The sequence below is a fragment of the Bactrocera neohumeralis genome, chromosome 6 (assembly GCF_024586455.1).
Source record: "Bactrocera neohumeralis isolate Rockhampton chromosome 6, APGP_CSIRO_Bneo_wtdbg2-racon-allhic-juicebox.fasta_v2, whole genome shotgun sequence".
In the NCBI taxonomy this organism is placed as follows: Eukaryota; Metazoa; Arthropoda; class Insecta; order Diptera; family Tephritidae; genus Bactrocera; species Bactrocera neohumeralis.
Window position 1 is genome coordinate 14,793,664 of NC_065923.1, and position 72,089 is coordinate 14,865,752.

At 35.1% G+C, this 72,089-nt stretch overlaps 1 protein-coding gene and 1 long non-coding RNA gene across 4 annotated transcripts; one reads left to right on the forward strand and one right to left on the reverse strand.

Annotated features, from left to right (window-relative positions):
- Window positions 1-21,330: 21,330 nt before the first annotated feature.
- Window positions 21,331-50,958, reverse strand: LOC126762185 (RYamide receptor-like). Of its 2 annotated transcripts, none has more exons than XM_050478743.1 (10): window positions 50,388-50,958; window positions 31,160-31,305; window positions 29,747-29,949; window positions 29,321-29,469; window positions 27,595-27,716; window positions 26,860-27,086; window positions 26,189-26,380; window positions 22,092-22,644; window positions 21,723-22,000; window positions 21,331-21,644 (listed from the first exon to the last, which is right to left on the reverse strand). In XM_050478743.1, exons 2-9 carry the CDS (start codon window positions 31,218-31,220, stop codon window positions 21,996-21,998), a joined length of 1,512 nt encoding a protein of 503 aa, XP_050334700.1. In that variant the 5' UTR covers window positions 31,221-31,305; window positions 50,388-50,958; the 3' UTR covers window positions 21,331-21,644; window positions 21,723-21,995. The 2 variants fall into 2 exon arrangements, with proteins under 2 accessions (XP_050334700.1, XP_050334699.1); XM_050478742.1 differs by having other exon boundaries at window positions 50,362-50,958.
- LOC126762197 (uncharacterized) lies at window positions 48,839-58,490 on the forward strand. Of its 2 annotated transcripts, XR_007667430.1 has the most exons (3): window positions 48,846-49,016; window positions 49,095-49,329; window positions 58,359-58,490. It is a non-coding gene; the product is annotated as an uncharacterized LOC126762197 (long non-coding RNA). The 2 variants fall into 2 exon arrangements; XR_007667429.1 differs by lacking the exon at window positions 58,359-58,490 and having other exon boundaries at window positions 48,839-49,016; window positions 49,095-50,158.
- The last annotated feature ends 13,599 nt before the right edge of the window (window positions 58,491-72,089 follow it).

A 72,089-nucleotide genomic window follows, 5' to 3' on the forward strand; every position in this document is an offset into this window, starting at 1 on the left:
GAATGAAGACGTGATCGCCAAATCTGAAGCCTAGACAAAACGTACTACAAAAATGATATCGAAAACTTGGAGGGTAGCTATAATCAGTGTATCACCCTTGAAGTGGACTATGTTGAATAAAAAAACGAATTTTGAAAAAAATATGTGTTTTATATGGTGGAACGGTGACTTTTCAATTGCCGTGTTAGACTTATAGCAGGTTGTTCAATAAGTTTTGTCGTTCGATAAGAGAGGGAGTTGCTACTAGCCCAAATTTTTTTTGTTTTGTTGGTACGCTCTTCATATGAACGTATGTGAAGTTTCATTTCAATCTGTCGATTCATTTCTTGTTTTCAAGCGAAATTGGTAGTGTCGCCGTGTCACAGTACTTTTCTAAAATGGAAAAAATTTAATATCGTGCAATGAAAAAATTATTACTTTTGGAAGGTGTAACACCAAAAGAAATTCACGAACCAATGTTAAAAGTGTATAATGATTGTTCACCTACAATTAGAACAGTAGAAAGATGGGTAGCTGAATTTAAACGTGGTCGTACAATCCTTGAAGACGATCCACGTGAAGGACGTCTAAAAAAGGAACAACACCATAAATCATAGCCCAAATACAGGATATCGTTTTGGAAAATCGTCGATTGACTGAGAGAGATTTAGTAGAGGCTCTACATATCTCGTTAGGCAGTGTAAGCAATATTTTAAGTGAAATTTAGGGTTTTAGAAAACTGCGTGCACATTGGGTGCCGCATTCGCTAATAATGGAGCAAAAACACATTTGAATGCGACTTCCTCAACAACATTTGGAGCGTTTTAAAATTGTTAAAGTGAATTTTGTGCGTCGATTCATCACCATGGATGAGATTTATGTCTATCACCATGATTCTGAATCAAATCAAGTGGCTAAAGAGTGGTGTGAACCTGAATTCGGCCAAGAAGATTATGGCATACGTTTTTGGGGGATGCGAGAGGACTTTTGTTGGTGAACTACTTGAAAACTGGTAAAACAATTAATTCTGAATATTATTGCAACCTTTTGGACCAGTTGAAGGGGAAAATTTGTGAAACAAGACCCGGTTTGCAGAGGAAAAATTTCCAATTTCATCAGGGCAATGCACCTTGTCACAAGAGCATTCTGACAATGGCTAAAATCCATGAATTAAAGTTCGAATTGTTAGAGCATTCAACGTATTAACCAGATTTAGAGCCCAGTGGCTTTCATTTGTTTCCAGAACTCAAAAAATGTATGCGTGGCAAGCGTTTTTCATCAAACGAAGAGGTCATAACGGCTGTTGAAGCGTATTTTGCAGACCTTTCGGATTCTCACTACAGGGTTGGGATCCGCAGCTTGGAGGATCCTTGGAGCAAGTGTATTAATGTTCAGGGAGATTATACTGAATAATAAAAATATTTTGAATCATAAAATTGTGTTTTTCTTATCAAACGACAAAACTTATTGAACAACCTGGTATTTTCAGAAAAATAAGTTAAAATTCTTACTAAAGCGCCAATAGGTAATCCAAACTGTAAACAAATACCTAAAAAATTCATATTCGAGACTAGTTCAATAACTTCATACAACTTTTTGAATTAGTCGTTCGAATAAATTCTAAAAATATCACTAATTTAAGCATTGCAATTATTAGAAAAAAGGCGACTAATGAACGGCGACTCGCTCGGCTAAGCAATATAACATAATATGCATTGTAGGAGTCATTGAGCCACAGAAGAGGAGTCAAAGTCATGAAATAAAATGCAGCGCAGCTAACTCGTTCGGTTAGCTTCCAGCAAATGTGCCGAATTGAAGTTAAATATTATTAAAAGTTCGATATTTATCTCTCTTTGTTCATATGAGTTCCTCTTCCCCCAAGTCGGCTAAAGTGATCTGTAAGTTTCTTACAATATATTCGACCTTGCACCGCAAATGGTTAGAACTGGGTCAACATCTATTTCCAATATATTTCGAGGAATTTTTTGTACGCTCACATACCTCTTTAGTAGCCAAAAAAGAGAAAATCAATTGCTCTTCCCTTACTTCCAGAATCAATTTTCAAAGTTGCGCCCTTTTTTATTATTTTAGACTGGCCTAACCCTTAACTAATTTCGAGGGTCACATCAAATTTTGAAAATTTAAGTTAAAGCTGACATTTATGACACAGTCGATGAATAAAAAAATATACCACCTGAAGGTACAAAGCACGTAGGGTCATTAAATAACGCTTATGATTATAGATGTAATCAAAGTAAATGAGGACAAAGTTTGCACTTTTAGCACCGCCGTCAAGCGCATTTCACATGCCTCCAAATCGTGCTGTTTACGCGACTTTTTGATATTCGCTGCCATACGAACTTTGGCATTTTGTACTTTTATCATCCTTTATTTCAAAGTTTAGAGCTTTATTTTATAATAGGGAAACATTTCAACACTCTACTTTATTAACCACGTATCCGGGGCCATTCTGCTAAAGCGCTGTAATGCTTGCATGTGTATATACTAGAACCCAAAGCAAATGTTGTGGCGCTGGAACGGCCATCAGTGACCAAACAGAGTGCAGCATTTTATAGCTTTCAACGAAACGCGATGTTGCTTCCGTTCGCGTAAAAGTATAATAATTTCTACTTTGTTTTCCCAACACAACAATGATTTCTCAAGGTCTGAGATATAAAATTTAGCATTTCAAATGAGTGTTTAAGGTCATTTTTCGGAATGCTCTTGAGAATATCGGTCATCGCCTTTTGGATAGCTGAAATGTTCTGAAAGCAGTGTTCTTTCATGGGCAAATAAAGTTTTCCAAATAAGTAAGTAAAAATAATAGGGTGCCAGATCAGGTGAGTAGAATGAGTGATTAATGGTTTATGGTTTTTTGTCAAAAATCAGTCCTACACATGTACAGACAAATAATCTGCGACGGTGTATTTAACAAGTATAACAGTGCTTTTATACCCTCGGAATCGTAAAAACAAATCAGCATGCTTTATTTTTGACAACTGAATATAATCAAGCATATATATATACCATTTTTTTTCAGTATGTTTGTAAACGTGTAAATCATTGTGCGTCCTTTCGATCAATTTTTCTTGCTGCAACAAGACCTATTTCAATTCGCTTATTATTCTGACAGGTCATGATGGCAATCATTGCGGTTGAATCAATATAAATAGGTGTGCGTGATGGTGTGTTTGTTGGCTTTACACGCTTCAACGCACACGCTCACGCACAGCGACACTTTGTTGATAAATACATGATTAATGGTAGCAATTTTTTCCTCATTAATATGCCGTAAAGGACCTGCTGGCTAGTTGGTTTGTGAACAAAACTCGTCACAAATCTGCTCGTGCGAATGTCGCTATTTTGGGTAAATCCACAGCATTATTAAGCATTTACAGGATTTCATTAATATTACTACATAATAATAATATTTCATTATGCTTTCAGTTACTCATTTCTGTTGTTTGGTTTCCGTTAATCAATTGCCGACGCAAAGCAGCGCCGAAGTCACACAAGTACCAGCTGTATAATTGAGCAATTTCTTAGCATTAGCCTGTAAGCACTTAAATGTAGTTTGCATAAGAATTTTTGAAAATTTATAAATTACATAAGTAATTATCTTTTACTTGCTTTCGTGTTACTTGCGGTGAGCCAGCTTTGAAAAGCGCTCGAGTAGCCTCATTAATTTGACTAAACCGTTTTAAGCAATCAACAAAATGTGATTTATGTGTTTGCCTTTTCCACGTTTTCTTATCTAAACTGTCGCGGTGGCTTTGGGCTGACTCATTTGCCCAACGGTTCTTGCGACAATGCAATTCCCAGCATGTTCGATTCGAAATTCAAGTCAAATGAAAAATGCGAGTAATGTGTCAACCTTTTCTCTTTCTGCTGCCACGATTACATTGGTTTTTCGGGTTACTCCCAGGTGTATAAATTATTCGCTAGCTTATTTATACATATAGTGTAATATTCGACAATAAATGTAAATTTGAAGTAAGGATTTTTGAAATTATTTCTGAAAGTGGCTATTGCTTTGAATACGTTCAACAAATATTAGGCAATTTGGTAATAGACCGCTATCAAGTTGATAGTAATGAGCATATAAATTATGTCTAGACAGTGGCAACAGTATAGTAGGGTCGATACCAAGGTTAGGTTAGAGTCTTTGGTAGGGTTGATTCTCGCTTCAAAGATAGTTCTGAATCTCACTATTAATCAGCTGCAAATTTTAGTTCTTTGTGATGGCCAATCACTCCTAAAAATGGAAACCAGATGCTCATAAGTTACCAACGTAATACCACAAACTTATTAAGACCTATTAAATGAATCCCAGTCACTTCGTTCGGTTCACCAAGAATGTATCTACCGAAATATTTTAATCTCAGTCTGGCAAAAGCTGGGTAGTGGAGAAGCAAGTGCCTAGATGATTCCAACTCGCAGTCCACTATGAAATTTTCAGCCTACAAGATATTTAGCTGTTTGTGAGCCTTTTGAACAGTGTACTGCCAGAAGACCTTCCAATGAGGTAAGAAGACCAGTGCTAAGAGCAAGTAATTTTGAAAAGAGATCCTCTCTCTTGGCAAGAAGTATCTCGCACCTGCACTTAACGGAAGGCACCTGAGTGCAAGAGGCAAACGGAGTAACAAACCACCACATGGCTTCCGAAAAGTAGCGTTGGACTTGCCAGAAGCCATTCAACGCAATTAGAGGACATCGAAAAAACTACGCTCACTTCAGGACTAAACTAACTGAGCGGTCGTCAACCATCAGTACTATTCCGAGATAAAAACTCTTAATTGAGAACAATTAAACAACGGGTTCCGCAGGTGTCCTGTCCCCGTTATTTTTTAACTTCTACATCTCGAAACTCCCGCATCCACCCGAGGGAATTTCTATCAGCGTGTACGCTGATGATTGCGCGATAATGACGTCGGGCAATGAAATCGATGTTATGTTCTCAAAGATAAACGTCTATCTCTCCGCTGCACGCTGGATATTCACAAGCCGGACGAAGGAGAACACACTTGACCTTAATATTGCAGTCATTTTAGGTGTGTTTTTTGACAGCCTGTGCTCCTTCACTCCTTATATGACCGCGATTATCGCTAAAGTACAGAGCCGCAACAACATCCTCAAAACGCTAGCTAGCAGCACATGAGGATAGGACAAACAAACGTTATTGGCAGCTTACAAGGCAATCGGCTAGCCGGTTCTTTACTACACCACATGGCCGCCTGGATGCAGTGAAAAGCAAACGAGTAAGCTTCAAACTTGTCATCAGCATCAAGAGGTCATTCCTCAAGTAGGCGATGACATCAAGCAATCCGCCGACCAGACTTCGGACGTAACTCTCGACAATCACAGTGAGGACATCAACAATTTTATCGACTCCCTCTCAGTGAATGGCGTACTTGGAGTCAAACCACCACCCATTGCAGACGACGAGCTCGAGTTGCCGCGAAAAACGAAAGTGACCCTTGCTCAGCTTCGTTCTGGATACTGTAGCAGGTCAAACTCCTACTTATACAGAATGAACGCCGAAATATCTAATATATGTCCAGCGTGCAATGAGTCCCCGCATAGCACTCGCCATCTCTTTGCTTGCCCTGCTAAGCCTCTTCATCTGACGCCCTTCTCCCTCTGATCCGATCCGGTCGAAACAGCACGTTTCTTGGGCCTACCGTTGGATGGCGTTGACTACAGCTCATCTTATCCTTATCATCAACGGAGATTAGGTACCCGCTACATCAACAACAACAAATAAATGGAGTACCAATTCGTTTCCAATCTGAGGAAATTAAAGTAAGGATGCACTCTTTGGTAAGTTCAACAGCTTTGCAGGTTCTGGCGGTTCTAATGTGACCGGAGGTGTACAGCTTGACTAGCTTTGAAAGTCATCGGGCTTAACGTCAGTATAGACGTTCTGCTATGGGAATGAATATGCAACTCTCTAAAGCCACCTCTGCTTGAAATATATTATGGTGGAATTGGCTATCAGACAAGGTAGAGTTCACGGAGAGCTCCCGACAAAAGACTCCACTTTCTACTCTTCCTCTAAGCGTCTACCTATCCGTAAAAAAAACTCACCGTTTCTCTTTTAGTCTCCCAAGCCCAGCTCCAAGTCACTGAGAGATGTGCTAGTAGAGATAGTAGAATGAGGAGAAGTATTGGAGAACTTCAGAGGAAGTGTAACAATATCTAATCGATTTGTGCTGGAAGTAAGCTTTCCAATGGCCAAGTCCAGAGAGAGCTAGTCATCTCTACTTAACATTTATTTTCTTTAAAGTAGACTTATGCAATTACCTACAATAATACAAGAAATTGAAATACTGAGAATAAGTAGGCAGCAAATTGGGGTATATAGCCAGAGATTGAACAATTTTTCTCATTCGCCTTCTGAATTTAAACATATGGTTTTCAAGGATCACAAACTTGTGTGGCTAACCCTTATCGAACCAAAACCATGAGCTAACTGCAACTATTAATAAGTCTCAGCGCCATCTAGTGAAATTTAGCTTTTAATAAACTCTTCTGCTAATTTCCAGACTGTATCTTCTAAACATATTAATAACCCTTGCATTGAAGCCAGCATATAAAATCTAGAACATGCAACTTTAAATCCCATTAATAAGCGTATGCCCCTCTCACTGTGACTTAGCGAATTTTCCATTTGCTGATAAGCTGCTTAAATGATAGAATATAGCAAATAGAATTTTGATTAGCTAAAATTGGCAAAGCGGGAAAACTGGAGCTCGGTAAAAATAAATAATTTAAAATACTATAATGTTGCATGCAACCGCCACTTAGCGCGATGCGCATTTTAAATGGTACGTAGTATCCGCTTCAAAGCATAATGAGGCATAATGAGCTATTAGCCATCTACTTACCTATACACATTTCATGTGAATGCAAGTACTATTCAAAATGCAAGTACTATTCAAAGTGCCTGCGTAAATCCCCATAAAGCATAAAAATGATAATTCATAACAGGCTTATTTTTGCCTTAATGAGTGCACTAAAATGCATGTGTGCTTGTTTTGAAAGTGAAGACATTTTTAATTATGCTTGCCTTTTTATACCCTAAACAGTGTATATTAAGTTTGCCACGAAATTTGTAACACCCAAAAGGAACGTCTGAGACCCTATAAAGTAAACGATCAGCGTAATGAGTCGATTTAGCCATGTCCCTCTGTATATATACGAACTAGTCCCTCAGTTTTTAACATATCGTTTTGAAATTTTGCAAACGTCATTTCCTCTTCAAGAAGCCGCTTATTTGTCGGAACTGCCGATATTAGACCACAATAACATATAGCTGCCATACAAACTGAACGATCGTAATCAAGTTCTTGTATGGAAAACTTTCACATTTGAGAATGTATCTTCACAAAAGTTTGCACAGGTTATTTTCTAAGGCAACAATGTATAGTAACCTCCGAAGGTAATACAGTAAGTCAAGTAAGAGCGTGGTCGTGTTAATTTATAAAAAAAATTATTTTATGAAACTTTCATATTTATATATGAAATACATTGTACACATTACAAACAATGAAGCAATTTGGTCAATAATGTGTCCAGTCACCACCGGCGTCGATAATTGCCTCGCATCTCCGAGGCATGCTTTCCACTAATTTGAAGGCGTATTCTAGTGGCAAGGATCTCCAGATCCGACGAATTTCGTAAGACAACTGCTTTAAAGTGTATGTGCGTCTTCCATGAAGCTTCTGTTTAATATATGCCCACACATTTTCAATAGGGTTTGCATCGGGCGACTGCGACGGGCAATCCAATGTAACGATGCAAGATTGAGTTTTCCACTGAGTACAGAGTTTTTCAGTCAACGAAGGCTTCTTCATTGTCTTGCGCCATTTCAGGTCATGAGTATGAAGAAGGGTTCGGATAGTTTCGAAGTATATATCTAAACCTTTTGCTATTAATTTTGCTTGTCCTTGCCGCAGTGTTAAAGCAGGATGTGCGAAAACAGATTCACTATTCTTTTTTCATCTTTTTTGTTCACTTTTCCTATCGAACTACGTTCTGGTAAATCATCGACATTTTTAGGCACTTTATATCGCTGTATCCACTTCTGTACAAATGCCTTAGACTTTCTCATATATTTAGCAACCGCTGATTGCGACATTTTGGGACCTTTCGGGTGAATGCAAAGGAACACAGCCTCGTTGCGCGACGCGTACTTAGCACTCATGGCGTTTAACGTGATTCTCTTTCAAAAGGTCAACGACAACTGAACCTTTGTTGACAATGCATCAAGGACAAAGTTTCCCTATATCGGCTCGCGAAGGAATTGGAGCGAAATCTTTCATTAACTGTCGGTAAAGTCGACCACGCTCTTACTTGACTTACTGTAATATAATTTCCGAAAAAATAGTTCGGATCGGATTACTGTAGCATATAGATTCCATACAAACTAAATACATAGTTACTAAAGGAAATTCATCTGTGAAGGGTATATTAGCTTCGGTGCAGCCAAATGTTTTTTCTTGTTTGAAGATGAATTGAGTTATATGAATATGTTTTTTGCAAAATTGTCTTCCTTATCTCGCAAATTATGTTCAAATGTTGATCCTCGCTGGCTGTGTTAGTAAACCCTGGCACTTAGACAACTGTTTTTAAGAACTGAAAGACCTAAATCGCTCGGTGTAGGGCGCAGAATTCACATTAACTTTGTAACTTCTAGTCTCAGTTTCAAAAATGTGGGCCAGTAATACCCTTGACATGCAAACCACAACACACAGTAACTCTTTTTGGATGCGAGGTAACCTTAAGAGTATTTTCAGATATCAAACTAGAAAGATGCTTCATCGAGGAGAATGCTAAATTTACTCTAAGTTTGCCTCAAATTTACATAAGAAAATTACCAAAAACATAATTGTCAACTCAGCTATTTGTTTCAACAGCTTCTTTGACAAATATCCCTATAAGCAATGCTACACCTTCAAAAAATACCCTATATAAAATATTCAATGTAAAATATAATTAAATAAATAAAAATGCTGATGCAAATCCACTTAAACAAATCTGCCAACGTCATTTGCTTTAATGAGCTTTTTCATAAAATCGAATGGAGGCTTCTTGCACATTACTAAATATCTTCGCATTACTCAGAAAATGTCTAAGACCTCTAATGACTTTTCATGCTTGCTTATTAACTGGCTTTAAGTCGTAAATTTGAAGTACATGTCATAGCTGCATATTTCATGGTCAATCTCAGCCCTTCACACACAGCAAATCCATAGCAACACAAAGCAGCGCACACAAGAGAATAAACACTTTCTGGCGATACGTTTACGAAATAAAGAAAACATTTTACCGTCTACTTCCTTCAATCATGCTCTTATACTACCTCTTCGGTCTACTTCAATCCGAAACCTTATATACCCAGCCATTTTTATTAAAATCTGTATGCTTTCTACATTGAGGAAGACACGTCCTCTGTCATCCTCCGCTGTAAGCAGTTTGTGTTTTGTATATTAGCAAAATATTTGCTTGAGTTGGCATTCACTGCTAACTATCTGCTTTAAAATAAGCTTATACCGTATTATGTCTAGTGTACTTAAGATTGTCAAAAGGCCAATCAAGTAGCCATAAAGCAAGCAAGCAGCGGAAGCAATGCGAAAATTTGTATTTGCGTGTCTTCAACTGCTTGCTTTGTAGTTAAATGTCTCTTTCAGAAAGTTAAGGATTAAATAAATGAATACTTGGATGACATGACTGCAGCATAGCGAATCATCTTACAATTGTTCCTTTGAGAGTAAAGTTAGGTTATATTAATGAGCTGCATTCCAAAATCGACACAACCCTCTTGGGAAACTAGTTTAGCAAGAAAAGTATGATTGGTTGGGCACACTTGATTTAAAGTACTATTATGGGCAAAAAATAGCAAGACTTTGTTCATAATTTATTCTTCAAAATATATGACATTACCCTCAAAGTCACACCCCTTGGCCCCAATACGTTTGTGCCAACGTTTTCTGCAATCCTCCAAACAGTTGTTAAAGTCAACTTCCGGAATAGCCTTCAATGCGCGTTGCGATTCATGTTGATGGCTTCAATTGACTCAAAACGGTTTCGCCAGATTGGTCGTTTGAGTTTGCTGCATAGCCAGCAGTCACACGAGCTAAATTAGGTGACTAAAGTGGTTGCGGCACGTTACTGTTAGAAAATTTGATGAAAATCTCACGTCGCAGTTTCGACAGTGCATTATCGTGGTGCAAAAACCAAAAGTTCTCGGCCCATAATTACGGCCTCTTTTCATACTCTTGCAACCTGTTGCTACAGGGTATAATAGTTTTGTTCACCTATTGGTTGTATGTATCACCTAAAACTTAGCGAGATAAATATAGGGTTATATATATATGTATTAATTATTAGGTCTTTCTGTCCGTTCGTCCATCCGTCCGTGCAAGCAGCACTTAAAAAAAATTAACATATCTTGATGAAACTTAATACACATGTTCCTTGGTAAAAAAATTACTAGTTCATAGATGGGCGTAATCGGACCATTGCCACGCCCACAAAATGACATTAAAGGAAAACCTATAAAGTGCCAAAACTAAGCACTAAAACACAGATGATTGGAGTAGCAAGGGCTATCTGTTGGCGGAAACTTCAGAAAGCAAGGCGAAGTGTGGAAAAATATTTTTCTGGAATTGAAAAATTCTGTTCTACAAAATTGAATATTGTGATTCAACATTAATAAGTGTTCTACGTAGTGAATAGGAAATACAATTCTCTCATTTACCGGCAACACGGTTTCACGCCCACATCTGATTCATGTGCGTTCAATTTACTGTGTTCAATATGTTGCTATCAAACCTCTGAACTTCATCACTGCTTATATACAACTGTACTTTTCCATTGCGATGTTCCCTACTTTTTAAAGAAAATTACAGAAACTTTAAATTTAATGGGAAATATTTATTATCATTCGAAAGAACTTTTTGGCATTCATTTTTTGACGATTGTCTTTTTCAAATGTCGGCCACGGCTACGTCTCAAATGGTTCATCCAATGAGTCCAATTTTCGAAGACTGGCTCGAGCATTTCGACAGGTAACTAGCGAATGACACGCGAAATGTTTGGCTCCAAGGCCTGAATCGAAGCGGCATTGTCCGCATAGACTTTAGACTTCACATATCCCTTCAGGAAAAAGATAGGATATGTTAACCACACGAACTTGGTGGCCAATCGACCGACCCAAAACGTGAAATTATCTGCTGGCCGTAGTGTTCTCTCAATAAATCCATTGATCTTGTTGTATCCAAATGTCGCCGAGATCAAGAGCTTCAGAAAGTAATCGGTTACCACGGCACAATAACGGTCGCCTTAGACGTTTGCGTTCTCACCGGCATCATTTTTGAAGAAATATGAACCAATTATTCCACCGGCCCACAAACCAACCCAAAACGTTGTTTCAAAAATGGGTTGAATCCTGTTTATACTTCCCGTAGCTCCCCATATAACTACTATACAAATTTTCGAACTGCTGGGTGACTTGTATACGTAATGGTACTTTAATGAAGCTCAGGAAAATTTTTTTAGTATGTGGCATATTAAACCTAACTACTTCCTGGCTTTGGTTCTTACAAGTTATAAAGTGTTCGGTTGAACCCGAACTTAACCCTTCCTTACTTGTTCGGAATATCTTCGCGCAATCGACGCATAACACTCAAATAGTATGCCTTGTGGCCAATTTGGGCGGTTGGAAGGAAGGAAAGGGAAGGAATTCGGAGTGCCCCACATCTGGCTAATCAAAGAAAACTGTCAATATAAACTTGATTTTTGCCTGCTTCGTTTTTTTTGTTTTCTCCGGCTTCGACTGACTTTTGCTACGATATTCGGCCAATTGATCGTCCGTTCCTGACGTTTACGCAGCGTTGCTTTTCGAAAATATTGAATGGTTTTGGAACTAACCGCGCTTTCACTTTTTTTAAGCTTAAATTATCTTTCAAAATGGGTTTCACTGATCCTTCCAAGCTTTCAAACCATATTCGTCGATTCTCAAGCAGTGACAGTCTTACCAACTTAGAAAAAATATAGTATATATCGACGAATGGGTTGTAAACAATTCTTGACTCTTCAGTACTGCGGTCGCCATGTATCTAAGGAGCCATGCCCGTCACTTAGTGATAGCAGTAGTCATCCAGATCTCTTAAAAAGATAAATTTTTCTATAACTTTTCTACTGTAAAAAGCAAACTCAACAATTTATCAACAATTAGTCTTCAGTATTTTGCAAACACAGTTCAATATTTAAGCGAATAATCCCTCAAATTTTAATATATTTCTCATTAAAATAATGTGTTCCATTTTTATTTTACTCGGGTGCGGAAATTATTTATATGAATTCCTCAAACAGTAAACCACGTGTTAGCCCCAACTCTTATAATATCTGAAAACTTTTTAGCACCGCAACTCAAATACCGAAAAAGTTACATCCTAAATGTCAAGTTAAACTGACAAACGTGCTATAAAAGCTTATAAGCCAGAGCTAACGCAACGTGCCACGTGTAGCACTTGGAGTCCACGCACCATTCTAAAACATTGCACACCTCCAATACCGGTATGGTTTACACCCAAAAACTTTTCAGCTTCATACCTTATTCAGCGTACAGATCCATCAAACATTTCGGCTCAGCGAAGAGATAACCCAAATCACTGCGCATGCAACAAGTGTCCAAAAGTTAGAACTTTCACTTTTTCTGCCTGTTTATTTACCAATGAATAAATAAATTGCTTTCCAATATCTGATTAGAAATAGCTCGGCTGTCCAATAAATCTTCACATAAATCATTGTAGTATTAAGAAAAATTTGTATAATGGGATTTATTTGATTTCAATGCAAATATGTATACGTAGCAACGGACAATGACGAGCTCAAATAATGACCACATTACCCCGTAAGCGTACATTTTGAAGCGAGAAATTATTGCTAGCTGTGCTCGTTTTGACAATTCTGGAAGTGTGGCACTCAGGTTATGTAGTATGATTTTAGAGAGTTATTTATATGCTCTCTTAACTCTCTTGCGCTTAACTGAGCTGTGACTTTCTTATGGAAACAGACCTAGGCATAATTCAACGAGTGGTGAAGTAGCAAATCGACGACAGCTAGCCAGTCTTAATATTAATCCAAAACAAGTTAATATTTATAAAGCAAAAGCATATTTTTTCAAAATTATAAATGAGTAGATTTAATATTTATAAAATATATTTGGATATAATTTCTCCATTAAGTACTATTATGCAGCATACTAATTTTCAATTTCAACACATGCTTCTGCTTTTTTTGCTTACTGGGTAAACACAAAATTCCTTTAGGCCACTGAATTCACATGGTCATACAAAGTATATATACAAACATACATACGTACCTACGTAACTACTATTATATTAAATATCTCGCATTTGTATAAAAAAATGTGGAAATATAAGCCAATACAGTGAATTAGCAGAATGGCAACAAAAAATGTAATAAATCGCTCGCCCTTTCAATTCAACGAAGAGTAAATAGAGCTTATCAACGGTTAGTACATATGTACATTCAAATACTGGCAAAAGAATAAACTAGTATGACGCTACGGTGAGCAAATCAATATGAAAATGTAATCGATAATGCGTTAACAACTGCCCCCTAAAGTCAGGGAAGTCATGAGAAACTAAATAAACAAATATTAATCATTTGCTTTCTCTACTTTCACTGGCAAAGGCATTTTTATGCTTTCGGAATACGTTTGATTGAGTATATTCGAAATGATATCTTTTGTCTGCATTTCTACATACGATATGCGCACACAATCAAGTATCAAAGCAATATTTGAGGGTCATTCAGCAGTAAAATACCTATAGAAACTTCAACGTTTAGCATTATAGGAAAATGTGCAAAACAAGCAGTGATTTTTGTATAGAATGGAGGAAGTGTACTTAATATTTTTGCACGTAGCTAATTAACGGTTGTGGAATCATTTTGTGGTTGACTTTGATAATAAAACAGTTGATTAGTCAATATAAAGTCTGCTAAAAATAAATCTATTATTTTTATCGATTACTTTAGTAATCCGTACCTCGTTATGAAAGCCTTATAGGGTTACGCTATATGGTCAAGTAACTTAGTATTGAATATTAAAAGTTATTCTGATTGGCAATTATGGTATCAGAAACACACAACCATTTACATATTGAGCCGCCTGAATTTCGTTTTCGCCTTTATTGAAGAAAAACTGAAAACTATTTCTTACTTTCATTTAACAGGTATTCAGTTTTGATGAGCGCTCATCTATTTCGTACGTTCGTTTAACTGGTTTTCAATTTTGATGAAATAGAAATAGTTTTCAGTTTTTCATCAAAACTGAATACCAGTTAAATGAAAGTAAGAAATAGTCTGCAGTTTTTCTTCAATAAAGGCGGAAATGAAATTCAGGCGGCTCAATATGTAAATGGTTGTGAGTTTCTGATACCATATTTGCCAATCAGAATAACTTTTAATTTCTTCGACTCAATTTCGGTAATTTTGATGGAAAAGATGCACTACACTTTGGAGCATCGATTGTCGAAAATATCGACAAGAAATGCAAATCATCGAATCCGAACGTCACTGTTTCGATTGCACAAAAAAAAAATAATAATAATAAAAAGAAGTTCAGATTACAATCGCGAATCGCTGGTGAATTGTAAAAAAATTGATGATGATAAAAAGTGGGCCACTGCTGACAACATCAAATGAAAACGGTCGTAGTCGCGGTCGTAGCCATGGTTAAACGTTGTGCTATGAGTGGTGGAGGTGATGGGAAATTATCCGTTTTGATCCGCTTCTCTATGGCAAAACTTGTAAACTCTTGTCTGTGTTGTCAATAATTGGATCGTTTAAGGGGAGCAATCGCCCTGGAGATGCCAGCGATAGTTCATAGTCGAGAATATTTGTTCCACCTGGACAACGTCAAGTCACACGTCAATAGTAACTCCAGGACCTTAATTGGTAAATTCTCATAGATTACGATTATAAGGTAGATAGACGAGGATAAATTTCGGCTTTTCCTTCTACTTTGAAATCTTTTAGACTTGGAAGAGCTTATAGACCCGATAAAAATCAGTAGAGATTCTATCATAGAAGTATTACCTAAAACATTTTTATTGACTTATTTCATTCTTATTCGACACAAATAATGACAAGCCAATGCGAACTTTAAATACAAAAAAAAAATCCGCTAGATGCCGCTAAACTCAAATTATTTCCAGAAAAACGGTCTCATATATATAAGTAAGTAATAATTTGACAATTTAGTAAGACTGCCGTGTAATGGGGTGTAGTCATATTGCTGGGTAAGTAGTTACAGTCGTAGGGCTATACCCGATTCCTACACTTGCGTGAGTAAACCTTGTGCAAGATGCGATTGCCAACCCGTGAAGAGCCTGGGGTCACGGCTAAAAGAGAGGAAGCTTCAGCGGAGCCACTCCGACATACTCGGTTGAAGAGTTCGCTGAAGTCCAATTGCAGCGTCTGTTCACCAGAGGTGTGGCTGCGAGCAGGCGTCGGTCTTAAAACAAGCGGCCCGCTATATAAATGAGTATAAAACTCTATACTACTCATCTAGCAAGGTTGTGGGCTATGTTTGGGACGCGCCACATAGAGACCACTCCCAAAAAAAAGAAACAAAAGCCTCGGATGAATTACCCGACTTTTGTTGACGACCTTTGCAAACGTGGTAAAGATTATGACTTAAAAGCACGCACCTGGAATGTCGGTGTTGATGTCGGAGACGAGTAGCTGTTTTTGGCATTTATTACAGCAGCCATATAAAACGCAAACGTCGTCCTTGGGGATCCTAACGCGAGGGTGGGCAAAGAAAGCGCGTCTTTGGTCCAACAGATTTTCACCATGCACCAAATCCTGAAAAATTCCCGTGTAAGGAAGATTGACGCACTCCACCTCGTCGATTTTAAAGAAGCCTGCAATGGAACGGAAAAGAACTTCTTATATAATAATTTCGTCCATCTTGGAACCAGCATCAACAATATCAGCCTTGAAATCCAACGCAGCAACGTTCTTGCTAGTAGCACCTACTTTGGACTGAGTAGGCAGTTGAGAAGTAAAGCCCTCTCTCGACGAACAAAGACCAAACTCTACAAGTCCCTCATTATTCCCGCCCTGCTATGCGTTCGCTAATTTATTTTTAGATGTTCAAGTCAAAAAATATGAAGCAAATGGGAAAGAAAATATATTGCCTAATTATACCATATTATTATACGCGTGTGCATCTTTGATGTACATCACTTCTGTTCACCTGTTGATGCACACATTATTTGTGCCTGTTTAAATGCTCTTTCTCGACATAACGGTAACCACATAAATTTGTAAATAATTCTTAATATTAGAAGTCGTAATTTCACAAACTTTTCGCACTGTTCTCAAATTACTGACATTCTCTGAAGACTGCATATACACACATATTTATATGTTTGTCTTTCATGGCTACCTTGAACCCACGTGCCTTATGCAAACAACAACATAAACATGCTATGTTTGAGCACATGTGTTTGAAAGCTAATTTTGATGGGATGAAAATTCAATTTTATTTTTTTCTTCTTCTAATTTGCTGCTTTGCACAGCAGCGTCAATTACACATATATGTATATGTAAAACGCATGCCCTCAAATCCACCACAACCACTGCACTGAACGATAATTTATAATACACAGGCGTGGGAGAGTAAATGACGGGTCTTTTGTTGCTGAAGAAAATGTTCCATTAAAAACAATCAGCTGGTACTTTTTCCCCGTGACTTGCACTAATTTATTACCTAAAAAATAGCGTAATGAAAGGAAAAGCAGTACTTCAAGTTCATGTTCAATATTACCCTCAAAAACAATAAATTTGTGTGCCGCATCTCATTTGCTTTCTAATTTCAATATTTGCTTGCGTTTTGCTCTACTGTGTACTTCCACTAAGGTGCCCATACGAATATACATAGTACATAGGTATGAGTCCAAGATGCCTTCACAATATCATTCACAACATGACAGCTAATGAGCTATTCCACCATACACAGAAGGACATGAGCATAAAATATGATATAAAGTTGGCTAAACGTCATTAAGCTTTAAATAGCAAGCTCTTAAAAGCCCACAGGGTATCACGTCCAAATTGATATTAATGATTTCCAGAGAAAGGCAGTTAATTCTGGATTAAAGGCATTATATACATTTTGATTATAAAATAAATATATTTTCACCATACAATAAACATAGTGGAATAAGAGGTGTTTTGAAAGAGTTACATGACTCGCAATTTTCATCGCATACTCATCAGCATTAATGTTTTTGCCTTCAAAGTAGACGCTCTCACTTACTATATCAGCTGATCAATGACAACCCGGACTAGTACAAGTAAACTACACGCGTAAGCTGGATCGATGAAATATTGTCTTGATAGGTACAATTTTTGCAGGTTCCTATAAAGTTTGATCATCATTTAGTATGTCAATGTGTGTGTGATAGCCGTTCGCTTACGAGGCGAAAACATTGACTGGCGATTCTTACCATTGGAAAATTATTGAACAACAAGTTTGCTGTTTGTTTCCAATAGCATCAATGATACGGAATTGTTGGAAATATATCTTAAGTGTTTTGTGAACTTTACTTTATCACGAACACAAAATATTTGAGAGGTTCAAAACATTCAGTGAAGTTCGTGAAATCACCGAAAATGTGCGAGTCATCTGGCCACCTCTGTTAGAGATGATAACAGTGAAATAGTTAAAATATCAATGCTTGAAAATACAAACACAATTTAGATAATATTCTGGCCATGAAGCGTGTCAATGCTAGACTTGTACTAAAAGATCCGTATGTTTCGCCAAAACAACTGCGTTAAAGGTCTCTTCGGTGATCGATAGTTTCAACGGCGAAATCAACATATTCACCGACGGTTCGAAGGGTAAAATAGAAACAGGAGTGAGCTTCTTATACAGTCATCCATATAATCCACATAGGGTAGCTTAAAACTAAATTACTGCACTTTAATATTTCAGGCCAAAATAGTAGAATTAAGAGAATGTGCCAAATGGACTTCAACATTAACCAGCTAAAAGTCGCTAAAGCTTCTAGTGGACAGCCAAGCTGGGAACACAAACCCCCTGCTATCACAGACCATTTAATCACTTTGGGCTAGGGTTGATGTTGGACAAACCAAAATATTTCTATTTATGGGCAAAAGAGAACTTATAAATGTTGTAAGTTTCATCACAGGGTACCCACCGTTAGGGTCCCACCTTCAGAAATATTGGAAAAGTGGTTTTGGAGCAGTTGGAACATTATCTAAGTGAATTCCCAACCCATAGCTAAATAAGACAGTTTAAATTTCATAGCTGGTATGGAAAAAATATTTTTTTTTACCGAATTTACCTTTATGATTTAATTTGTTTACCACCCAAGTATAAAATGTCAAAAATAGTCAGTCCGGGTCAAATTTGATCAGGCGTTATAATGCATCGACGCTATTTCCTAACTTCAAATCATTTCTCATGATACATAACAATATTTTTTGTCAGTCCGGGTGAAATTTGATCAGGCGTTATAATGCCTCAACGCTATTTCCAAACTTCAAAACATTTCTCATAAATTCTTATTGGTACAATTAAACATGATACAAAGCAATATTAGGTTAAGAGAGCGGTACTTGTAGTTTAATACAAATCACATATAAATCCTGATAACTTTTTAGAATATTACTGACCAAATTCGATCGAGGTTAAATTTAGGTAAAATTTAGTGAAATGCGTTAATTATTATGACAGATTAAACATCAATAAATTCAAGCGAGTAATCCTCACCATTAAATCATCATCACGCAAAACCAACTTTCATTCCAGATAATTAAAAACGCTTTATACACATCAGCAATGCTGTCTACAATCTCTCCTTCTCGCCTCCGTCAATCAGTCATCCGTTACAAACAGTAGCGACAGGGTGAAAATTTTTACTTGTCAGCGCTATTTATGGCGCTTGAAGTGACATGACAGTGAACTCTAACCAATTACAATACGAAATGTTCTTGGAAATTATGTGGCAGCAATATTTAAATATAACTTGATGCGTATTTAATGATACCTTTGGCTATCAGAGCGCATGCTTTTAAAAGCTCTTTAACAATTTCAGTAGAAAATATATTTAATAATGCAGAAAAATGTTCATATACTCAGTCAAACATAGAATAGGTATCAAACACGCCTACCTTTCAGGTAACGGTGTTGGTTAAAACTATCAAATATTATGTACTTTGTTCAATACGTCAAACTCAATGATTGTCAGAAACGTTATCGGCACTATAAAATATATACCACAACCTGAAATGCAAAATAACGTGTCATCAAAAAATTCGAAATTGAGTGCATATATAGTTTTCAAATTGTTCATTGTTGGTTCTGCCCTCAGATATAAACCATTTCACTCATGTTCAATTTCGTTTTCGTTCATAATTTTTCGAGAAGATGACGATATATAGTTTTTGTCTTGTTGATATGAAACATTTCACGCAAGTGTTTCTTCATAAGAAGATTATAATGTGTCGGATATGCCGCATACATTGCGAAAAAAAGTAACCGGAAATCGCAAATAAAAAGCAAAATGTTTAAATACTCATCAATATCTACACTTACCAAGGATTTTTCCAGTTCTCGAAACACTATTCATAAGCACGCTTGACCTACAGTTTCTTCAGTAACTTTTGTTTTATCTCATCGATCAACGGAAAACGGGTAGGGTGGCAATTTCAGTTTGGGAAACAAGAAAAAATCACACGCAGTCAAATCTGGGGAAAACTATGATATGTGAGGTTGATCGATGGTATTCATTGCGTTTTTGGCTTTAATTTCGTGCCAATAGTGGCTCGATGCGATGGTGCATTATGTAAAATCCACGAATTGTTTTTCCAAAATTCCGGTCGTATTCTCACGCAATCACGCCAATCGACCGTCTAGCCCTCCGGAACAATATGATTGGTTCTTCATAGACCACGAATATCGGAAAAAACAATGAGCATCATCTTGATTTTTGAGTGGCTTGGCATGGTTTTTTGGTTTCAGTTCATACTTTGCCCTCCATTCCGTTGATTCAAGTCAACAATCAACTTGATTTTTTGGTCAAGTTAAGTCAACAATCAACTTGAATCAACGGAATGGAGAGCAAAGTATGAGCTTGAATGTCAAACTCGTAAACTCATTTCTCATTGGCAATTTAATGCCCTCCATGAATGTGGGATCGGAATTCGCCCGTTCAAGCATGTCCTGTTCAAGGTACTTTTTTTGAAAAATTTAGCTTTATCGGGACGAGTCGAGCAAGAACGCGTTTCATACTCAAAATACCCACTAGCCATCATTAAAACAGACTCTATACAATAATTCTAACTGAAGGACTATAAAAAGAGCTAAGCTTTGTCAAATATTGTTGGGTAGTCGAAAAAGTCTTTTCGTATTTCTAATCAAACTTCAATTTAATTTTTTTATGTGCTACACGAACTGATACAGCGTCGTCTCCATCAACTTCACAAATTTCATTGGTGTCTGCGTGGCTTTCTTCCCTTTTTTATGCAAAAATTTCAAAATATAGCGAATTTCTTCATTATTTTCACTCTTTTTTTGAGCAGCTGTAACTTTTTTTCAACTTCCCCGAATTTATTTATTTTTTGGTTGAATGAGGCTTAAGGTCTCACCTTTCCAAACACTATATGGTATGATACAATGTGATCATTGCACTGGAGATATACGACTGCAACGGCAACTATTGACAAAATACGAAAAGACTTTTTTAACCTTGCCCTTTCAAAAGATTACCCAAAATGGTACAGCACGAAGTAAGCGAAATATTAGTTCTAAAAAAATATTTATTTATTTTTTTATTTCGTAATTATAATTAATTTTTTATTTTATTTTTGAATGGGAAATTTCATACAAAAAATTCTTTTTTATCGGATCTGATTAATTAATTTTCTTATAAAATATTAAAATTCAAATATTCAAAAAAAGGATTTTATCCGCTAGTTTGTATTAATTTTTTTTCAATGAAATATTAAAAATAAATAAATAAAAATATTAAAAATAAAATTTTAATCTAATTTTAGGGATAAACATTTTTATTCAATCCGTCATTTGGTATTAAAAATTGCATAATATTTTTAATTAATATTTTCTGGATTTCAAAATAAAAAAAAAAAATTTATCAAAAAGTTGATTCAATTTTCTTTTTAATGCAATACCCAACGAGTTAATAAATTTGACTTACCTTTTCTGAGAACTATCCATTTATATTAACAAATATTTGTTTTAAGTTTTAATTTAGATTAAATTTTTTATTTTACTTTGAGAATTCTAATTGGTATTATCACACTTGAAAATTGTTTTAACTCAAAAAACACTTGTCATTTTTGAAATAACAAATCCGGTTTGAAAACACACACAAAACCACATATAGATATGTATGTATATTATGCATATAAACTTGTAATGCAACCATTATAGTAGTATAGCACATCATGAATCATTAGTAATTGCTTATGAATTCTGCCAAATTTCTAATCGTTGCTTAAAAGCCTCGACGGGTTCGTCACTAATTGGCAGACGTTACGATTTCTACGCATCAGACTTTGTTTGGGTGGTTCTGTAAATTTAGAAACAAAAATCTTAGCACTACATACCAACATTTATAATTCACATATAGAGAGCAAATGTTATTTACATTGCTTGCACGAACCAACACTGGCGGTCGCATGTGCGACTCATTTCGATAATGGGAGTTTATTGTCAAAATCGGCAAATTTACTACAACAATAGCCGAACGGGCACAGAGCACATGCATTCCCAGTAAGAGCTTAAGTCAAATAAGCTGAAGAGCTTTACTTTTCGTTGCCCAAACGTGCGTGCCGTCAGCTTAGTTGATGATCGGGTCCATTTCCACTGTACAATTGAACATGGTTTCTGCGTAACTCTGTTAGCACGGCAAAGCTCCCAGTTATCCTGGTGGGGAAATGAAAAGGAAAAACAAAACAAAAATACAGTTTAACAAAAATGTATTTCTCTAGCTTTACACGCTCACTGCGGCACTTACTTTTCCCTGTAGTTTTAAATATGAAGCCCGGTCCGGCATTCATATTCACTTTATTACTGCCCGCCGAGCTGGAATTCGGCTCCTCTGATGTGGGTGTCGAGTGCATCAGCGTGTCCAAGTCATCTTCACATTCAATTACATCTGGATACAGCGGCTTGAAGTTGTTACGCCGCCATTGCGGCACACTCTGACCATTACCCGCAGCAGCAGCAGCAGCGGCGTTATGCAACTCGGTATTAGTCTTGCTGCATTCACTCGTTTGCATTGTTTTACGAGGCAAAGCTATAATATTGTAGGCTGACGCATTACTGCCATTCCGACCCGGTCGCATATTTGCATAACGATATGTGTAGTAAATGTCTGATTTGCTTTGTCCAGCACCAGCTTCGGCATATAAATTGCTACGTATACGCATCGACGAATTGGCAAAGTTCGAGCGCAATGAGGTGGCTCTCGTATGCATAGACAAGGTGCGGTCGTGGGCATCATTGTTGGTGCGAAATTTGCAAAAGCACAAATTGAAACGTTTATTGAATTCACGTTTGAATTTTTCCTGCAATTTAGAGGTAACAATGCGAGATAGATGAATTGAAAGCGTTAGAAATGAATTGTGTGATAAACAAATTTTTGTAGAAAGAAAGAAAGAATTTCAGAAAGCAGAAAGAAAGAAAGAAACAAGTAAGGAAAGGCTAAGTTCGGGTGTCACCGAACATTTTATACTCTCGCATGATAAAGTGATAATTGAGATTTCATTATCCGTCATTTACATATTTTTTTATTTTGCTGTAAAATTAATTAGATTAGATCAATTTGTGTATTGAATTGTATTTTCATTTTTTAATGTATAGTATATACCGTATTATACAGAAAAGGAATCAGATGGAATTCAAAATAGCGTTATATTGGAAGAAGGCGTGGTTGTGAACCGATTTCACCCATATTTCGTACATGTCATCAGGGTAATAAGAAAATATTATATACCGAATTTTATTGAAATCGGTTTAGTAGTTCCTGAGATATGGTTTTTGGTCCATAAGTGGGCGACGCCACGCACATTTAAAAAAAAGCCTGGATGCAGCTTCTTTCTGCCATTTCTTCCGTAAAATTTAGTGTTTTTGACGTTTTTTGTTAGTCGGTTAATGCACTTTTAGTGATTTTCAACATAACCTTTGTATGGGAGGTGGGCGTGGTTATTATCCGATTTCTTCCATTTTTGAACTGTATATGGAAATGCCTGAAGGAAACGACTCTATAGAGTTTGGTTGACATAGCTATAGTAGTTTCCGAGATATGTACAAACAACTTAGTAGGGGGCGGGGCCACGCCCAGTTTTCCAAAAAAATTACGTCCAAATATGCCCCTCCCTAATGCGATCCTTTGTGCCAAATTTCATTTTGGCTTAGTTATGACACTTTATAGGTTTTCGGTTTCCGCCATTTTGTGGGCGTGGCAGTGGGCCGATTTTGCCCATCTTCCCATCTTAACCTTCTTATGGAGCCAAGAAACACGTGTACTAAGTTTCATCATGATATCTCAATTTTTACTCAAGTTACAGCTTGCACGGACGGGCGGACGGACAGACGGACGGTCGGACAGACAGACATATGGATTTCAACTCTACTCGTCACCCTGATCACTTTGGTATATATAACCCTATATCTGACTCTTTTAGTTTTAGGACTTACAAACAACCGTTGTGTGAACAAAACTATAATAATCTCCTTAGCAACTTTGTTGCGAGAGTATAAAAAGAGTATAATATTTTGTACACATAACGATAGTTTGTAATTGAGATGGTAACAGATACATATATAAATGATTGGTATGGCGAGATGAGTTGATTTTTTGTCTAAAACTTGAGAGTATATAGAACTGATATTATCTGAAAGAAACGTGTTAGCTTGCACCATAAAAAGGTTAGTATTGCAGTTGAGTAAAATCGGATTTGTTTTTCACTTTAGATGTTCCTGTAAAGAGTTATCCTGCCAACGCGGGCGCAGTTTTTTTCCGAGGGGTGACTGGAAATGACGTCATAATGGCCGAGTTTCAAATATTTTTTTCCAAAAATTTCAGAATTTCTATGTTAATAGTGTAAGTTTGTAGCACTGAAAAATGCTAATAAAATATTTAATTTTTATATGAGAAAAAATTGTTGAAAAGAGGCTGTTTTTTATACGAAAAAACCTACGTTACCCCTTAATGCAATCGGTTCAGACATTCCCCTAGTCCCTATAAAAGTTAATCAGATGCTAATTGTGCTCGCAATTCACAGTTTTGTCAAATATCCGCAATTATTCACGAAAAATATGTACGTGTGTATTGATTATACATATATTTATTTTTAGAATTTTTAAAAATAATAATATCTTTCATTATAAATCATTTATAAATTATTCATATAAACTTCATACTAAGGCAATATATGTAATGCTCAAAATGTTGGCGGAAATATCATCTACATACACATACCTTCCACCTTAATTAAAATTTAATTTCGGAAATATGCATAGTCATACCTCTACACAGCTGACGCAAGGATTTAAAACTTAAGCCTTTTCACTTCACAACTTCTGTCACAGGTTTGCAATTACTACTTTGACGGCCTTAGGTCGACAGGCATTGCGAAACACTTCCTAATTATTTTTAAATTTTCACCTGAGCGCATTTGCAACCCGGAACCATTCACGGTTTTTCAACTTCAATTAATAATGGTATGGCGCGATTTACCACCATGAAAATACCTTTATATCCGCTATACTCCAGCACCTGCGTCAATGTACCTTAAGAAGCCATGCAGCGCAGTGCTAATTACTTACAGCGAAAATGCTAGGTATACAGAATTGTGTGCTCATGCAAATAGGTTACCTAAAATGACAGCACTAAAGCTCAATTTGCATGAAGTGAAACTCTAATACCGCGATGAAGGTTAATGTTGCGTATACGCCATGGTAATCGGCGTTTTAGCTTATGAGTTCTGCGTATTAAATGTCGCATTTGCATGCGTTGCTAAAAGTTCTAATACCATTGAATGGTAGTTCAAAATTTCGCGGATTACATGGATATTGTATATATTTCTAATCGCAACTGAATAGTTTTCAAACAATGATTATAACTTAGAGATGTTGAATTTAATTTTCGCTTGTTTGTCTTAAAAGTCTGTGATTACAGACATATTTTCTAGAATAAAATATACGAGCTTGTAGTATCGGTATTTACTGTTGTCATAGCTACCGCTGCAAGTTTCAACAAATATAAAACTATTATGGCATTTTCGGAAGTTTCGGAAGTTTTACTTCAAAAATTATTTTATTATAACCTGAAATGGGTCTGTTCAGTGTGCCATAAAATTTATAATATCCAGAAGGAAAATTCGGTGACTTTATAATGTATGTACCATGTAAATGATCATCTTGGCGCGCTGAGTCAATGATAGCTAATCATGCCAGTCTAATTGTCTATCTGTTCGTCAGTATATACGCGAACTACTACCTCAGTTACTGAGATATCATTCAGAAGTTGCGTACACTTCTTTATTTTCTTAAGCAACTGCTTAGTTTTCGGAACTGCTGATATCAGAGCATTATAATTTAGAGCTGTCATATAAACTGATCGATCAAAATCAAGTCCGTGTATGGAAAACTTTTTCATTTGACTTGATATCTTAACGAAACTTGGTGCAGACTATTTTCCAAGCCAACGCTACAATACCTGAAAAAATTTCTCATACCTGACTACTATAGCATATAGCTGTCAAACAAACTGACTGATTAAAATTATATTTTTTTATGATTTTTTTTTTATTTGCCGAGTTATCTGCACGAATTTTGGCTTAAATTATTTTCCAAGGCGACACTATAATATCTGAAGAATTTTTTTTAGATCGGACTACTATGACGTATGTATAGCTGCCATACAAACCGACTGAAACCTTTTTAATTTGTGAATCGCATTGTAGCTAAGATGCAATCGAAGTTGACAATTTTGCTTGTTTGTATCTTAAACTACCATTATCTACTATTCAATAGCTTAAATTTGCTATAAAATTATATAAACATACATCTTATATACTACATAGTATATGCGCTCATAATACTCACATTGTAAATGCCATAAATGAAGGGATTGTAGCAGCTATTGCTCATCGCCAACCAATCGCAGCAAAACCATATTATGCTGATAAAGTGGTATTCATTAACTTCTGGTATAGTCACATACAGCACATTATATAGCTGCAAGGGTAGCCAGCAGATGCCGAACACAATCACAACAACAATGAGCATTTTTATGACCTGATAGAAGAGATACATATATGACATTTAAAAGAAATGACATTATTACATAAACACAAGAAATAAGAGTTATTCGTACACATACATATATGTACAAGTATAATAAATGAAGGAGCAGATACATATTGATTGACTTTTTTCATTGTCAACCGCAATATTTCATGTCAAGGTAAACAAAACACGCAAAAATATTGTTGTAAATGAGCAAAAATAGCCAGTTGCTGCTTATGAACTATTGTTTGCTTAGCCGGAGGCAATTCTTAGAAAAATAGCATAATTAGAACTGCAACACTACCAACACAACAACATGCATGTATTTGTATATTGCGCATAAACAACTTAATTAGAGGTTAAGTTTCCTCCGGGTCAACATTCAGATATATTTAACGCAAACCACAGAAACGATCCAATGCACAAATACATGACTATAGTAAAGGTGAACAGAAGCAAATCGTGATTTTAATTATTGTTCAACTCACCTTCTTCTTGTTTCGCATTAACGCCATGTCTCTTGTATCCTCGGCGTTGCCTGGCGTTTCGGTGAGCCACAGTTTCACAGCCATTTGTACGTAGACGAAGGAGATGACACAGCAGGGCACACAGTATTGTACGATAACAAGCGCATAACGGTAAGCCTTCAGCTGTTCGTCCGAGAGATTGATATTCGCGCAGAAGGGTCGTGTCACATTGTAGATGACACCGTCCTCTGCATTGATGGAAGTTTGTGTAAACGATTTATAGAGCGAGTTAAAGATATTGCATATTACAAATAAACACAAAAGTTTCGTATAAGTTTTTCTAATATACATACATACATATGTACATATCGTCACATAAAATGCAAAACAACGTATCGTCCAAAAATCAAAATTGAGTTTTTTTGCTTACAATTCTCTACATCATATTACATGTAAGTAGCATAAAATTTTCAGTTGCCACAGTCAGATATAACGAATATGTAACCAATGTATAACTAATATATAACCAATATATAACCAACATGTAACCAATATATAACCATTTTATAACCAAAACTCAATTTTTTCTTAATGTAAGTGGCTTCTACTATATCGTTTTTCCATGGCCCGCAAACTTATGAAAAGTGTTGTTACCTTATTTTTCATTTTAGGTGACGATATAAAAATATATACATATGCATATACTAAACAGATCTATATACAAGTATATACAATATATAACTTTTTCCAACTCACCTCTATACCGTTCATGGATAACTTCCACACGAAATGCTATGGCGATTGGGCTAGCGAATATGAAGGCCGATAACCAAATGCCAAACAGAATAAATTTTGAAATATATTTCGAAGGACGTGCTCTGCAAGTGGAATAGTAGAATGAAAATATGAAGAAATGAAAATGCTAAACACTTGTGACGCGAAAACTTATTAAAATGTTTTAAAAGTTTTTGTTTTTGTGCGTACACAAATATGTTTGGAATTCGTTTAACAGTTTTTTCGTCCGAATTAATTCGTTTAGAATTTTTAGCATAAAGATGAATGATGAAATATGACGATATTAAATTAAAATATAAAAAGTCTACCAAAATTAGCATTTATATTAAAGTAAAAACCACTGTAAATAATAAAATATAATTTCTAAATTTCGAAGCGTTGATGAAAGATTAAAAAGTATTTTCCGAAGCAGAAAATAAATTAAACTTTTTTTATTTTTAATTTTTCATATTTTAAATAGCAAAATGAAGTCACCAAACTACTATAAACTGATTTTAAATCGATTAAAGTTCTGTGAGTCTAAACAATAGACAACTTAAGCTTTAAAGGAGGTATATAAATGAAATATACATACATATGTATGTGCCTTTAGTATGGTGGCATTCACTCGGCTCGTGCATTTTGAAAAATTTTCGATACGAAGCATGTCAATGATGGACTCGCACCAAAATGAAATCGTGTCCATTACTGATTTTTGGTCAAAAAAGAGTCTTCCCCCACCGACCGTATTTACTTGATTTAACTCGCTGTGATCTTTTTCTGTTTTCGACACCGAAAAGCCAGCTTCGAGGAACGTACAATGAGACCATTGAAGCCAATAATTTATTCGCACTAAGACCATCCTATCCAAGGCTTATAACAAATGTATGGAAAATTGGACTAAGCTCTGACATATGTACTTATATTGTAGCCTATTTTGAAGGCGTTAAAAAAGATTTGTATTAATGTTTGGTATGACGATTTTTGCTTATACTACAAATTCAATTCCTCAAATAGTTAAGTCCAGAAAAAATCAATTTTGACTCGGAAAGTGAGTCACTGACTACAACGTCTAAGGAAAACTGCCATGTTTTGTTGGAATGTACCATGAGCTGCTTCTTTACGGCCAAAATCTTGATTTAAATCTGTATATTCAATAACTGGACCGTCTGAAGATCCTAATATCCTTTTATCTCTCGACATTGGCAGTCCACATACATCAATAATGATTCACTGGGAAGTAGAAAGTGAAACTTTACAAGTTTTTAACAATAGGGACGAGTGTTTCCATGAAGGTGGTGTTATGAAATTACCTACGCAATGGCAAACAGTTTTGGAACAAAGAAAAACTAAATAAAGTTACTAGATATTCCTATATCCTTTTATCTCTCCGCCCTCACTTCCTTACAACTTCCAAGAATATGTACTATATAAGTGGCTAAGTTCGTTTCCTTTTTTGTAGTTATTCAAACTTTTCTTGTATATTGTTTCTAAGGATTGCAATCATTTTCTTGTTTAAATTTTCCTTGTATATATTTCACTTCATTAAACTAAACTAAAATGTATGTATTTATGCAAAAATGGAAGATAATTATAAAAGTTATTGCTTAAAAAGCTTTTCTTAGCATTTTAAATATAATTCTTTGTATGTAAATATATTAAACTATTTACATATTTACTAATTTAAACCCATTTCACAATTTCTTACCTTAAAGGATTGATGATAGCACGATGTCGATCAATCGCAATGGCGGTTAATGTAAAAACGGAAACATTTACGCTCACCGTTTGCACGAAAGGACAAAAGGCACACATAAACCAGGGTAAGTTCCAACGCTGTAAAAGAGCTGCTTGAAACTGAAAGGATTTAAATTTTATTAAATTATATGAAGTAAAATATTTAACATTGTTTTTATAGTCTATAAATATCAATAGAATACCGATTTCAATTAAAATAATAACCTTAAGCTTCTAAAAACAAATTATAAATCTAAAAGGGCACCCTATACATATATTCAGAAGCATCGTTGAAATTGGCTTCGCTTGCATGACTACGCAAATATTCTGCTTCCTCATTTATACTCTGACTTCTCACATCTACTCACGCATGTATTTAATTGCTCCATGTACTCACCTGAAACGGTATACAGAAGAGTCCAATGATGACATCGGCAACAGCCAAGTTTGCTATGTATGTGTTGGTGACGGTACGCATTTGTCGGGCCGTTATCACAACCCAAATGACTAATGAGTTGCCAATGATTGCTAAAATGCTGATGCTGCCGTAAAATAAGGAGAGTATTATGACAACTACAATAGGAGCGGTGTAAAGACGTTCTGCAATTAATATAAGAAATTTTATAAAAGATATATTTACTTTTAAATTTATAAATAAAGCAAACGAACTACATTAAATATATTGTGAAGATAAAATAGAACAGATTGGAATTCTCTGCATTAACGTTATGAATTGAACGAGTTCATTATTTCAGTGGCGGCTTTCGAAGGACTATTTGCTTCAAGATCACAGAAATCGAGCTGATAGATTTATGATCGAAAAGGGTTTTGAGTGTGGTAAGTGCTATTTTATTAAAGCTTCAAAATTTAGTTCTTCTATCAAAAGATTTTATAGCGGGGCACTTTCTAAGATTGTTCAATCACCTTAAAGAAAGAGATGGCTTATTGGTTAATAAGTTAATGAAATGTCGATTCAAAATTGTTTAGCCAAGATAACAAGGATTATCATTTAGAATAAGACTTAGACTTTCTGAAGGAGTACTTGTGCTCTCACGGTTTAAAAATAAAACATATCAAGTAAAATATATAGTCAATCGATTAACAAATCGATAGCGATTTATAATCTTTTACATACCAACTGATCAAATTTGACCAGGACTTTTAATGAAGTAAATGAAAATTATAAAAAGTATATGAAACATTTTATTAAGCGTTGGTATACTTGCGTTGGCTTTCAAAGAGCCTATTTTGAGGGCCATCTTTTTTCAGTCCGGTTCAAATTTGATCATATGCCAAATTAAGATAGCCACTGCTTTAAGTTCTTATTAGAAAGTTTCTAATACCACTACCTTACACCTAAGCTCGATTTTATATTTGGTTATATTTCAGCGCTGAATATCATCTGATCAAAATTGACCCGGACTGTTTACGATGTTAATGAGACTATATTCTATAAGTCAAGTGTATGAAAAACTAAATTAATCGTTGGTATATTTGTATTGGCTGAAAAGGAGCCATTTATTATCAGTCCGTGTCAAATTTGATGGGATGGTAAATTAAGATAGACACTGCTTTAAGTTCTTATTAGTAAGTTTCCACCACGATTACCCTCCACCTGAGTTGGATTTATATTTGGTATGAAAAACTGTATTAAACTTAAGGTGGTTTCACTTGTTCAGTAATCTAAAGACATATTCCATAACTAACGGAAAAAATCGGTAAATAGTCTTATTATATAATTAAAATTTCGAGTTATATACATATGTATATATAAAATAGAATACAGAATTATAATTCAAAGTAAACTTACCGAATTCCTCCTCCTCGAGTACTTCATCATCAGGTATTTGTAAGACGGGAAATTCATCCATGGTGCTATAAGTCAAGTTTTTACGAAGAAGTCTTTAAAAAATTTCGTAATATTTTACTTTGTCAGTCAGTGATACGAACTTTTATCTGTAAAATAATTTTAAAGAATAATTTGGTTTAATTAAAAATATGTAATAATTTTGATATTCTTAAGACATATTATTTTAAGGCATGTTTCATATAAACCAATTATATTAGCGACGAAATTTTTTTTTTAAATATGCTTCTATTCTAAACACATTGACTAATTTGCAAATAACTAAAATTTCAAATTAAAAAATTTCGAATTCGAACCGCTAACTATGTTGTGGTGAGAAGATAAATGGCAAATCCAAGACGCCTTTAACATACAGCCGTCCACAGACTTCTCACAAAGCCTGAAGAGGCGCTCTATTTAATTAGATTAGTTTGAGAAATACTTTGGATGCTTTACTGCACACACATATATCTTTCATTCGGCGTTAACATAATCTATCGGGAATTCAACTACAATTGAACTATTTGCGTAGCTGACTATGTAATCAAACATACCTACGTAACCAACTCTAATGTAACTAATTACTCCTGTGCAGATTGCGCTCAGAAACCAGCATACCTTGGCGCACTTGGAAGTTATTAATCGTTGCTCTCCTTCACTAAATAATTAATTACCAGCATATTGGGACTGATGTCTGTTCTTAGGTGCAACAAAGTCCGGCATTCCAAGGCACAAATAATCATTAAACTCAGTTTACAACAATAGCAAGTACTTTTAAATGAAAATGTATTGCTTTCTATAGCAAATAATTGGAATGATTAAATCCCAGTTCTGCGTAATCGCTCACAGAAATTGTATTTAGTACATTTTCTGCATTGCATTTTCACCTAAACTATCACTGAAGTGGCACAACTGCTTAACCTTGCATGTAAAGGCTATTATTTTACCTATTATTCATTTCTGCAACATCATGCCCAGCAAACTCACATGCACACATCTGTAATTATTCCCAATTACTGCACTGAAGTGCTTACCTCAGAAGCAAATGCTATATGTTGGTATATGCTCTTTAAGTATAACGCATATGGGATAGTTTTGCTTAACCAACGGTTGTTTTCGACAGCATCATTGATCATTTGCTTAGTTATTGACATACATTCGTTTTTATATAAATTCGCTCTTCATTGTCTGTAATGCACTGATTAGTAAGTGAACCGTTATCCCACTTCCCTTACTTTCCCTTCCGAACAGAAAATCAGAGCCAAAGATAATTGATTAAGTAATATGCCCACCCGCAAAACGGTTAACCAAATTTTGTGCATTTACCAAATTCAAAGCATTCTTGACTGACCTAAAATCTATTCACGAAAGCCAATTGGGAATTCCAAGTGTAGCCAGGTCCTTCTCCAACTAATCTTTCCAACGGAGTGGAGGTCTTCCTCTTCCTCTGCTTCACTCGGTGAGTACTGCATCGCCCACACTCAGAGCTGAAGGATTTTCATACATTCGGTGACACGACCTAGCCAGCGTAGCCGCTGTCTCCTAATTCGCTGATCTATGTCAATGTCGTTGTATAACTCGTTCAGCTCATCGTTCCATCAAATATTCGCCGTTGCCAGTGCGCAAAGGACCATAAATCTTACCTATTGGGTTTGGTAAAAACAGCCAGCTTAACTGTCCAATGTATCTTACGTTGGAGCATTGAGGGCCGTAGAAAATATCCCAACTCAATCGGCTCAAACCTGGGCAACTGGGCAATCGCATATAGCAGGTGATCCAAGTAGAGATACTTTTTTCAATAGCTTATTTTGACAGATCACGCGTGAGTCATGTCAAGTGTGCATGTTATTTCTGTTCAGTTTTGTTTGGCATTTCATCATGGAAAAACTTACTCTTGAAAAACATTTACAAATCGTTCAACTTTATCTCGAAAATTTAGGATCTGTAAAGGCTGCGGTTCGCTAACCTTATGGTATTTTTTATGGTATCCAGCAGCAAGAACTGAAGCGCTACCTTTCCAAGCGACATCGCTTCGCTCTATGAGCTCTTGAAAAACTCCAAGAAGATCCGATGTTTTCGAGGAAACTTTTGTTCAGTAATGGGACACATTTCTGGCTATATCCATCCAACATCGGTCCATAATTTCTTCAAGAATGTGAAGGTAACCGTCAATGGTGACCACTATCGCGCCATGAAAACCGACTGTTTGATGCCTGAAATTGAACTCCGCACACATCGCATCAATCAATGGATCTATTGAAAGGACACTTCGGTGAGCAGATAATTTTACGTTTTGGTCCAGTCAACTGGCCACCAAGATCGTGTGATATCAAACCGTTAGATTTTTACCTGTGGGAATATGTATAGTCTAAAGTCTATGCGGACAATCCCGCTTCGACTCACGCGTATCATTCGCCAGTGTCGAAACGCTTGAACGAGTCATCGAAAATTGGACTCAACGGGTGGACCATCTGAGACTTAGCCGCGGCCAACATTTGAAAGAGATAGTCTTCAAAAAATATACGCCAAAGAATGTTCTTTCGAATGATAATAAACATTTCCAAGTTTCATTGTTCATTCTTCAAAAAAGTGGCGAACCTCGAAATGGATCACCCTTTATATGTACATCTAAAAACACTCTAAATATTTACTTATGCCCACATAGTTTTAAAATACTATCAAAACAGCACAAAGCCTGAGTGTGTGCATATAAAAGAAAGAGAATTTTGAACGAAAATGTAAAATGTCCCTGACGATTCTCGTTTGCAAGCTTTTAGCATTTTTGCATTTGTAAAAGTTTGTACTATAATAAGGGACAAAAACAACAAGTATGGTACGTGGTTCCGTAAAATTTAACTGGTACCTACGTATATACCGCCTACGATTAGAATGCTTTGTTGTTTCACCCAGTATCTTATACATATATAACAAGTAAGGAAGGGCTAAGTTCGGGTGTCACCGAACGTTTTATACTCTCGCATGATAAAGTGATTGAAATCGGTCTAGTAGTTCCTGAGGTATGGTTTTTGGTCCATAAGTGGGCAAGGCCACGCCCATTTTAAATTAAAAAAAAAGTCTGGGTGCAGCTTCCTTCTGCCATTTCTTCCGTAAAATTTAGTGTTTCTGACGTTTTTTGTTAGTCGGTTAACGGACTTTTAGTGATTTTCAACATAATCTTTGTATGGGAGGTGGGCGTGGTTATTATCCGATTTCTTCCATTTTTGAACTGTATATAGAAATGCCTGAAGAAAACGACTCTGTAGAGTTTGGTTGACATAGCTATAGTCGTTTCTGAGATATGTACAAAAAACTTAGTAGGGGGCGGGGCCACGCCCACTTTTCCAAAAAAACTGCGTCCAAATATGCTCCTCCCTAATGCGATCCTTTGTACCAAATTTCACTTTAATATCTTTATTTATGGCTTAGTTATGACACTTTATAAGTTTTCGGTTTCCGCCATTTTGTGGGCGTGGCAGTTGGCCGATTTTGCCCATCTTCGAAGTTAACCTTCTTATGGAGCCAAGGAATACGTGTACCAAGTTTCATCATGATATCTCAATTTTTACTCAAGTTACAGCTTGCACGGACGGACAGACGGACGGACAGACAGACATCCGGATTTCGACTCTACTCGTCACCCTGATCACTTTGGTATATATAACCCTATATCTACTCTACCCTACTCTTTTAGTTTTAGGACTTACAAACAACCGTTATGTGAACAAAACTATAATACTCTCCTTAGCAACATTGTTTGAGAGTATAAAACCATATGGTTTTGTGAGGAAAAGCCGGAAAATTGGAATATTCCAAAAAGTAACTTTTTTTCATACACATTTTTTTTCAATTTTTGTTTGTTTTGTTTTTCAATATTTTGATTTGTAAATTATTTGAATCGTTCAATTTCGGTCGCTTGCTTTTTTATTCCGGCTATTCAAAAGAAAAATTATTGAAAACTATTCAGTGAAAACTTTATGTTTCATATAAAGTGATCAATTACAGATTGAAATTTCTTACGAAGCCACGAAGAGGTCGCGCTAATGTCGGTCGGCGTTCTTTTTGCCATCAACGTATGGCAGCCCAAGACACATGAACGACTACTCCCAGGATGCGATGACATACATGTGGAATTATGGACCCGGCCAATCAGCAAGCGATCGTCACGTGTCACAGCACGACTTTTCAAACAACAGCAGCGATGTTTGATGGACTTTATCTTGAAGCAACATATGGTACATACATATATATGGTGCTGTTAAATGCTGGATGTACTCTGTTAAGTGGCAAAAAGAGGTTTGCCGCACGCACACATTCTTCTTTGGATGGTGGATGGTAGTTACACCAGATCAAATTGATGAACTCATTTCTGCGGAAATTCCTGATGCAGATAAAGATACAGTATTATACGAAGTGATGAAAACCAATATGGTTCATGGACCTTGCAGACACCACAATCCCACTTCGGGTTGTATGTCTGACAATAAATGCACGAAACACTATCCAAGTGCTTTTCTTTCGGAAACTCAAACTGGAAATGATAGATATCCGCTCCATCGGCGTCGCTCACCAGACGACAATGGCAGAACATTCAGCATTCAATTTAGAAGAATGAATATTGAAGTTGACAAAACATGGATCGTATCATATTCGCCATTATTGTGTAATTCATATTCAAAACTCATATCAATGTTGAGTATTGCAGTTTGGTGTAATTGATAAAAAAGGGAAGCAACATGGCGGTTATTGGTCTTGAAAAATACGGTCGAAACGTGAACTGCAATAAAGCGCTTTGCAGGATATTTGTGCGTCTCGCAGTTAATTTGGAGAATGGCCAAAGAGTGTATTTCAACCCAGAGAATACAGTACAGCCAGTGGAAACACCGCCAGCAACAAAATTAACATTGACGAGTTTTTTCTAAACTTTCGTCAGTGATCCGTTTGCATCGTCGAAGAAATAGTTGCGCACAAAGCAAGGCAAACCAGTAGATTGACATCCAGATGTGTTCTCAACTAATGCATTAGGACGAATTTACACAATCCACCCGAAAAACGACGATTGCTTCTACCTTCGGTTGCTATTGATTAATGTACGCGGTTCAACTTTATTTGAGTCATTGCTTACTGTGAAGGGTACGGTGTGTGCAAGTTTTGGAGAAGTAAGCCAGCAATTACAATTGCTGGAACATGTTAATCACTGGAATGAAAATGAAGTTCGCATACCTTTCGCGATAATCATTTCTACATATCAGCCTTCAAATCCGCGTCAATTATGGGATACGAACAAAAATGACATTGCCGAAGACATTTTACATCGCCTTCGCTAAAAATTGGAAATGGTAGAATTTCGGTTGATACTTCCGGGGGTTCGATATCAATTCCATCTTCCTTTATCAACTCACGAAAGATGAACTCATCACGAATGTTCGGACATTAGCCAAATTATCGTAACTACTATTCCTTAAGTACATGCGCAATGGTAGCTGCCAAAAATACCGATGTTGTTGACCTAAACTGGAAGATTCAAAGTCAAATTCCGGGAGATTTGCGCTCATACAAATCGATCGATAATCTTGACAATGAAGATGACGCCGTTATTTATCCAGTGGAATTCTTTGGAAAGGCTTGGTACGCCGCCGCATCATTTGCGTCCCAAAGTTGGATCTGTCGTTATTGTGTTTCGCAATCTGCATGCGCCGAAACTGTGTAATGGAACCTGACTGATTGTGATGCACCTTTTGAATACAAGAGGGCAGAATCCTTGATTCTACGAATTCCTTTGAGTTCTAACGATTTGCCATTTCAGTTCAAACGTATTCGTTTCCAGTGAACATTTGAGATGACAATCAACAAGACACAAGAATAGTCGCATAGTATGTGGCATAAATTTGGAAATGCTATGTTTTTCACACGGCCAAATATACCTGGCGTGCTCACGAAATGGAAAACCATCTTTTCTGTACACCGGAACAGAAACAAAAAAATGTTGTTTAACAAGTTGCGTTACATTGAAAAACAAAAAATAAAATGATAAATTTAACTTTCATTTCAAAAACACATAACTTCACGCAGGACAACGGCTGCGGGGTCAGCTAGTTACAAATAAAAATGTCAGATTAAATATGATCAAGGCTGGAAATCTTAGACACATGCTTTCTGCTATCCGTTCAGGGGAAGTAATTACGCAGTTCATATATAAAAAATGACAATCAAGATTGAACTCGAAGTTCTTTGCACATATCAGTTACTAAGGAAACTTTATTTAAAAAAAAAAACATTATTTTTCCAATAACATACACATCAGCAAAGAAGAAATGCGTCCTAAGCTCTGAAAAGCAGTTCGTTTTGCTCAGGAGCTTAAAATTACTAAAGCTGGATCGGCTTCTTTTCGTAAGTTCGATTTATGTATGCCGCATGAATTAACACAAATAACCCACGTGCACACAGTTTTCGTCGTCTAATCGCTGCTCAATCGCAACAAAATCGATCCATTTCTTAAACGGAAGGTTGTTGGTAAAGAAAATTTGACAGCTTACGACAATGTCGAACGAAAACAATCGTTGTCGAGTGGTGCCGGCTAAAACGGTGACTGAGTGAGGACTGATGACCAGAAAGGTATACTCTAACTTGATCCCTTGCGGCCAAACTTTTCATTCTCATCTGGGCTGTCAGTAACTGAAATACTTGAAAAAAAAACACAATCAAAATAAAGGCTCCGGGTTTTTTGGTAGGTTCAATTGCATCCACTTTATAGTCCGGGGACCAAGTGATCACTACCTGTTCCTCTCTATGGCGAATGATCTTTTTGGAAAAACTACATATGTATATATACGGATAATTTCTTACATAATTTTTGAAGCTTTCTCATTTTATATTAATTTAAATAATTATGTTAATGATACCTAATATGTTTAACAATTTCGAAAAGTATCAAAATTTTATTATATGCGTACCCCTTCATACAGAAATGCTTCAAGAGCGTATTGCTTATATTCAGGAGTTCTTTCGATATTAAATACCAGTGCACGGAGTGCACTCTACCGATCTGCGTTTCGTGTGTGCGTATTGTGCTTTGGGCAAGTTTTTGGAAGACGCTGCGACGCTAATGTGCACAACCAAGATTTTCTCTAACCCTTTCAGCATAAAGGAAGTTGGGCTTATAGGCCTGAACTCTTTCGAGTAGGTTCGGTTGTTTCTACCTGCCGTCGGTGTGAAAACTACTGTGGCATATAGCTGAACTTCATGCATCCCCTAAAAATGGCCTCTGGCCACGGCGCGGATAGACAAAGCGCATTCTGTAGCATTTCTGGAATGATTCCGTCAGTAGCGGTGATTTTTGAAGGCGGAGTCTTAAGGGTAGGTGCGCCACAATTCAATTCATTCATTATCAACGTTATCAACATTACTCCAAAATAACTTTATATAAGCCCTGTTGCCAGTGTTTCAAGGCCTGAGGTGTTCCTCTAGAGTCGATTACTTCTAAAAACCCTTGAAGGAGCTAAATGGTCTGGAGGAGCTTGGCGGCATTGTACTCCAACTGCTCCTGAGCTGCCCAACTCATCTGCTTTTTCATTTCTTTCCATTACTATCTGACTGGGTACCCAGATAATTTTAAAAGTATTACCTAATGAGAATGCACTTAATGCCTTCTTGCATGACCTAACCCTGGTAGACTTAATATTGCTGCTACGAATACCCTGAATTGCCGCTTGATTGTACCCTAGAAGGTTGATGGGCCTGTTTTTTAGATGAGATGCTCATTTGGCACCTTCTGTTATGCGCACAATCATTAATTGAAACTATTAATTACATAAGAAGCGCGCACCTATTTCTATTTCACCCGTCAGTGATCCGTCAGTGAATATGTTCATTGCGCCGTTGGAACTGTCGATCACAGAATTATTGATCGAAATTTTCTCTACTGTGGAATGAAGTTGTGTTTAATTCTAAATAAACATTTCTAGAATCTTGAGCCGGCTGGCCGCAAGTAATGCTCCATACTTCATTTCATTATGTATTGGCCGGCTATCGCGCCTCCAGCGCCTTTGTTGACGTAGTATTCATTGCACCCGTAATTACCAACAAGCAGGCTCGTTGCACCTGTTCCAACACAAAATTGGATAAAATGTATGTGGGTAAATGTGTATCCTTGGAATGTCTCCACACCGTCACAACACTGACTTACAGCAATCACCACATCAACACACTGCTCCACAAGAAGATCAGACACAACATTCATAATATGAACATAACGATTCCTACAATAACGGCTTTTAAATAATCCGACTTTTTTGAGTTTTTTCTTCCTGCCTTCGGTCAAAACCAAATGGTAGACGCGCTTAACAAATATTTAATTTTATTCATTGACAACGTCAAACACCCTGGGCTGTTTGATATGTGTACTTTAATAAAATTGAAGAATTCGCAATTGTTTTGAAAGTGTGCTAATTTTTTTGGCAGTGTGCTTTGCACGCATTATTAAATTGAAGGATTTAATTTAATTTCAAATCATTCTTATAATTTGCGCAGTTAATATAACAGAGACCTCCAAACGAGTGCATTTAATTAATTCGAATTTCTCTTTGACGTCGCTTTTAGTTATTTAATTTGTATGTTTATGTGCACACGCATAAGCTTTTATAAATACATAGATATGTACTTAGAATTGTAATGGCTTTCTGAGAAATATTGGCATATATATGTATGTTTTGCCAATGCATATGTAAGCCAATTTTAATTCTTGTAATACAATACAATTTTGGTACAGAGTGGCTACTTGGCTATAAAACTTTTATTTTTAATGGTATTGGAGTTTGAAAAGAAATGGTAGTTGTTTGGCTTTGTTTTTGTGATGATCCTTAGTACAGAAATACGAGCGTTGTGGCTGGGTGCCTAATTGTCAGGTCCATTTCTTTATTTCTTATTAAGTATACATAAGTGATGATTTCTTCAGCTAAGTGCCTTACTGCATGGTCCAACTTGAATCTTTCAACACTTTTACTAGTTAAAACACTAATCTAATTATGTCTGCTATCGACTTTTAATTTGGCGCCATAATCAATTGAAAAAATTCATTGGGTTAGATAGAAAACCTAATATTTTTCCACCTATGATGACCAATGTGACTTAAGCTGGAGCAATGGGAGCCGTAAAAGCTATCCCAACTCAACCGGCTGAAGTCTGACCATTCGCAAATATAATTTTTTCTGAAGCTGAGATCTTAAGGGTAGGTGAACTGTGATGAGCCGCACTACCCCTAACTAGAGCTCATCCTGGATAGGAAGCTTTCGTAGAAGCCGAGTATCAAAAAGAGAGCAAAAAGACATCGATTGCCTTATACTGCTGTAGAGAAGCCATTGGCAAAAAGTGCGGTCTCTCACCGAAAGTGGTCCACTGGCTCTACGGCACCATAGTCAAGTGTTGTGCCTGGGTATGTATACAAATATGCTCTATGTAGACTCTATGTGGTAGAGGGCTCTAGAAAAGACCAACGGCCGAAAACTATTGAATGCGTTCCACGGCCGGCGGTGACTTTACACTCCTTCAATCTCCTTTTGAGAATGACCATCCACTCATCAATACATTGCGTTCAGGGTTGTTCAAAGGGTGCCTAACCTCGCTATCAATAACATAGAGTATATTCTTTTAAGACTGGTATAAGTGCCAGGCCACAGTAAATTGTAAAGCTGAAGGAAGCAAAGACACCCTAGAACCGTTATCGGTAGAATGGGAGTGGGTCCGTGCTCCCGTATCCTCTTATGTTCTACTACTAGATAGCTGGGCCACCATCGCTACATGCGGTGTCGTAAAAGCTTTTTGGAACAAGATCGATCGCAAGAGATCTAGTAATCCTTTACCCTCCGTAAAGCTAGCCTTTCCCTATTTGTGGTTGGGAATCTTAAAAAGTGCCATCTTTAGAAGCTGTATTGAAGAAGATGAGGTGGAAACAACTCAAAACTTCTTTCTTGACTGTCCCGCATTTGGGAGTTCCAGGCTTAAACGCTTGGGAGAGCATACCTTCAGACCTGTGAAAATTTGTATTGGCTAATAAGTGTTTTGCTAATTTATAAGTTCGAATACAGCAGTTCTTCTTTTTTATGAAACTATCTGCTTAATAATTGACATAATTTTCCATCATCTTCTAGTAATGTTATCTCGACTACTATAACTCACATTAACTGAACGACATAAATGCGTTTTATCGAAAAGAAAGAATCACAATCAAGGTTGAACTCGAATTTCTTTGTAATTTCCTGTTATTAAGAAAATTTTCATTTATGCTGCAAAGACAACTGAAATTAAAGGCAAGAAATGTGAATTAAAATTCAATGAAAATCATTAACTGCTTGAAAAATACATTTACATATTTCTCAGTAATGAAATATTATTCAGTTAAGAGCTTTCAATATAATGAAAACAAATATGGTTTACAGAAGAAACAATAACATACACATATGCAAAGAAGAAATGCGCCACTACGCTCAGGAAATCCAATTAATGAAAATACTGATTTAAAGTGGAAATGGTAAAGCTCGAACATGCAAGCACTTTTTCGATTGCTCACTTGCCAAATATTACCCTAAAAACCGTTTGAAGCCATTTAATAAGGCTGCTACAAAATGAAGTTCGATGTATGGATGCCGCACGAATTAAGGGGTCACATGCGTTTTCTCGGATAAAAACCAGTCTTCTTTCAACAATTTTTTGACATTATTAGATTTTTTACAATAGAGACATTTTGAAAAGACAAAGTCTCAATTTGCGAAACTCCTTATAGGATAAAAAAAACAGTCTCTTAGTTCAACAATTTATTGAGACCTGGTTAGATTTTTTACAAAAAAATTTAAATCTGCCATCTTTTTTTTTGAATATACTGAAAAAGATCATCATTTAAATATCTCCCGTGTATTGTCGTTTAGCTTTATATTTTGTAATCAAAACTCAAAAACGAAAAGGTTAAAAATAAATATAGTTTGCATAAATATTGCGTAAATATTATGAAACAAAGTCAACATATATTTTTATTTTCATTGATAATTAGTCGTTTTTATTTTTTTTTTCACATGTTAAGAAAATTTAATATTTCATTATCGACATATTTTTTTCATTTTTCAATTTTAAAAAAACATCTGAATAATGAAAAACAAATAGATTTTGTGACTGTCACTTAAGAATTTTAATATCATCTCAAGTCTTGTGTGTCTCTTAATCCGATTTCTTCCAAAATTCAAATTTAGTACTTGAGAAAACGTCTCGAGTTAAAATCTTGCTATAAGTTTCGATGATATGGATGCAAAAATTAAGGGGGGGCACATGTTTTCTACGTAAAAAATCTTCTTTCATCAATTTTTTGACATTATTAGATTTTTTACAATAGACAATCTGAAATTTTCGAAAAAGACATATTTTAAACTCCCATGATACTTTTTTAGCTAACTCCTTATAGGATAATCAAACTGAAAAACAATTTCGACGTGTTTTTGTTAAAACCGGCTTAACTCTTATAGTTTTAGGACTTACAAACAACCGTTGAACGAAGGCGCAAGTTGCGAAATAAAAACCCTAGTCGTCTAATCGCTGCTCAATCGCAACAAAATCGATCCATTTCTTAAGCGGAAACTTGCATGTGAAGAAACTTTGTTCACTTACAACAGTATCAAGCCAAACGTTTCTTGTCGAATCGTGATTAAGCGAGGAATGATGGCCAGGAAGGTATATTCTGATTTGATCCCCTACGGCCAAATTCTTAATTTTAACCTGTGCTGTCAACAACTGGATCACTTAAAAAAACGAATAATACAATTAAAATAAAAGTTCCGGGAGATTGGTTGGTAGGTTCTCACGCATCCACTTTATAATCCGGGCACCGAGTGATCACTACGGTCCCAGATTTTTATCCGCTCATCTTGATATAATTTTTAACATACTTTTTGAAGTTTCCTCATATTATATTAATTTAAATAATAATGTTAATTCCGGCGCTAACATTACAGATAACGATACCTGAAATATCCTACTTCGAAAAGTGTTGAATTTTTATCCAGGAATGCCTTATATTCAAGAGCCCTTTCGATATTAAATTGAAGTGTATGGAGTGCAGTCTCTACTTTCCTATAAATGCGTATTGCGCTTCTGCCAAGATCTAAGGCCAGATCTTCTAATGAGTCCTCGCAGTTGTCCGTTTACTCTTCACTACTTTTGCGAATTATACCAGTTGGGAAGGAGCTTTTGGATAATAAATAGTTTCCTGAGTCTTTCCAACTCGTTGGTCTTTTCAAAGCCACTACAGAAGTTCTTCCGGGATTCTCGCATTGTCCTACGCAAAAACTTTTTGTAGTCCTTTAGAAGTTCTTTATATTAGTGCCCAGCTTACCCAGTTGAAACATCCCCGTACTTTGCGTCTGCAATACCCAAGCAGCTTGTTCCACCAAGGGAGCTTCGTTTTATTCTTGAGTCGCAGCGCACAGTCGGTAGAACTGTACAAGGGCATTCGCAAATACAGTCACGCCCTTTTCAAGCTCTTGATTTAAGTTATATACGCAAGGTCTAAGTCTCTTGCCTAATAATATCTATATAGTATAGTATGGAGAAGTAGATGTGCCTACTTATATATAGTGTTATGTTAGAACATTTCTGGAGGTGGGTCCTATAAAAGTAGGTTCCTCACCTCGATTATCTACGACTATACTGCTTTAAAAAATACAATTGCCCCAAATCGTATGACGGGCGACAGCATCAGCATCCACCCACCCCCAGCGCCTGCTTCCTTCTACTGGATGCAGCCGCCAGCCAAATGCTTAAACTTCTTGGATTAAACTATTCTCCATATAACAGTACTGTTAAAAATTACCAAAACTAAAACAATAACTGATTACTGCTGAGACATAAAACCTTACACCTGAGGTGGTAGTGGAGGGATTTATAGGAGCCGGTGTAAAAACTAGACGTTGGGCATGGTACCGCCCACTTTAAGATGAAATCTCAACCAAATTTGGTACGTGACATTATTCTTATATTCCGATCTTCTTCTACTTCTTGATTGGCGTAGACAACGTGTACGCGGTCGTTCTTCATTTTCGCTGCCTCGCTCCAATTGGAGATTCCAAGCGAAGCCACGTCCTTCTCCACCTGGTCTTTTCAACTTGAATTGTGTCAATACTTCCCTGAGTACTCATATACCTAATATAAAGATTTTCGAACTTTGAACTGGATATATGGGCCAATATCTGAGTTATCTCAATGAAAGTAAAAAAACGTGTTTTACTCCTAACAGTGTATCTTTATGCCTAAACTGGCGAAAACTTGACATAACCCGCATATAACTAATATCATGATTTTCGAACATCCGGCTGACTTTACTCCATATGATTGGTTATGGTATGTGAGGCAACTTAATGAAATCCCGGGTCTTGATTTCGGCAAGTTGCAAGAGTATAAAATGTTCGGTTGCACCCGAACTCATCTCTTGCTTACTTGTTTCTCAATTATTTATCTTTTACATTATCTTAATGGAAAATAACCAATACCTCCTTTGGCCTTATCCATTTATCAAAAACTCATTAGGGATTTACTTGCGGAAAGAAAAATAATTTGTCTTTTCAATTTATCAAATTTTGGGTTTGAGTCGATAAAGAGGTAATGGCATTTCTCAATGACAACTTTTGCCTTGTTTTTTCTTCATAATTGCAATTAAGCCGCGTGCCTGTCAACCTTCACGGATGTTCAAAATGTATACACACGCTGCCCGAACTTGAACCATCAACGAAAAGTTTCAAGAGTTGCATATCCGTTAAGTCGTTGACTTACATATATGAACATTCTGTTTACGGAAGTGATGAGCCTTGTGTGTATGTGTGCTTGTTTATTATAAAGGGATAATCTGATTTATGGCAGAAGATGAGTTATGATAATGAAAAAATAAAAGTTGTTTAAACGAGTTCAGGTTAAATTCGGTTATGTTTTTTTATGTTAAGTCGGTTTATATATTAAATATTTTTTATCCTTTAGTGCTTATAAAATGTAAAGTTGAATATAGTATATTAAACTATTCTTGGAAATCTTCATCGCAAGCTTTAACCTTAATAAAAGCGCTTTCAATTTTTGCTGATTCTTTCCAAATCATTTTCCAAGAAAGCCTTCATCTTTTTTATCATCATTTATCTGCCACCACTAGGCAAACGTAGGCGACAGATGCAGTGCTTTTGAAATATGTTTGTAGTGCTTGTGAGTGGTAGTTTCATTCCATTTCAAAGGCCTTAAGCGTTTGTGGTAGACAGAAAAATTCTATGAAATTTTCCTCAAAACTTCGAAAGCTTAGATATTTCGCAAAATTACAGAAAATTCTGTAGAATTAGAGCCTTAAGGCTGCTATAGCAATTAACAAGTATGGTGCCCAACTCTTTATTCCTAAAACACAAAATATCAGAAAATTGATATCTAAGTTGCAGAAACAAAAACTGTAGCTTAGAAGCGTGGTCTGACGCGAAAATTTACATGCCGATGTGACAGGTAGCCCACCTTATACTGTTACCACTTAATGAGTTTATAATAGCAATGATAATAATAATTTTCCAAAAAAATACGCATTATAAATAGTATACTTTAATATAAACCACCTGATCAAATTTGACCCGGACTGGTTCATTTAAAATGAGTGGGCAAATCGAAGCGATCAAAATAAAATCCCAGATTTGTACGAAAAGATAAAAAACGATTAGATTTTTTTTTTTTTTTTTTTTTGAATGTTCGTGTTGAGTTTGATCTTCATGATTCAATTAGTGCCTATTTGGCAGCTGTACGACGCGAAAAATTTGTTTGAAAATGTTTACCATGGAAATACTGAGCAACGCATCTATTTGAAAATTTATATTTTTAATGGAATTAAGGAAACCAAATCGTTGAAATTATTGCAGAGACATTTTGTTGAGTATTCGACTGCCGCAAATCATTCAGCGAGGATCATCGAAAACTTGTGGCATGCGAATCGTCCATCCGCCTCTGTTAATGACGATGACTTCCAAAAAGTTGTAGAAGCAGTATTGGCTTCAGAGCAATAGCAGAGCATCTCAATATCTCTTTTGGATAAATTCAATATATTTTGGTTAAATTTTTGGGTATGAAGCTTGTCAATGCTAGTCTCGTACCAAGCGGTCGAAAAGGGTTGCTTGACCACATAGCTGAGGCGATTCATTACATGCATTATTAATGGTGACGAGTAGTGGGTTTATGATATGATGCCGAAACTCTTCAAGAATTCAGCCAAACCAGCAAAAATCAAAATTCGGTAAAGCCTCCTCTGTAATACATATTGTCGCATTTAAACAACGAGATACAGATTTTAATGTCATTTATTTGAAAAGTATTATATTTCTTTTTACTCTACTGAATATTAACGCTAATTAAAGTTTGAAAAGTTTGTTACGACGAAAGTGGGTCTATGTTATTATTGGATCTTGGATATCGATAACATATATTTCTTTATAATTTTAGCGATTTATTTCATACCTCACATTTCATTTGCCAGCGTATGTATTTTTTTTATTTCGCGCAATCTTTGTCATTCATTACTTTTTTCTTATAACTAAAAATTACGTATCACGTTGTTTGTCCGCAATGGACTCCTAAACTATTGAACAGATTTTAGTACAATTTAGCACATTGTGTTCAGTTTGAAGCAACTTAGAAGATAGGAAAGTCAAAACAATTCAGAAATAAGAAATACAATGAAAGCTGTATTATGTGGACGGTCTATGAAATGGACGCTCTATTAAGCGAACAATTCTAATTACTGGACAGAAAAGGTGTTTGGTCAGTGTCTGTTTATGGGAGATTTCACTGTATATATTTCTAAACATACGCATGTATTCACAATCCCCCCCTAAAAAATATAATACAGTTGAACTTCCATAACTCAAAGTTTACCATAACTCGAACTCTTGAATTAGCGATAGAAGTCAAATTGCACACAAATTTCCTGCCATCACTCGAAGAGATTATGATGATTCGAGTTAGGAAATTTCAACTGCAATTATAATTTTCAGTAAAATGTCAAAACTTAAGGGTCATTTTCTCAATGTTTGGTTAGCAGCCATTTGTCAGTTAAGTTCTGGTAAACTTAACCAAGGTTCCTTCTGTCGTTAAAGAAACTTTTTTAACTATAACTGGCAGATGCTGTTAGCCAAACTGAGAAAACAGCCTTAAAATTTTCATCTTAAGTGTATACTTAATAAGTTCTAATTTCGATACTCTTGTAATACGCAACTCTTAAAGTCTTTTTACTAGCTTTTGTTAATAATCTCACAATATTATCTCTTCCACGAATTTCTTTCTGATCTCCTTTCAAATTCAAGCGAATTTGCAGCTTAATCGTCGTCGTTCTTATTGTCCTATGGTGCAGTTAAAACACAAAAGATAATTTAAAACAGGAATGGCAATCACAATGTACATATATATCTATATAGATAATATGTATATATGTATGTATATATATATTGATATATGTTATATATAAATTATTGCATAAAATATTGCAGGCATAAATTTCCCTGAAAGGCTGTTCCACAATAGTCATATTAAGCTTATTCATATTCGCTTTTGCAGAAAATTAATTTACGCTTATTATGCAGAAGATAAGAAACCGTAAGGTGTTTGAGAAGATGGCTAATCGGAAATTATATGTATATCTATGCATACATGCATACAGGTAAATACACGAATGACTATGTACAGCAGCTTACAAATAAAAACGAATATGATTTGCCACACGTGCAGAAAAAGAACTTAAGCCGCAAGCTGCTCGCGAAAAATTTGAATATTACGAATGGCACTTCCGGTGGCTGAGCATCATTACCTTATGATTTCATTACATCAAATCACAGCCACGTGTGTTATAATAACATGCATGAAAATACCAAAAAGCAACAGTGACATCGTTTCAAAGGGAATTCCTTATATTAAATAGATTATGAGAAAAATTCTTGAGTTAAGATTTAGTAAACGCAATATTTGGAATTTTTTTAATCTAAAAAATATCAGAAATTTAAAAAAAGTTATCAAATTATATGTAAAATTCATAACCTATCTGTTCCGTCCGTCCGTCACACGTCCTTCCTTCTGAAGGGAACTGTTTATTTTCTTTTTTTTTATATAAAGTAAATCAAATACCGAACGAAGTACAGATTCTGAGCTAAATCTATCTTTAAAATCTTTAAAAATTAAAAAAAAATATTTGCTAACTTTTTTGTTCAATATCTTTCTTCTTCCCGCTTTTGACATTTTTTATATACCATAAATATGTATTCTTCCATATACATAAAATATAGCTGTGCTATTACTTTAATGTTTCTCATACGCAGTGGTGGCCTACAGCTGTTTACCAACCCCTTCGGCGTTTGCCACTCATAAGGTAACATTAATATTGATTATTTTCAGTATATGTACATAACACTACATTCAACACGTTTTCACGTCTCACCTAACGGTTGTTAGTAACAACCTCAAATTATCGATATATATGTTAATAACTTGGCGCATATCAAAATGCCTTTGATTGACAGGACTAATTGGTTTAGTCATATCTATCTATCCGCTCATTCATGCGTACGTCTCTGCATTTAACCATATTGTCGATATTCTGCATACTAAATGTAATATTTCTGATGGTATTTGATACACGTGTCCTTGGCACACCTTGAAGAAGTTGGTATATCAAATTGGCAGTGCCGGAAAGTAGAACGTTACAGAATAGAAGATGGTATTTAGCACTAAATTTAAAAGCAAGGGTATCTCCAACAATCGGTATGATTAATGTTCGCAATCAATTTGGGTAAGAACTGACAATTCACCACCTCATATTACGTTGAAATTATTATATTATCACAGAAATTATTTCATTTCTTATTAGGGGATATCAATATAATGTGTATGCTATCAATATAATGCCCTCTTTGAAGAGCTACATATAATCGTGTCTATAGAATCATAAACACGCCCACTTTCTATACAATGCCTTTCTGAATCTAATCAGTAATGTGTGTGAATCTTTATGCTATATTCTCTACGATTTTCGACCGTTATCTTTGCCTAGCCTCTTTTGATGATTTCATTTCTTTGTTTAAAGTGGATATTCCTGATTTTAGGTGAGATAAGCTATTAATAATGACTTTATAAGCTCATATAATGAATAATCGCTTTTATAAAAAATTTTCCATGTAACTTAATACTATATATCGTCACCTAAAGTGCATTGAAACGTAACAACACTTTTCATAGGTTTACAAGCGATGGAAAAACGATATAAAAGAAGCCACTCATATTGAAACAAAATTTAAGTTTGAGTTATAAAATGGTTATATATTGGTTATACATTGGCTATATATTGGTTATATATTGTTTATACATTGGCTATACATTGGTTATATATTAGTTATCTTTGACACAGGAAGCTGTAAATTTTATGCTACATAAACTTAATATGATGCAGTGCACCGTAAGCAATAAAAAATTCCATTTCGATTATTTTGATGATATGTTGTTTTGCATTTTAGGTAACGATATGTATTTCCGATTTTTTTTTTTGTGCACTTTAATTTAAAAAAAATTTTCTTTGACCATATACATATTTTCATGAAATTTGGCATGTATTATTGTTTTAAAACATAGGCACGTTTAACGAAAAATTTGTTCATATGCTGTCATACTGATTGATAAAACTCAAGGCTTTGTATGGAAAACTTTTTTATTTGACAATATATCTGTACAAAATTTGGCACAGAATATTTTCAGAATCAGCATTATATTTTCGGAAAAAACTGTTCCGATCGCACAACTATAGCATATAGCTGCCATACAAACTGAGCGATCAAAATCAGTATAAAGAATTTGTATACCCTTTTATGTTATAAGAAATGTTACTGTGAACTATATTATAGCTTCGGTGTAAGCCAAATAAACTTATCTTAATTTTAATTGCTTTACTTATACTATATTTATCAATCCCCCTCAACACATTAATAGCCATATGACAATTTTATTTATTAGCTTACGTGCGCTTGTAATTTCCGCATATAAAAATCTTATAATTTTTATTGTCTTCACTTAATCGCTTTCGGAAGCAGTAAAGCTTACGTTCAAAGGCAATTAACCATTAATGTTACACATTAGATACGTACGTGCACAGACCACCATGAATTCTCACCGTTAGAATTAGACATTTATGTTTGTTTGTAGCGCCATTATCCAATAATCCAATTACGGAAGGTGGCGTCAAAGCGCAAAACCGCAGTAAAGCGAAGAAATTAATTGCACCGAATGCGCTGTCAAGAAGGTGTGTGGCGAAGCAACGCGACCGCGGTTAAATGGTGCACTGCTGCGTTTAACTCGTTTATATTTGGTTTTGATTAAACTTTGGTAAAACTTTATTGAATTTTTTTATTTCAGGCAAATTGTTAATTTGTTTGAAATAATTAGTATTTTTTGTAACTTTTCTTAGTTGTGAATTTTTTTTTATAAAATTTATTATTTTTATTATTTTTTTTTTTAATATTTACTTTTTTAATTGTTGTTAGTTTTTTTCTTAAATTTTTTATCTCACATTTTTCTTAATAAAATTTAAAATTTTTTTACTCATTCATTTCGTTAATTAGTAATCCATTGTCACGTCCATTATCCAACATTATTGACGCTTTTCTAACAGTTTCACTTTTTGAAAAATGTTTATATAATTTTATCAGCCTTTTGGGTTGGTTAGAACGTCTTAACACCGTGACTATCCGTTATCAACTGAATTTCACTTTGCTCGACCATTTCGCCTAACAGTGTTTTTGGCAGCAGTTGCTGCTGCTGCTCAGACCTACAACATATTCTGTATACAACACATTATAATTACACACCCACTAATTTCCACCCAACACCGCTTATCTATGTTCACATATATACATATATATCTGATATCATTCATGTGCTTGCAAGATTTTATGATAACAGTTGTTGCAAACTTGTTTTAAGAAGATAATATCAAAGTTTTTGGCAAGAATATCGAGTATTGGCGTACATTGTTAATAAATTGTGATTATGGGTCGATCAATTTACAGAGTTTTGTTTCGATGAGAATCAAAAATTCAACTAAAAAAATACAACTGTACATTGCCTATTGCGATTGTATGAAAATAATCCTAAAATGTAAAATAGTACAAAAAATAATAAAAATATAGAAAATATTTTCAAAAACATATATTTTTTCGAACAAGTTTTTTTCTCTTCGTAAATATTTAAAAATATTTGTAGAAAAATGTTTATTGCAATGAAATTTTTTTTTTCGAAAAATAATTAAAAATAGTTATTCGTTATTCGATTATAGAAAATCTTTTTCAGCGACATTTTTTAAATTTCTACTTTTTCAAAAATATTAAACATTTGTGAACTTCAAAAAATTATTAATTTTTAAAAAGTTGCAACAATACAACAAAATCAAAATTATGATTACTCCATCACTCATTAGCCAAACTTGGTATGAAATTGTTTTTATTTATAGTATGTATATCGCTTGCGATAAAGTAACGTAAGGCACTATGTTATTATTTAGTATTTGATTTTTAAAGAAAATTATTGTAAAACTATCGATAATTATCATTAAAGGTACATATTTATCGATAAATATAAAAAATACTCATCGAAAGTTTAGACCTTTCAAGTCTATCTACACTCGCTAGCGGTAAAGTAACGTAAGGCTCTATGTTATTATTTAGTATTTGATTTTTTAAAAAATTATTGTAAAACTATCGATAATTATCATTGTAAGTACATATTTATCGATGAATATAAGAAATACTTATCGAAAGTTTAAACCTTTCAAGTCTGCCTACACTCGCTAGCGGTAAAGTAACGTAAGGCACTATATTATTATTTAATATTTTATTTTTAAAGAAAATTTTTGAAAAAATATCGATAATTATCATATTAGATTCATATTTATCGATAAATATTAAAAATACTTATCGATACTTTGAATTAAATTATTTTAAAACAATTTAACCTGCATTTAAAAAATAAAACCATTGAAAAGTATTGTTAAATATAACTATATGTTCACATTTATCGATAAATTTAAAAGAAAAATCGAAAGTTCACTATTTTAAAAATTTGTAATTAATATGTTTAAGAGACCTCAACAAATATTTGGAACAAGTTATACATATATTTATAATACCGGAAACATAACTCAAGTAAAGTATCCGGTATAATAATTAACCTACCGCAAACTAATAGTTCACCATTATAAATTAAACTTTAGTTTAACTTCAAATAAGTTTCGATTAAATTGGAGATAAGAAACGTTAACATTATTATAATAAAAATTAGTTTCCTATATTATTTATTTAATTTTTTTTTTTTGAAAAATTATATTTTACCAAAACAATATTTTTTAGAATATTTCAAAATAATTTATATATAAAATATGTCAATGTAATATTAATTATTCTTATACTCAATATATAATAATAAGCAATATTTTCATATATTGAGCACCGTTAATTATCAAAATTATTTTTAATTTTTTATTATTATTATTTTTTAATAATAATATTATTATTTTTTTTAATTATATTTTCCTTAAAAATATTTTTTTACAACATTTCTAACCAATTTAAGTGTAAAATTTGGCAAAAATAGTATAAAGTCTCTTTTACACGCAATATATAATCTCGCATTATCAGTAAGACTAATTTGATATTTAGCAACAATTTAGTTTAAACGTAAATCTTCTATATATAGTTAATTTAAGCTCTGCTTAACCCTTTCAATGCTATTAATCCGACTCACATTTAACCAAATATCAATATTTCTGATCTTATAATTTAATATAATAATTTTTTTCTATGACCACCCTAATGTATTTTGACCAAATATGCATGAAAAGACTCGATTCCTTCCAAAACATGAGTTGCTTCGAACACGCAACCGAAATAATCACGTGTTTGATAGCATTTGCAGCGCATACAACATGTTCGTTTCGAACGCGGTTGCTAATATTTTCCGCGCATGCACAAAAAAACAATAGTTTTAATATATTTTCATTCATAAAAATTCACTAGCGTGCCAAAAGTAAATATTGGAAAGCGAAAGGCCACAGTGTTCGCTCCATTCAAGCATGAGCTACACTTTCATATTTAACAAACTGACATGTTTACACTTACCCATATAAATGCATGTATGTGTATGTAATTCACATGCTTGTGCATACATACATACGCATGTATATTATATTGGTGATTTAATGCTTTTTACTATGTGTTTCAGCAAGCGGTCGTTAAATAGGTTTTTTCATAGCCGCACAAAACTGTTTCTGGTACTGACTGATATGGTATGAGTCTGAATATCTGATATGGTTGCGTTGTAAGCTTGTACATATGTATATATGTATACTTACACATGATATTGTCAAGTAGTTTTGGTATAAAATTACAGATTTCCAATTATGATTTTGGTTGCAATTTTAGTACTCCGGAAATAAAAACTCCAACTTAAGAGCAGTAAGTTGACCCTGAAAACAAGGAGATAACTGGCTTTAAACGCTACGTTAAAGTTAAAGTGCCGTGTGTATGGAGTAGATACACGTTTATATGTATGTTCTTCTCTCTAGGTTTCCCATAGCATCTACTTTTCTGTTATCAGCCCGCCACTTATGCCTTCGACGAAATTGTATATAATAGAATAATACAAGTACTTAGCGAGGAAATTAGATTTACTTATTCTCCGTAACGTTTTTACGGCTCTTCTTTCCACTTCTTCTGCTTTTTTCGGTTTTTGCTGTCATATCTTCATTTATGCTTGCTCGAAATTGAATGAAAGCAATAAATTCTCAGGGATAAATTCTTGTATGTTTATATTTTGTAAGAGTATGTGTGTGTAAATCATTATCGCCTCGAGTGCGACCGCAAAAATGTAAAAGAAAAGTCATAAAAGTCAGCAATCAGATATTTTATTTTGACCACTGATTTCAATTTTTTATGCATTCACAAATTGAGATGCGTAAAGTGTGAAAACGCTTATATATAACAATTACATACATAAATAAAGCATGTAACCCATAAGACTCGAAATTCGAATTGATATGTTTATATGTTTACACTGAATATATTTTACAGCATGTTTATTCTTTGGGAAATTTTTTCATTGAAAAAAGTTTTATTTTCACAATGGTTCTGTGCGATTTTAGTCACTCATTGACCTCACAGAAAAGAAGATCTTTTTAGAAGAAGAATCTGAGTTGTTTCTTGAGCAACTTTGTATAGTTCAGAGAAAATCAAAAAAGAGCTTGGATTTAATAAATAATAATACTTGAAGTATTACAGGGCCCCTCTGTGGTATGAAACCCCAAGTATAATTTTCATTCCGAAAAGTTACATTTAGAATAGAAAAAATGTTTAACCTTTGCATTTATAACTTTTCCATTGTTCTTCTTTTTCTTCTTCTTCATTAATTCTTCCTTCGTATACCAGTAGTGACACTTCTCCTCTCTTAAACTCCCTAACGGTAGATTAACATTAGTTATTATGTATATTTCTAGGAAAATATGGCCATGTGTGACTCTGACTGATTCCTTTAAATTGCATGCGCAAGACGAGCGTTAAAAATACTGTTATTCCAGCTTCTTCTTTTTGCAGAACTATCAAAATCGATCATTTTGAATATCAGTCCTTCAGAGTAGAATTGACTAAAATATCGCAACTTGCTTATCATGGAAATTTTAATCAAATATTTAACATTTAGTTGCATTAAAAATAAATTTTTATTAAAAAAAATAATTTATTCATAACTAACACTACTGGTACATATTTATCGATTAATTTAGATAAAATAACGGTAGTTTACTATATTTTTTAATGCTATTAGTTGAAGAAAAATTTATTTTAGATTTAAGAGAAATTCATTAGAAAAGTTCTTGATATAGTTATACATTTATCGATAAATTAAAAAAAAAATTTTCATAGTTTACCGTATTTTTTTTTATTTTGAATTAATTAATTGAAAAAAGTTATCATGAATTTAAAAGAAAACCAAAGAAAAAAAAGTCGTTCAAATTTAAAAGAAAACCATTTTCCATAATTATCATCATATGCACATTAATATCGATAACTTTAAATAAATTATCGATAAATTTACGATGGGTTTTTGGTAGTTTGAATTAAATTAGCTGAAGAAAATGTAGGAAAATGATCGGCAGTTATTACTGTATGTACATATTTATCGATAAATTTAAAAAAAATTTGCAAAATTTACTATACTTTTTTCTTCTTCTTTACTGGCGACCCACTTTATATGTTTTGTAGTTTGAATTAAATACTACAAAAAATTTACTCAGGATTAAAAGGACAAGCAAAGAAAAGTATCGATAAGAGCCGCTATGTCTACATCAAAATCAAAATAAAAATTATCGATAGTTTACGATATTATTTTAGCTTCCATTTTGTTGTTAATATGTGAATATAAGAAAGGATCAAGAGTTGTCAACAAATATTCAAAGCAAGATGTACATAAAGCGGGTCGATTTTTTTGCTATAAAATCGCATATGTGAGAAATGTTTTACGATCCATTCTTAACAACTTTGCCTAACCGATTTCGAGCCAGCGATTTTTAAGCGAAGTTTAAAAAGTCTGAACAATCGGAGATATGTGATATTGTTATTCGCTCTGGTCGATTCCGTTAAAAAATCTATACAAAAAAATATCGATAAAATAATAAAATAAATTATCGATATATGAAAATATCGATAGAGACAGTAGAAATTATCTTACAATCGATAATTGTCCAACAATTATACTGAAATATTATTCAAATGACAAGAAAATTATCAATATAAGACAATATCGAAAAAACAGTGAAAATTATAGTTTAACCGTGCAACCGATATTCCTCCCACACTTTTATACTCAATTAATTAAATGTCAAAAATCAATATTATCAAATTTAAACCTGTAATCGCGGTTACATTTCTTTAATTAATTGCTTATGAACTGAACTCTAAAATTCAAGCATTAAATATTTATTTTGTAATGACTAAATTATCAATTTCACTTTGTATCAAACGGCAAAATTTATATTTCAAACTTTGTTAATGCGACATAAACACGCCATTAATGGCATATTGCCGCAAAACATTTGCAAGTTGATGTTTATCGAATTTCCAAATAAATTGAAGTGCTGTTCAAAACCCAGCGTGAAATGCGAGTAGTGATTATCGAAGTAAACTTTTACGCCGGTTTATAGTGTTTGATGGCGGCCTTTAAATTGAAAACTACTAAACTGTATCTCTAACACCAGATTTTGGCTACTGCGAAGCTATAATACCCTTCAAAGTTGCACATATTTTAGCATAGAAGGGTATGAAAAGCACTTTATGCAGACTTTGATCGTTCAGCTTGTACTACAGATATAAGCTATAACAGTCCGATATCAGCTACATCCACAAATGAGCAGCTTCTTGGAGATAGAGGACATGTGCAAAATTTCAGATCGATATCTTGAAAACTAATGGACTAGTTGCAAGGAGTAGCACTCAATTTTATTTACGCATTTCACACGCTGGGTAACCATTAACTAAAACTCTGCAATAACACTGTAGTTGTGGTATTCTATCATTTAGGTACATATGCCACTAATTTTCGCAATGTTGTCAAGGTAAATTTGTCATATTTAGACTGCGAGTGGCTAGTGGCTTTGGGTAATCAGCTAATTGATGTAGTTCATTGATCAATTATGTTATTGAACACGACAACAGCAACATCGAAAGCAACAAAACTTTTGAAAGGGCGCGGAAAAGGGGCTGTAAGCAAATAGCAATTGTGTAATTGAGTTGACATTAGTATATTCTCAGGTGAATCGCAACTGGATGAGTATCGGAATGGTTTCGATAAGCTCATTGAACTAAAATAATGAAACAATTTGGCTGCCTCAATGCAAGGCATTTACTGTTGGCATGGAAAAATTTGTGTTTAAGCAGCATATGTTTGGTTTTACGGTATTTTTTTTTCAATGTTAAGTACAGACTTTGTTTAGTGCTACAGTGCGTATGAGTAACATTTAGGCTATTTTAAATATGGTTTTAATTTTTATCAATTGCTTGCTGCACAAATTCTTACGAATGAATGTCAAAATTATTATTTCTAACTTTACTCAACGTTTTAACTGAGATGTATAACAAATCTGTTTTAATAAATTTTTGCTAAATATTGATAATATAAATCACTACCAGATATGTAGGCATTGCTGAAGGCCAATGTAAATAAATCATATATTACTCTCTGTATTTATTGTTCTAAGCATATACATAGCTTAACTTTTGTACTGTTTTTTCTGCGATTTTTTTTCTTTTCCAATTTCTTCTTTTGAAAAACATTTGCTGAGAACTTTTTTTCGGAAAATTTGTTTGTAATATATGCTACTTTATTTACATCAATTAATGATTAGAGAAATTCTGAAATTTTTAGAAAAAAAATATCTTGAACTCGGCCATTGCGACGCCATTTCTAGTGACTCTTCGGAAAAAAGATGCACCCGCGTTGGCAGGATAACTCCTTACAGGATCATCTAAAACGAAAAAATACGTGTTCTAGTTAAAACCTTAACTTGGAACGAGGACGAAGGAAAAAAACTGAAAATTGCGTTTGTGGCGGACATTTTTACAAAAAAAATTAAATTTGAGTGAAAATTTCACGATATTTTTTTTTCAAATAGTTGTAATCAAAAAAAAAATGTTTCCTCCAAGTCTTTAAAAATTGTATCTCCAAGACCTTTGTAAAATTTCATGAAGATCGGTTGAATAGGTCCCGAGAAATCTTGCCAACTGACGACGCACTTAACCTAGCTAGCCTCGAGCGCACAAGATCTCAAGGCTGTATCTCCGAAACTATTACTCGAATCAACTTGAAAATTTAGGAAAATATTTGTGAAGTGTTGTAGAATTTATTAAGATAATAAAAAATATAATTTTTTGAAAAACGTAAGCCCATGTAATCCCTTAAATGTATATAAATTAATATAAATGATCAATGTGACGAGCTGAGTCGTTTTATCCGTGTCCATCTACAAGTATATATAAACGAACTAGTCTCTCATTTTATGACATATCGATTAATATTAAGCACACATTCTTTTCTTTCCAAAAAGCTGCTCATTTGTCGGACCCGTCGATATCAGACCTCTCTCGGATACAGTTGACATATAAACTGCTCAATCGAACCAAGTTATTGTTTGGAAAATATTTTACAACAATATGTCTTCACGAAATTTGGCAGCGCTATAACCGACGAATAGATATTTTTAAGATCGGACTACAATAGCATTCAAAATGACCAATCAAAAAGTCTTCATGTTATATTTGTTCTTTATTAAATAAACTCAAACGACTTTGTAAACAATTTAAAAATGTTTTTATTATATTCCTTTAACTCTGTAACACAAAAAGAATTATTCAATTTACGTAATAAAATTATTATAACTCCCTTCGCAGCTTTTACTACCAAAAAATATGCAGAACTTTTTCTGTCGAGCGCAGTCAAGCACCAACTGTAAACTTTATGCTAGTTCCGCATATATTGATAATGATACCCACAACCGCTAAACTCTCCAAACAGGTTTCGTAGTCCACTCCCACGACACGACACACAGACACACACACACAACCACTCATGCCAGCGCTGAAAGTGCCAACTCCGCAAACAAAAATATAGACGATCGTATTACAAAGCAGAAATTACTTAATTTTGTTTATATATATATACACAGCCATATATATATGTTTATAACCTTGAAATGAGAGCATAAGCTATGGAATGAACTGTTGAAAGTGATACACAAAGCAGAAATACCAGAAATATGCAAATCCATTTTTAGCATTGTTTTCCGCTTATTTGCATACTCGAAGCCTAGAAAGCCAGTAGGACCCTTAAGAGCACCCTACCATGCCATACTTAAACACAGTTTCTCATAATAAAACCATAGACACAAACAAAACCAATTATTACATTTTTCAGAAGGTCGGGTAAAGGTGAAGTTGCTTTAGAAACACTGACAAATGGAGTGGCAAGCAGAAGCAGTTTCAACGCACCTGAATTAGTAAAGGTCAAGTTTTATATCTATATTGGCATGACAACTAAAGAGGTGCTTTATATAGATGTAAATGTGTCTGACTAGCCAATGCAGTAGTTATCAACTTTACTTACTTAAAATTGCCCGATTTACATTGTATTAGGAAATATATTAATAGTTAGTAGTTTAAAATATATATTAATTTTTGGAAAAATGAAATATTAAAATATTACACAGGTTTTGATTAGCCGTTTGAAATAAATAAATAATCTTTTAGTGTTTTTCACATTTCATTTCCGTTTTGGATATTTCGAAATTTCGATTTACACCGATGAAAGTTTTACACTGATGAGAAAATGTCTCTAGAGGCAAAATGGCAAAAAGTGGTCGACCAAAATGGTACATATTTGTTTATTTACTTATTATTATAAACATAACAAAATAAATTGAAGTTTTATTAAAAATACGAAAAGACTTTTTCGACTACCTAATATATTAGCCACTTTCCATTCACCATTTCTCTGCTCGCAAGTAGAAGCAACCCAAAGTTTTAGAGTTGATGAATTAAAACAAAGCCACCTCAATGTGGCAGCTAGCTGGGCGGCAAGAAGTAGCTTAGCTTTCAATCCAAATAAAACATAACTGATTTTATATACCAGGAAAAATAAATACCCGTAGACACCCCTTCCCTCATTGGGAGGCTCTCGATTTCATACTCTTGAAAAGGTAAAGTACTTGGGCCTCATACTTGATAGCAATCCAAGTACAATGTAAAGGTGAGGGTGAAGAAAGCATTGATTGCCTTGTACTGCTATAAAGAAGTTATTTGGAAGCGTTGGGGTCTCTCACCAAAAGTTGTGCTTTGGCTTTACGAAACCGTAGCCAGTACATTATTTGTCTGCTGGATGGCACTCGATAAAGCCACACTCACTAAACAGCTGGATTGTTTTCTACGGCTTTTATTAGCATCAGTGGAGCACTAGCTACAACACGAACGACGACACTTAATGTCATTACACATATAGCACCCGTGGACATTGCCGGCAAATGAATTGTTGCGAAGATTGCTATTAGACTTCGAGAAATTGAACACATTACGCGTCCCAAAGAGAGACATTCCTCGATTCTCTCTTACTTTAACTGCATCCCCGATAACTTGACCTACTGCGCCGCGGAACTTAATCTTAACGGCATCTTCTCAATGCACATTCCTCAGACAGATAAGTAAATGGACGGAGTCGCTGGAAAAGAGGTATAGTGAGCTTTTTCACGGATGAGTCGAAGCTCAAGGGGAAGGTCGGAGAGGTAGTCTTCTGTTGAGAGCTCTTAATCAACTCATGCTTCAGATTGCCACGCCACTCTAGTATCTATGAAGCAGAAATGGCAAACATCAAGGTAGTAGCAGATGTAAGTACTACTTCTCCGAAGTACACCTTCTTTTAGGGTCTTGAGCTCGCTGACAATGAGCTCAAAACTAGTCAATTAGTGCAAGAATTCACTGGCAGTAGCATCAAGCTATTTCCATATTAAATTTATATGAATGCCTGGCCACAGCGGAATCGTCTGAAAAGCTTATAAAGCCGAACTTGCGAACAAAAGGCTTCTCCACCCGAACTCCATCAGGATGGGAACAAGCAGGAGTTCCGCTGTCTTCGTTCGTTCGGGCGCTGGATCTATTGGCTTAATGCGAGTTAAGCAAGCTTTGGTCAGCAGCCAGTTCTTGTGCAGTTGAGAGAGTATTCTGAATAGAAAAACGTCTATCGCAGTCTAAGAGGGTTTATTCGTGGCTTCCCGAAGACAGCTATTATAAGTTTTTCGAATTATCGGTGGACTTTATAGTGTATACACATACAATTTCGGTGCCATTGTGGATGTAGTGATGTGGAACGTGTGTTGTGAAATGGTGAATGCGGTGTGTCAGTGTTGTGCAACTGCATATTGCTATGTGCTAATGTGGTGTGTTCGGACTCATTTGGCCAAAGATGTTGTGTCAAATATTTCGGTGCGTGGAAACAAGTTTTAGAGTTTACTTGAGTAATGCCAAAAGTGAATGTAATCAGTACAGTCCTTCCTCTAGCACCAATCTAAACAATTACCAACCATTTTGACTTTACACCTTACTTTCAAACTTCAAGATGTTTGATATTTCAATGAATTTAAGTTTGAGCATCTCATTTAGCGAAAATACAAAAGGTTCCGTTGCACCCGAACTAAATCCTAACTTACTTCAAATATGTTTAAGTAAGTATAGGTCAAACACAATTCCGCCATTAAACCTCACAAATGCACCCGAAACCATTTAGAAACCCATATTAATTCCGGTTTTTCTACGAACACTCCACTTCCGGGGCGAAATATAATGGAACTCCACAAAAATATAAGAGAAAATTACATAACCTCTTACATTTAAATAGAGAACTCAGCGACAATTTACTAGTGATTTAATCTGTGTAAAGTTCACGCAATAAAAGCCACGAACAAATATTTGTGAAAAGTAAGCTATACAAGTATATAAACCCATACATACATAAGTATATGTAAGTTGTTAAAGTAAATAATATAAAGTGTTGCAAAACCCGTTTAAGTGTCATGACTGCGATGAAATGGCACGGAAAGGAATGTGATGAGCGAAACGAAGAAAAAGCTTTAGCATTCCCTGACAATGTTTGCACTTACGACGAAAGCTTTACATTACCACTGAGTTGCTTGTGCGCGTGAAGTGTTTCCTCGTGCTGAAAGGGCTTGAGTTCGCGTAAAGTGTAAAACACCACTCACTTGTCACGCTTCTGCCACAACCCTCTGCCGCGACACTCGCGCTAATTGAAAATCAAAACCAAGTCGTGGCCCCAGCACAAACTGCGGCGGCCAGAACAACACACGTGGGGCATTATAACAAAAGCAACAAGAACAGTAAGAAGAAAAGAAATTAACATAGACCTCTGCAGTTCGCAATTTAATGCCGTTGGAAGTCAGAGCATTTCGCATTCATAATTCACATGTGCGATTCATAAGTCATGTGTGTGTGTGTGTGTGTGTGTGTGCTCAGATAAATAATACTCAATAAACTTCAAGTTGAACTTAATAATTTGTATATTGTTGTTGGCATTTAGCGCTGCATAAATTGATAGAGGCTGCCAGTTTTCTACTTGTTTGAGCTTGAGCTTTTAAGTCATATTCATCAGTCATACTTCCACTTCTAGCACATTGTATGTATTTCTATAAAATTAGCAAAAATTTAGCAGGCAATTGATATGGATTAATAACGCAGTGCTAATTGAATGATATATTGTACATTTAGAAGCGAATAGCACGTGCCTTCTGAGCTAAACTGCGATATTTGCACTTAACGACAAAATCTACGCCACAACATTTGCAACTAACACATTATAAGTGTGATTTTATTGAAATTTGAAAATTTTAAAGCAAATACTAGATATAGCGCTAACACCTTTACAAGGCGCGAGAAGTTCCAAGCCTGCACAAACTGTGAATTCTGCTTTCGTCTATTTAGGCAAGAAGACACCGGTTCAGATGTCTACTCGAGTGAGCTTACGTTGAAAACTCTCTGAAGCATTGCCTTCATATTTTCCTTTTTCGCAAAGGTGGTTTGAAAGCTCAACCTACGAATAACCAACTGAAACAGCAATTTGAATAAAAAAATCGGTTTTCATTATAATTCACATAAATGAAACAATTCATTAATAACCCAAATAGACACAGAGTTGATTTTTTCATGGCATCTTATCGAATATCGATACGTATCTTTAGTAATTACATATCTGTAAAATTACGCTAAGAAAAAATTTAATCATAGTTGCAGGTTCACTGCGCTGGACTAAACTTCAATACTACTCTCAAAATCGAATCAAACGGTAAATTTTTTTCTAACGACTCCCAGACCTTATCTCTTAATGACAAACTTTCAAGACATCACGTTAGACGTTACCTTAAAATCAGTCATAAGAATTGCTAAACTTGTGGGAGACTCCATTAATTAGAACGATATGCTATCACACGATCTTGGTGGTGATCGCGATCTTTAATTTCAGGCAAATAGTCGGTTATCATGACGCGAAAACGATAGCCGTTGACCGAAGATTCCTTCGGCCCACAAACCACACCAAATCGTTTTTTTTTCTGGTTGAAATGGCAGCTGGTGAATCTTTTCAGTCCAAATGCGAAGCCAGAAGTGAGCCGCATCGCTTAACAAAATTAGGCTCGAAAACGTCGGGTATTCTTGGAACTTTTCAAGAGGCCACAGAGCGAAGCCATGTCACAATATAATATTTCAAGCAAATTCATTGTACATTTTTTTCCATAATAAAAAGTTGCCAGACAATCTTTTACGTCGGTAATAAACAGCTCTGAACATGCACTACATATGGCGATCAATCTTCAATCAAACATAACCACAAATTTAAAAAACATATTTAATTTACGCACGCAGTTTTAATGAATTAGTCCGAGTCAAATCTGATCAGATGGTATTTATAACAAATTTTTTTTCTCTGCAATTTTAATTTATTTGAAAATCGAATTGCCCACCGATTGATTAGAAGATTATGATAATATCATTATTTTTTCTTTCATTAATGTGATTTGAGCTACACAGTTTTAAATAAACATAATTCGTTTTAGTCTACTATTTTATTATCATTTCCTCTATAAACATAACATTAAAAAAAATAAATAAATTTGATTTACATTTGACGTGTTTTCTTTACTAGATTCAATAACAAATACATAAAAAACATATTCGGTAATTTTCCAATATACAAATTTTGATATTTGCATTCATCGGCATTAAAATCATTTTTATGCCGCTGTAAAAAAGATCGATCATTCCAATTTGTTTAAATTCCTTTGGCATTGATAACAATGGGAAAATTTTCCGCCATAATCTGACGATAAAATATTTTGGTTCGCATTTTTTGTAGTGTTCATGGATCACTAGTCAGAACATTGTTTGATTGTTTTCGGTATGCAAACAAATAGACCAGTTCGATATTGTAATTTCAAATTTAATTACTATGTATCAACATATATATACATATATACATATGTATGTATATATTCGCAATATGAATAATTGTGAGCTATTGGTTGTGCATTATATACATATATATACAATTTACATAAAGATTCACAGACAATTCATACTCCCCCCACTTCTCTTATATAAAACAACTTTCCTCAAAACCGTTGACTTACAAACAACCGCTCGACCTAACGTATGCTTTTCAAGGACACATAAACAAAAACACTTTAAAATAACACGCATTTTCTGCTTTTTTACTTCTCTTGGTTTTTTAGCAAAATTATTCGTAAAACACCTCTGCCTTTCCACGAGACATTCTTTTTTATTTGAACATGCCTTACCTTCGTAAGTTGAGTATGAGTTGGAGAATTACCAAATCAAACAAGTAAGGAAGGGATACATTCGGGTCTAACTGAAGATTTTATACTCTTGCAACTTGCAGGAATCAAAGCCAGGGAAAGGACCTTAAGATCTTCGTCAATCATATGGAGCAAAGTCAGCCGGATGTTCGAAAATCCTGATAATACTTATTTGGGGTTTAGGTCAAGTTTTCGCCCATTTTTCTTGGATTATAAGCACAAATATACACAACTTGTATTATGAGTGAAACACGCTCTCTGATTTTCACTGAAATAATTCAAATATTGGCCGATTATACTGGATATATAAAATCTCCCGGAAGATCGAAAATCTTTATATTAGGTATATGGGGGCTCAGAGAGGTATTGTTAGGAAAGGATTCTGTATAAGTTTCAAATGTATATTCCATACATTGACCGATATTTTCGATCAAATGTCAATTATATGTAGGTACTGGGGTCCACATATTCGGTGCCTAGGAGCTTAAGCAATTCTCGTTGGATATAAGTATATAACCCTATATATATATATATGTATATATCTCGCTTAGTTTTAAATGATGCGTACAACTTTAAGTGAACAAAACTATTTTAATCTGCAGCAACATGTTGCAAGAGTATAAAAATGTATCGCAAGACGTCTTATAGGTCACACCCACAACATTTCGCATTACAATGACTCAGTCAATCGCTTCATTCTTCACTTCACACGCATGTGTGTGTATATCTGTGTTTGTGCTCGTTTATGAGGATACTTACCAAAATATTATGCTCCGCAGCTTATCTCCTTAAAACCTTATCACTTTCTATAAACTTGTGCGGTATTAATTTTTACAATGAATCAATATAAAAGGGCCTTCTTGCACACTCACTACACATTTATTTATAATATAAAAGTTTATGAACATAAGCTTCATTATCTTTTTTTGGATTTATATTAATAAACCATAAGCAAATTCCAATGAAAATGTTGAGCTCATTGCATTGAAACTTGAGATTATCGAAATGAAATTATGGGAGCTCAAGGTTATAAAATGAATGCACAATGATGAATATTTGGTATTTAATGATGATAATGATTAACAGTATTATTACTGTTAAGAGAATGAATATAAATCTGAAGTGATTTTCAGGGCCTAACTTTATTTCTTAACATAGCAAGTGCATTTTATTCTTCCTATTATTACACATTCTAACAAGAAGTAATAACTTTAGGATCATCATTTGGTACACACTTAAGTTTGGCAGATTAATCTCAAGATTATGGCGAAGGCCTGAAGGATTTATAAATAAAAATGTATACACATTAATCTTATATACTTAACTAGTTATAGACAATGATTTCATTAGCAATATTTTTGTACATATAAAAAACCAAGCTGCATTCATCACCGTTTGTGGTTGTTACTCTCAGGGATGATTTGAGATGACTTGACCGATATCTTTCGCGCACCTCACATACTTACCCAAATTGTTATATTTCATTTGTGTCGAGTTGAAATCTGAGTGACTGGATGTCTGTCGGTCCGACAATAGAACAACCAATCGCATTTACGGCGAGCAATTGTTGGCCAATCTTTAAAAAATGGGCATTTAAGTTAAGTTTAATATCTCCTAAACTATTCGACTTATATGACCAAAATTTGCACAGCAAAAATCTGTTCGACTCATCTTACGACAGTGTGAAAATAAATGAAATCGGATAATGTTCCCGAACATCTTACACCAGAAATGATAAGAACGATGGGCGTGGCACCATTTAAATGAAATCCCAATTCCAATCAATTTCGGTAGGCAGCAATATTTTCCTGTCATTCTCACATTACTGTGTGAAAATCGGCAAAATAGCACCGCAACCACGCCTACTTTTTTGTATAACATAATTTTCAGTTTCATTTGATCCTTTACTTGTCTAGTATACAAATCAAGCAGTAATTAATATAATGGAATAAAAATTGACACCAACAATTCTTTTGAAGGATGCCGCCTTTTGACCAAAACATTCCCAAATCCAACCAAAACGGTTCAAGATTCTAGGTACCGAATATGTGGACCCCAGTATCTATAGTTAATTTTTGACCGAAAATATCGGTTAATGTGTGAAATACAGATTTGAAATAATGTATCAAAAATGGGTTGAATCGGGGAAATGTTTCCTTGAACCCCTATATGCCTAATATAAAGATTTTCAACTTTATAAAATGTTCGGTTGCACTCAAACTTAGTCCTTACTTGTTAACTAATAATATCATAATTCATATGAAAATACCAGTCTACCTTCATATATAAATAGTAAACTAATAATAGCAATGGTGGTTATGCTCGTCTTGTAAGTACATCATGGCGATGAGGAATCGAACATAAATAGATTTTACTTTGCGTATATCAAAATTACGCTCCTCGTTTTCCTCGATTGCTACCAATAATTATGGTTTGAGGCCTTGACTTCCTTTGCCGGTTTCTTTCTGAAGCGCTTTATTTCCACCCCTCCCCGCCCCTTGTAATATATGCCTTGTCCTTATTTTGTAAATGAAGACTTCAGTGTGCTTCTAGGATTCCACCGAATTAATTGGTTTTTATTAGAATATTTCTCATACCACAAAACTTGTAGCAATGACAAACTTGATTTTGTATGCTAAAAATATTCACTTACATGATATCTCCCCATCTTCGTTGGGTGGAAGAACATTTCAGAAATTTTCCATCACATAAACATACATATACATATGTACATTGTACGTGTAAGTCATTATATTAACATACGAGTATGTCAAGGCAAGCGCTAAGTTCATCACCTGTCAATTGATCTTTATCAAGGAAGTCAACGTGCCAGCCAAGAAGCCAACACTCAACACGTACATAAATGTATAGCTGTGTTGTACATATAAACAAAAATCAATAAAAGTCATCAACACAAAAATACGAAAAGATGAAGGAATAAACACACAGTAAATATTTATGTATGTATATGTGTGTATACAGTATAAGTATAGCAACATATGCAGTAGGGTGTTCGATCAAATCAAGTTCTTATGTGGAAACTAAAGGGTTTTTCAATAAGAGTGCTACTAAAGTTAATAAAACACAAAACGGTTTGGGATATCAATTAAGTTCTTTATTCTTGTGAAAGTACATTCGATGCTATTATGTATGGAACTCAATTTCTTTTGCATACCACGAGCACGATTGCAGAAGTCCAGACGCTGAACCCAATTTTCGACGGTTTTCAAGCATAATTCGGCCAATACTGCTGCAATTTCACGTTCGATATTCGTAACAAGTTCATCAATCGTCGCTGGCTTGTAAGCATAGATCAAATTTGATTTTTAATCTAGCGGCGCCAAAATATTGGCCAATTGACTGATATTCGTGAGATAACGTTGGGTGGAAACACACATTGTCCAAGTCCATAACATCCAATTCCGGTCAAAAATATTCGGTTATCATTGAGCGGTAACAATGGCCATTCACAGTAACGTGCCGGTCTTGATCACCACGGAAAAGTCATTATATTAACATACGATATTTCAAGGCAAGTTGCTAAGTTCATCACCGGTGTCAATTGATCTTTATCAAAGTGATCAGTGACAACGTGCCAGCCAAGAAGCCAACACTCAACACGTACATAAATGTATAGCTGTGTTGTACATATAAACAAAAATCAATAAAAGTCATCAACACAAAAATACGAAAAGATGAAGGAATAAACACACAGTAAATATTTATGTATGTATATGTGTGTATACAGTATAAGTATAGCAACATATGCAGTAGGGTGTTCATATTTGGACGTCAAGTTCTTATGTGGAAACTACTAAGTTTTTTTACAATAAGACTATAGCTACTAAAAACTTAATAAAACACAAAACGGCATTTCCATATCAAAAAATTATAATAACCACGTTCTTTATTCTTGTGAAAATCGATGCTAAAATGTATGGAACTCAATTTCTTTTGCATACCACGAAACGTTGTAGAAGTCACGCTAACCCATTTTCGACGGTTTTCAAAAATAAATCGGCCGATACTGCTGCAATTTCACGTTCGATATACATACATACGTAGTTCATCAATCGTCGCTGGCTTGTAACTACTAGACCGATTTCAATGAGATCACCGATGCATGCCAATTGACGGTTAAGGACCACGCCTTTTTCAATTAACGCTATTTTGAATAACGTCCTTCTCTGTAAATACACATTGTCCGAATGATCCATAAAACATCACAAATCGGTCAAAAAATATTCGGTTATCATTGAGCGGTAACAATGGCCATTCACAGTAACGTGCCGGTCTTGATCATCATGGAAGAAGTACGGCCAAATGACTCCGCGGGCCCATATGCCGCACCAAACCGTATATTTTTCGGGATGCAATGTTGACTCATGGAGTACATGCCTGACTATAACGCATATTTTGCTTATTGACGAAACCATTCAGACAGAAATGAGCCTCATTGCTGAAGATGATTTTTCGAGAAAACTCGGATCATTTTCATGTTGTAACTCAGCCAAATTCACGAACATGCGTAGAGTCTGGTGGTCAAGCGGCTTCATTTCTTGCGTCAATTGGATCTTGTAAGGCTGTAGGCCAAGATCTTTTCGCAAAATTCGCCACAACGACGTGACAGAGATGACCAACGCTGGAGCACGACGTGTGAGAGGCTGGTTTGGTTCTTATTCAATTGATGCGCTAGCGGCAGCAATATTCTCACACTACAGCGATTTCTTTGTCTCACTGGCACGAAAACATGTTGTGCTGTGCCGGTGGGTTCAAATTTTTCCACTAGACGCACAATTGTTGATCTGACAGGACGATTATGACGACCATAAATTGGACATAGCGCTCTTAAAGTTGAGGCCACTGACTCCGAATTTCGGTAGTAAATTTTAATAATTTCGACTCTTTGTTGGATATATGTATATCTTTCTGTGATGAAAAGGCAAACCTTACTGAGAAAATTCAAAAGAGCGGGCGGAAAGAAATACAGAAACAAATAACCTTACAATGATAGATCCGATAGTTTAGTTTTTGGCTCATCCTAATATGCAATCTATACGCGCATATTGAAATCGAAAATGCTGCGATTCGTTACTGTGATAATAGATTTAGTCTGCTTGTAAAAATAATCGAAATGCATTAAGCAAACACTAAATTTTGTGTGTCTTTAATTTACTCTGCATTTTCGGGTTATAAAGCTTTAATAATTACCGTTGTTTGTCGGTCGAATTTTTATTTTCGTTGTAAAAATAATCACGAGATCAATGCTATTGCCTGGCACTTGTATTTTTATATTTATTTATCATGATCCAGCAAATTCACTAACTCACACACACACAACATATACACAAATAATTGGTCTCCCACGCCTCTTGAGTGTGCAATTAAACCGCAAATGTTTACCGATATACAACCAAGCCCAATTTTCTGCTCACCTATGCTTGAATGTGTGTGTATCTATCTATGTGCGTATGTGTATATGTGTGCGTCAGTGCAATAAAATTTGCGCCATAAAAGCAACACCCAGTCAGTGGTGTGTTTAATTGATCTCCAGTTTTCTGTTTACAGATTTTTTTTGTTTGCTTTATATCTACTTTATGTACACACGCACACATATAAACCCATTGAGGTGGCTGGCAAAATTTATCTATTATTGCTTATCAATTTATTTATAAGGTGTTTCTGTACAAATATTTTGCGCTGGATATTTATCGCTTATATAATTTGTTTTACATTTTTATTATGTTGTTAATTGAAGCAAAGGTGGATTTCAACTATGTGAGCATAAAGATATTTATCTGTTTACTTTTCTATAATTTAATCTGAACACCTGTGGCTATAGTAAACCGAATTATTTTTCATTTGTAAAGGCTGATCAATTTCGAGGCTCCTTAATTTTTAAAACACAAACACAAAAACTTCAAATTTAATGGGAAACGTCTATTATCACTCGAAAGCAGATTCTTCGACATTTATTTTTTGAAGGTTATCTCTTTCAAATGTTGGCCGCGGCTACGTCTCAGATCGTCAATCCATTGAGTTCAATTTTCGATGATTCGTTTGAGCGTTTCCACTGGTAACTGGCGACTGGCACGCGTGATGTTTTGCTCCAAGCCCTGAAACGAAGTGTGATTGTCCGCACAGACTTTAGACTTTGCATGTCCTCACAGCGAAAAGTTTAACGGTGTGCTAGCACATGGTCTTGGTGAGCATTCGACCGGCGCAAAACGCGAAATCTGCTCACCGAATTGTGAAATAGTGAAAATCGTCGAGTTCGATAATTTGATGATCCAATTAAGCCTTATTGGGATGACTCAAGAGTTAAACATTGCACAAAAAGTCGCTTAGAACCTTTTAAATTAGGCTGGATGCAAAAAAAGCGGGTGGCACATGAGTTAACGAAAAAAACCTCACAGACGGGGTTTCCATCGGCGAACCGCTGCTGCAACAAAATCGATCCTGTTACTCTTTACAACCAAGTTCTCAAATCGGAACTGTATTGTCAACAATTAGACCTGTATTGTCAACAATTGGACCAACTGATGGATGGATGGATGATGGAGTGGGAGGCTTTGGACTTTAAAGGAGACAAGTCGTACACATCAATAGTGACTCGCCAGAAGCTTCGTACTAAGTGGTTACTACCTTTTCCTGTCTATGACGAATGATGTTGCTGAAAAAAACTCATCTCAAAGGGAGGTTGTGAAACTCGACTATTCCAGTTTTTGTCAATAAGGACGGTTTCTATAAGGGCGACTCTGAAATCATCTTTAAAATGGCAACAAGTTTTCAAACAAACTATTTAACTTTAGTCTGATCATTCCAACTTCTCATCGATTGACCACAAATTTATTAAGACAGTTAATATCAATCCCAGCTATTTCGATAGGTTCACCAAAAGATATTTCAATCTCAGTGTGGCGAAGGCCAGGCAGTAGTGGAGGAAGTGACGAAATGATTCCATCTCGTCTTCCTTGATTCATTTTGCAAAGAGTTATTTAGCCGCACCGTGTATAAACCTCAGTCAGTATTTAGTCAAGACATCTACAATTACGGCAAGATTCACTGTGTTAAGAGCCAGAAGATCGGAGGAGCACTTACTGTTTACTCTGAGTCATAAAGATCTCGCAGTTGCACAAGTCCTGATTGTTGACCAACGCTTGCTGATCTCACTAGAGGTCCAAAGGTCCAGTGTCAGAATGTAAAAAGACATCAGGAAATCAATCAGAAATCCAAATCCAATCAGATGAAATTGTGGAAAGGGTGCCCTTCCTAGCAAGCTCATCGATTTCCTAAGTGCTCGGTTACAGCGGCAATACAAATACATATAATATGAAAGATAGTTGATGCTATTTCTAATGAGTTTATGCACTCCTTGACTCGTTTTGAGCGCACAGTCACTGAGATCAAAGC

Bases quoted from the DNA above. Each gene is read 5' to 3' on its own strand.
- LOC126762185 (XM_050478743.1), bottom strand. From the start codon at position 31,220: ATGGATGAATTTCCCGTCTTACAAATACCTGATGATGAAGTACTCGAG. The intron at 29,950-31,159 runs GTAAGTTTACTT...TATTAATTGCAG, and splicing joins ACTCGAGGAGGAGGAATTCG to AACGTCTTTACACCGCTCCT. The intron at 27,717-29,320 runs GTAAGAAATTGT...TTCCACTTGCAG, and splicing joins GCTATCATCAATCCTTTAAG to AGCACGTCCTTCGAAATATA.